Source organism: Microcaecilia unicolor, unplaced genomic scaffold (genome assembly GCF_901765095.1).
Source record: "Microcaecilia unicolor unplaced genomic scaffold, aMicUni1.1, whole genome shotgun sequence".
Taxonomy (NCBI): Eukaryota; Metazoa; Chordata; class Amphibia; order Gymnophiona; family Siphonopidae; genus Microcaecilia; species Microcaecilia unicolor.
The window spans coordinates 37,478-109,566 of record NW_021963258.1 but is presented as its reverse complement, the minus strand read 5'-3'; the positions used below and the strand labels follow the sequence as shown (position 1 = coordinate 109,566).

The 72,089-nt window shown below is 45.7% G+C and overlaps 1 protein-coding gene across 1 annotated transcript; it reads left to right on the top strand.

Moving 5' to 3' along the window:
- Positions 1-29,010: 29,010 nt before the first annotated feature.
- Positions 29,011-69,456, top strand: LOC115459120 (prolactin receptor-like). Its single transcript, XM_030188989.1, has 8 exons — positions 29,011-29,132; positions 35,081-35,213; positions 43,621-43,790; positions 50,175-50,329; positions 54,815-54,956; positions 64,897-64,996; positions 65,436-65,505; positions 68,087-69,456. Exons 1-8 carry the CDS (start codon positions 29,051-29,053, stop codon positions 69,008-69,010), a joined length of 1,776 nt encoding a protein of 591 aa, XP_030044849.1. The 5' UTR covers positions 29,011-29,050; the 3' UTR covers positions 69,011-69,456.
- Positions 69,457-72,089: the final 2,633 nt, after the last annotated feature.

Genomic DNA, 72,089 nt, shown 5'->3' with positions numbered 1-72,089 from the left:
TCCAGCTTTTGCCTATTTTCTCCATCCATGTGCAGTTTTTCTCCTCTCTTCCCTTTCCCTCATCTCCATCCACGTGCATCTTCTTCTTTTTTCTTTCCTCCCCTCCATCCATGTCCAGCATTTCTCCTCTCTCTTCCCTCCCCTGTATCCATATAAGCAATAATTCTCTTTCCCCTCTCCTCCATCCAAGTCCAGCATTTCTCCTCTCTCCCCACCAACTCCTCCATCCATCCATGTCCAGCAATTCTCTATCTCCTGCTCTCCTCTCCATCCATTTCCAGCATTTCTCCTCTCTCCCCTGCCCTCCCCTCCCATCCATGTGCATCTCCTTCCTCTCTTCCCTCCCCTCCATCCATGTCCAGCATGTCTTCTCTCTCCCCTGCCCTCCCCTCCCATGTCCAGCGATTCTCCTCTATCCCCGTCCTCCCCTGCCATCCATGTCTAGCGATTCTCCTCTCTCCCCTTCCCTCCCCTCTCATCCATGTCCAACGATTCTCCTCTCTCCCTTGCCCTTCCCTTCCATCCATGTCCAGCGAATTTCTCTTTGCTGACCTCCCCTCCCATCCATGTCTAGTATGTCTCCTCTCTCGCCTGCCCACCCCTCTCATCCATGTGCAGCGATTCTCCTCTTCCCCCTGTCCGTCCCTGCCATCCATGTCCAGCGATTCTCCTGTCTCCTCCCATCCATGTCCAGCAATTCTCTCTTCCCTCCCTTCCCCTCCCATTCCATCCATGTCCAGCATGTCTCCTCTCCTCTGCCCTCCCCTCCTATCCATGTCCAGCAATTCTCTCTCCCCTGCCCTCCCCTCCCATTTATGTCCAGCAATTCTCTCTTCCCTCCCCTCCCATCCATGTCCAGCATGTCTCCTCTCTCCTCTGCCCTCCCCTCCCATCCATGTCCAGTGATTCTTCTCTCTCCCCTGCCCTCCCCTCCCATCCATGTCCAGCGATTTTCCTCTCTCCCCTGCCCTCCCCTCCATGTCCAGCAATTCTCTCTTCCCTGCCTTCCCCTCAAATCCACGTCCAGCGATTCGTTCATACCGCAGCCCCCCAACTTTCCGTTCGTGCACCCGTGCTCCCTGCTTTGAAATTGTTTGTTTACCCGAAGTCGCGGCGAACCGGCAGTAAAAGCAGCAGGCAGGCAGGTACTGGCAGGCACGCTTGCCTCCTCGTTGCTTCCATTCCCTCTCAGCACATCCCACCCTCGCGGAAAATAAATTACATCAGAGGAAGGCAGGGTGCGCTGAGAGGGAAAGGAAGCAACGAGGAGGCAAGCCTGCCTGCCTGCTGCTTTTACTGCCGGTTTGCTGCGACTGGAATGGAAGGGAGCGGGCAGGTGATCTGGACCTCAAAAAAAGGTGCCGGTATGCTGTACCGGTGCGTACCAGCACAAAAAAAGCACTGTTGCTATCACTGATTTGACACTACAGTTTGTATGTTGAGTTGTAAACTGAAACATTCTATTTCTGCTCTGTTCCTCTTGGGAGAGTTTTATTAGTTGATCTGGGAATGATCCATGAATGAACAATTATACTCTGTATTCTCTGTGAGTACTTGTGTTCCTCACCCCAGACCTCAAAAGTGTGCAGCTAGGTCCTCAGGCAGCAGATTGCCTTGGGCCGCTCCTGTATGCTGTTGGCAAACAGTGATTGTCAAAATAGCTATCATTTCTTTAGAAAACATTTTGTTCTCTGCACTTTGCCACCAGGCGGCCAGCGTTAATGTTCTACGCTAGTTAAACTAGTTCTCTAAGTGGGAATGAACCAGTCAGCTGTGCAGCCCTTTCCTGGCAGCAGATCTCACAGGTCCTCTGTAATGAGTCCAGGCATCTGGTTCTACCTTTGTACTTGTGTGGCAGGAAAGCTGTTTCTCTTCTGCTTTGTCACGTCCTCCACTTGGAACAGGGTGTCAGTGGCATAACCCAAAATTCTGGCACCTGTGTTATGGCTGGTGGGGATCCCCAAGCCTTGCCAGCTGGAAGAGGTCCTTCGGGGGGGGGGGGGGGGCAGAACAGTTCAGTTCATTCTCCTACTTGCTGCAGCTGGGGTGGCACTATGCGCACATTGCCACCGTGCCACCTACCCCCCCTCCCCCCCGCAAATGGAGAGAATGAGCTGTTCTGGCCACTGGAGGACCTCTTCCATCTGGCGGGGCTTGGGGATCCCCATCATCTCAGGTATTTATTTGTTGGAGGTAGCTAGTGCAGGAGCAGGGGTGGGGACAGAAAGCACAGGGAGGGGGGGAATTTTGTGCCTACCCACTTCGGGCTCAGGCCCACCCAAAATATCAGAATGTTACTCAGAACGTTTGTAAGCAGTGGCCATCCCAATTGTTTCTGTCCTTCACTTCACAGCCAGAAAAGCATCTACATTCCTCTGTGCTGCTTCCTTTCTTACCATTGGGAATCCCTCTTCGCTGCCTTCAAATAATTAGTCATTCATTTTGGAATGTTTGGCCTTCCTTTAAACTAATGCTCAGACTGGTTTATAGCATTATTATTAATCAGCTGCAAGACGTCCCTGCTCACAAGAGCTTACAGGGTAAATATTCAGCTGGCTGCAGTCCACAATTTGTTTGGCCACCCAGGCTGGCTTTCTGCCCAGATATTCAATTCTGGGCCATGTCCAGGCCCCGGCATTGAATATCTGGGTATGTGTGTAGATGGATGGCACCTGTGTGATTAAGTGCCAATAATTAGCCCTTAACTGGATAAGTGAAACCAAAGATAAGACTGTGTTCTATGCAGTTTGATATGTCTGGTTAAGTGCTGAATATCGGCTATAACCACATGAGTGCCAACTGTGCCTCAACTCTGCCCCTGGACCACCCACAACATAACCTGTTTCAGCTTAGGTGGTTAGAGGGGATATTCAATGGCATTGTCAGATTAAGCCCTGCACAGGCGATTTAACAGGGCAGGAGCCGCTCCTGTCCAGTTAAACCGCTTTCAGTATCAACCCCTAGATTCCTAAGTGGATACCTGAAGTGGTGGGAGATCAACTGTCTTGCTGAAGATCAGAAGGACTGTAGGCAGGAAAAGTGGGAGCTGAACCTTGGTTTCTCTGCTTTTCAGCCCATTGCTTGAACCCCCGTTTAGGAAGAAACCATTCACGTCATGCAAGGAGTTTGCGACTGGTAACAATTTCTATAGTGGTTTCTGCAAGCAAGAAGGTAAAAATGAGGAATTTGTGGCTGAAAATAATTGTTATTTACAATACTTTTTATATTTAGGACCCTTTTACAAAGCGGCAGTAAGCCCAATGCGGGCTTACCGCTCGCTGAAAAGAAAGCATTGCCAGGCAACCGCAGTAGCCCTGCAGTACTTCCCACCCCCAGCGTGCCATCATATCTGGTGATACAACAAAAACATTTATTTTTGTAGTACCAGTTTGTACCTGGCGGTAATCGGGCAGTGACGAGCTGCAAGGTTACCGCTGAGTTAGCGCGATGGCCACTGTAGTTGCGCCTCCCTTTCATAAGGCGGCGAGCTGCCCTTCAGCTCTGGGTAAGCTTGAGTCACACTGCCCCTCCGTTTGCCCTTTTGAGTTTATTTATCAACTTGAAAATAAGTTCATTAATAAACTCAAATCGGTTATATCTATTCCTGGGTACAGTCGCTCAAAGTCCCGATTCTTCAGTTTTTTAATTCATCTAGGCCCCCGTCTAGGCAGTCTTTAACCCAGGAGCTTAACATATATATTCCTTGGTTCAGGTCCGCGCCCCTCCAAAGGCTAACACAGTCCCTGGAGGAAAATTGCTTCACACAAACAAAGCGAGTTCCTTAACTCCACAGTCACTAATATAGGGTTCCACATAAACAGAGCGGGTTCCTGTAGTTGTCCCCCACAGTCACTAGTACGTTGAAATAGGCCCCTACGGGCCCCCAAAGCTCATTCAATTCCTAGAATGCAGTTCATCGGGTGATAAGGCTCATTTATATATAAAATAGTCCTTCTGTCTTTAGCTTCAGCCCTTTATATCTTCACCCCTACTTAAATGTATTAGCAGAAGCTGAAGGAACCCCCTCCAATATCTTTACCAGCACTAACTCCCGGTATCCTCCCACAGGGGTCAGGACTGAGCCTTTTATTCGGTTCTTTCCTCCTTCCCCGGAAACCTTCTTCCCCCCTGCACCAAGCTTGAGAGCAAGGCTGCAATGAGCCCTTCCATATCATCAAGCTGATCAATCCATAGACTGGTGGGTTGTGTCCATCTACCAGCAGGTGGAGATAGAGAGCAAACTTTTGCCTCCCTATATGTGGTCATGTGCTGCCGGAAACTCCTCAGTATGTTCTCTATCTCAGCAGGTGGTGGTCACACACAGCAGCAGCAGCTCTGGCTAGGCCTCCAAGCCTAATTTTTAGGTTTTGTTGAGTGCCTGGGGTTGAGGGCTCTTTTGAGCAAGTGCAAACCTGGTGGTGCCAGGTCCCTCCTTTTCTCCCCCCTCCCGCTGGCTCCGTTAAAAAAAAAAAAAAAAAAAATTTTAAACGTCTTTAAAGGCGTTTATTTCGACGTTTATTTAAGCGTCTATTGCAGCTACTCACTGGGACACCAGGTCGTTACAACTCGGAGCGGACAGCAGGTAATTTTACCTTTTTATAGCGGGCGGGGGTTCCCCGATTCTTCTCCTCGTGGCACATGGCGTCGGAGGGCGAGGGCGCAAAGGGTCGCTCCCCGGGTCGCTTGAGCGCTTCTAGAGGGGATGCGGGGGTCTTAAAGCCTGATTCGCCCTTGTTGGGTGGCAGTTTCGTGACCGATGAATGTCCCGGTCCTTCCTCCGGCGTGGCGGTTTTTCCCGCCATAAACGCCCATCCCCCGCTCCTCGCCTCCGCCATTTTGGCCGGCCACGCGGCTCGGACGGCTTCTTCTTGGGCCGCCCTTGAGGTTGGAGACATTAATGCCATGAACGCCCTTAATTTGGGCGACGGCACAGAAGCGGCTAAAGTTAAGAGCCGTTCTTCCCGCGCGGCTCCTTCGCGGAGTTTCGCGCCGGACGCCATTTTGGATGCGCAGCAGGCCTCTCCCCCGCTGTTGCGAGCGCCGGTTGAGAGTGCGCCTAGGGCTGTTGCCCAGGCTGCGGAAGTGCACAGTCTGGGGGGTTTCTCCCCCGAGTTTGTCTTGCTGCTGCATCAGGCCTTCCTCATGCACAACGCTGCCCCCGCTCCCTCGTCTGGTAAAGAGGTTGAGGTTCCCAGAGGTAAACGCCCTCGGGTTGATTCCCAGGCCTTGGAGGAATTTGTCTCCTCCGATGTAGATGAGGGCAGCGTGTCTGAGGTCTCCCAACGGTCCTTTGCGGATTCCTTGGAGGAGACGGATCCCCGCTCGGATGGAGCGGATGACCCCTCTGCAGCGCGGCTTTTTCGCCCAGAGGATTTGCCCAACCTGTTGTTACAGGCCATGGACACTTTGAAGATTTCCTCTCCGGAGGACGTCTCTCCCTCAGCCCCTGTTGGCTCTGCCATTATGCTGGGGACGAAGCGCCCGCCTAGAACCTTCCACGTGCATGATGCCATGCACACCTTAATTTCGGCTCAATGGGATGTCCCAGAAGCGAGCCTTAAAGTGGCTAGGGCTATGTCCCGCCTCTATCCTTTGGCTGTGAGTGAACGTGAGGCCTATCTGTGGCCTACCGTGGATTCTTTAATCACTGCGGTGACTAAGAAAACGGCATTGCCGGTGGAAGGTGGCACGGCCCTAAAGGACGCCCAAGACAGGAGATTGGAGGCGGCCTTAAGGTCGTCCTTTGAGGCGGCTGCTTTAAGTTTGCAGGCCTCAGTTTGCGGATCCTATGTGGCCAGGGCGTGCCTGACTATGGTGCAGCGGGCTTCCCCCTCGGATCATTCCTTGAGGGATGATTGGCCAGCCCTGGAATCGGGCTTAGCCTATGTGGCAGACTTGCTGTATGATGTCTTGAGAGCCTCAGCTAAAGGCATGGCTCAGACAGTCTCTGCGCGGCGGTGGCTTTGGCTGAAACATTGGTCTGCTGACCACGCCTCTAAATCCCGCCTGGCTAGGTTGCCTTTTAAAGGCAAGCTGCTCTTTGGGGTCGAGCTGGACAAAATCGTGACCGATCTCGGCACATCTAAGGGCAAGAAGTTACCAGAGGTCAGGGCTCGGGCTAGTGCTCGTCCCGGTACCTCCAGAGGACGGTTTCAGGAAGCCCGTCGGTACCGCCCGGGCAGGTCGGGGTCTTCTGCCCCCTCTTCCTTTAAGAGGCATTTCTCCCCCAAGCAGCGTTCCTTTCGCAGAGACCGCCGTCCCGGAGGTGCTCCCTCCGGTCCTCCCCCAGGGTCTCGTACCCAATGACGGGGTCTTGGTCCACGCCCCAGTGCAGATTGGAGGACGGCTGTCCTCGTTTCTGGGCGAGTGGACCACAATAACTTCAGACGCTTGGGTGCTGGAAGTCATCAGAGACGGCTACAAGCTAGAGTTCTGCCGACCCTTAAGAGACGGGTTTGTACTCTCTCCCTGCAAGTCTCCGGTCAAAGCTGTGGCAGTGCAGCAGACTTTGGACAATCTGATCCGCCTGGGTGCGGTCGTTCCGGTGCCAGAAAGTCAGCTTGGCAAGGGGCGTTACTCCATTTACTTTGTGGTACCAAAGAAAGGAGGTTCTGTCCGGCCTATCCTCGACCTCAAAGGGGTCAATCGGGCCTTGAAAGTGCGGCACTTTCGCATGGAGACTCTCCGCTCTGTTATAGCGGCAGTGAAGGCAGGGGAGTACCTGGCTTCCTTGGACATCAAGGAAGCGTACCTGCATATTCCCATCTGGCCTCCTCATCAACGCTTTCTGCGTTTTGCAGTCCTGGGCCGACACTTCCAGTTCAGAGCCCTCCCGTTCGGGTTGGCTACTGCTCCGCGGACCTTTTCCAAAGTAATGGTGGTCATAGCGGCCTTCCTGCGAAAGGAAGGAGTACAAGTCCATCCTTATCTGGACGACTGGTTGATCCGAGCCCCCTCTTATGCAGAGTGCGGCAAAGCTGTGGACCGGGTAGTTGCTCTTTTGAGCTCCCTGGGATGGATCATCAACTGGGAGAAGAGCCAGCTGCGCCCGACTCAGTCCCTGGAGTATCTGGGAGTTCGATTCGACACCCAAGTGGGCAGAGTGTTCCTGCCAGACAATCGGATTGTCAAACTTCAGGCTCAGGTGGACCAGTTCCTGGTAGCCTCTCCTCTTCGGGCTTGGGACTATGTGCAGCTGTTGGGCTCTATGACGGCCACGATGGAAGTAGTGCCCTGGGCCAGGGCTCATATGAGACCACTACAACACTCTCTGCTGCAGCGCTGGACTCCGATGTCGGAGGATTATGCGGTGCGTCTTCCCTTGGATCCAGCAGTGCGCAAGGCGCTGAGCTGGTGGATGCAGGCAGACAAGTTGTCTGCAGGGATGCCTCTGGTGACCCCAGAGTGGATTGTCGTCACGACGGACGCCTCATTGTCGGGCTGGGGAGCCCACTGCTTGGGAAGGACAGCGCAGGGGCTCTGGTCTCCTGCAGAGGCGAAGTGGTCTATCAACCTCCTGGAACTCAGAGCCATTCGGTTGGCGCTTTTGGAGTTCATCCCGGTACTGGTGCTGAAGCCTGTACGGGTACTGTCGGACAATGCCACGGCTGTGGCCTATGTCAACCGCCAGGGAGGTACCAAGAGCGCCCCTCTAGCCAAGGAGGCTATGAGTCTATGCCGGTGGGCGGAAGCGAACCTGGAACAGCTGTCAGCGGCCCACATTGCCGGAGTCATGAATGTCAAGGCGGACTTTCTCAGTCGCCATACCTTGGAGCCCGGAGAGTGGCAGCTATCTGCTCAGGCGTTCTTGGACATCACGAAGCGCTGGGGCCAGCCGAGCCTAGATCTGATGGCGTCATCGGCCAATTGCCAAGTGCCGCGCTTCTTCAGCAGAGGACGGGACCCTCGATCCCTGGGAGTAGATGCTCTTCTCCAACAATGGCCGACACAAGAGCTTCTCTATGTGTTCCCACCCTGGCCCATGTTGGGCAGGGTCCTAGACCGGGTGGCAAGACATCCCGGCAGGATAATCCTGGTGGGTCCGGATTGGCCCAGACGTCCCTGGTATGCGGACTTGATCAGGCTCTCAATCGACGATCCTCTGCGGCTGCCAGTGGAGCAGGGCCTGTTACATCAGGGTCCCGTGGTGATGGAGGATCCCTCCCCCTTTGGTCTTACGGCCTGGCTATTGAGCGGCAGCGTCTGAGGAAGAAGGGCTTCTCAGACAAGGTCATCGCCACTATGCTGAGAGCGAGGAAACGCTCTACTTCTACTGCTTACGCCAGGGTTTGGCGTATCTTTGCAGCGTGGTGTGAAGCAGGCTCACTTTCTCCCTTCACTGCTCCAATTTCTTCAGTGTTGGCGTTCCTGCAAGAAGGTCTGGACAAAGGCCTGTCGCTCAGTTCCCTTAAGGTCCAGGTAGCGGCTCTGGCTTGCTTCAGGGGCCGCCTGAAGGGTGCTTCCCTGGCTTCCCAGCCAGATGTGGTGCGCTTTCTCAAGGGAGTTAATCACCTGCGCCCTCCTCTGCACTCAGTGGTGCCTGCGTGGAATCTCAACCTGGTGCTAAGAGCATTGCAGAAGCCGCCGTTTGAACCCTTGTCGAGGGCATCTCTGAAAGACCTGACGTTGAAAGCAGTCTTTTTGGTGGCTATCACTTCAGCCAGAAGAGTTTCCGAGCTCCAGGCGCTCTCATGTCGAGAGCCTTTTCTGCAGTTCACTGAGGCAGGAGTGACTATTCGCACAGTGCCTTCCTTTCTGCCCAAGATTGTTTCTCGCTTCCATGTGAATCAGCAGCTCTGTCTCCCTTCCTTTCGTAGGGAGGACTACCCAGAGGAGTACTCTGCTCTTAAATTTCTGGATGTGAGACGAGTCATCATCAGATACTTGGAAGTGACCAATGATTTCCGGAAATCGGATCATCTGTTTGTCCTGTTTGCAGGTCCTCGTAGGGGTCTGCAGGCTGCTAAGCCTACAGTGGCAAGATGGGTCAAGGAAGCCATTGCAGCGGCTTATGTGGCCGCAGGGAAGGTGCCGCCTATCCAGCTGAAGGCTCACTCCACAAGAGCTCAGGCGGCCTCGATGGCAGAGGCCGGTTCCGTCTCCTTGGAAGAGATATGCAAGGCGGCAACTTGGGCTTCGGCCCATACATTCTCCAAGCATTACCGCTTGACTGTGGCTGCTCGGGCGGAGGCCCGGTTTGGAGCTTCAGTGTTGCGGTCAGGGATTTCTATGTCCCGCCCTGGGTGAGTACTGCTTCGGTACATCCCACCAGTCTATGGATTGATCAGCTTGATGATATGGAAGGTAAAATTATGTATAATCATACCTGATAATTTTCTTTCCATTAATCATAGCTGATCAATCCATAGCCCCTCCCAGATATCTGTATTGTTTTATTCTGGTTGCATTTCAGGTTCAAGTTTACTCTTCAGTTACTTCAGAAAGACTTCGTGTTCAAGTTTTTTCACTTGGATTCTTCAAGAGTTAAGACGAGTTTGTGTTACAGTGAGCTGCTGCATTCCTCTCCCCTCCGTTTTACGGGGCTGGTTTGAGACTTATAATTCTGCCGGCACTCCCTCCCGCTTCGTGCGGCTGTAGGGCAGTTTTGTACCCCTCCCGCTTCGGCGGTGTTCGGGTCAGTCAGCTCCTCCCGCGGTTGCGGTTGCAGGATAAGCCAGATCCCCCCGCATCGGCGGGGTGGTGTCCCTCCCCCGCTCCGCGGGGATGAGCTGGACGGATTCCCCTCCCCCACTTGTGTGGGGATGAGCTGGGTTAATTCCCCTCCCCCGTTTCGGCGGTGGTGAGCTGGGCAGAGTGTCCCTTCGTGGGTGTAATTCTCTAAGTGCTGAGTCCTGCGGATGGAGCTTTGATATCGACATACTGAGGAGTTTCCGGCAGCACATGACCACATATAGGGAGGCAAAAGTTTGCTCTCTATCTCCACCTGCTGGTAGATGGACACAACCCACCAGTCTATGGATTGATCAGCTATGATTAATGGAAAGAAAATTATCAGGTATGATTATACATAATTTTACCTTTCAACTCTTCCCTTTTCACCTTGGCCAGAGCTGAGACATCCATAGGTTCCTCTTCCGTAGCTTCTTCCTGAGAAAGACCCTGTCTTCCATCTAAAGGTTGCCAGTACATGGGTTCCACCCTTTGCCTCTCCTCCAGCTGTCCCATATCTTCCTGATTAAACCTCCCCAACCAATCACCCTCCTCCCCCTTAGGAGCCTGGGAATTGCAGTGCTAGAGACTCTTCCTAGCTGGGGCAGGTGCCCTATCCTGGGGCTGCTGGTAATTGTAGTCTTCCTGCCTCTCAGGGGAAAGGGAAAATCTGCTCCTTCCAGGAGGAGAGAGCAATCTAGGCCAGGACCTGCGGGACCTATAGTCTCTGCTCTTTTTCCTACAGATCCTCCTACCTCTTTCCCTGGGCTCCTCGCACCACATGGCAAGCGCTTCACTTGCCACATGGCCATTTCTTTAAAAAAATTAAAGACCTACCTTTTACTCGCTGCACTAAAAGGGGGCCTCGGCACGTGTCAAAAACAAGAACCGATGCCAGCGCAGGCCCCCTTTTGCCGTAGCTTGGTAAAGGGGGCCTTCAGTGTATAGCATTGGGGCAGTGGTCAGCAGGAGCCTCGTTTCACTCTTCTGCATGGGGAGTCACATGAACATTACTGAGCAGACAGGAATGTTATACCAAAAGGCGAAAGCACAGAGGGAATAAGAAAAATCATATAAAGAGAATCCCACTGCAGAATGTACAAGCATGCTAAATATGAGACATCCCTCTGAAGGAATACAGTATTTTGAGCAGCCCCACTCATTCATGCAAATGTAAGCACCTAGTTTATGGAAGTGCCCTTTTTATGTGATAGCTACTTCTATGTGTAGATCGTGGTATTTCCATGTGTAAGAGCAGATAATTAAGAAGCAAACCTCCTAAGGAAATTGTACATTTTAAAGGTTGTTTGAAATACCAGAGGGCTAAGCATAATTGCCCTATCAATCACTTTTCTGAAGCCCTGGCCAAACAAGCAGTTTGCAGTCCTTAATGTGCGCTTTGGAGGAGGTGCATAAGCTAATGGGGATTTTTTAAATATACGTGGATGCACGTGCAAGATCAGCAACGCACGCATAATTGTTTTGGACCATACAGAGCATTCTACCTTTGAATCAATGCTTCCTGCAGCAATTCCATATGCAAATAGAGGCATTGTAAAATTGGAATTTTGGAGAAAGTTATAAAGGTGTGGTAAAAGTGATCTTTTAATGTACCTTGATATAGCACGAGATTCAGCATCCTGCAGTATCTCAGTCTCATAGGTTGCTGAATCCCATGGTAAAAGAATAACACTGCTTGCAAACCACTTCACAAGCAGCATTATTCCAGTGGCCCAGGAGCACAAAAACACAGCCCGATGCTCCCAAACCAGCAGAGGAAATGCTGTCCTCTGGCTCAACCCCTTGCCCAAAGATTTCAGACCCCCCCCCCCCAGAAAGCTCCAGACCCACTGAAAGGGCCATCATTGATGGTCTGGGGTCTTTGGACAGGAGCAGTGCCCAGTTGCTCCTGCCCTGAACCTGAACCCCCAGCAGTATTCACGCAAGATGGTGGTTAAGTGCGCCATTTTGATGATGGGGCTAGACTGGGCATCACTTTTGCCTAAAGACCCCCTGGACCACCAGTGTCTAAGTGGTAGGCTCTTTCAGGTAGTCTGGAGCTTTTTGGAGGATGGAGGGGCTTGAGCCAGGGAGGTTGCTCTACTGGCCCGTGACTTTGTGGCCCAGTTCTCCTGTGATTTATAATGTACACACAGTGCACACTGCAAGTTGCGTTAAGGTTTTTACATAGTAATGACCTGCGTTACATGCATTTGCAACTCATTTTACTATGAGCTGAGGGGAATGGGATTTGATATACCACCTGTCTGTGGTTACAATCAAAGCGGTTTACTTATTATATGTAGGTACTTATTTTGTACCAGGGGCAATGAAGGGTTAGTTGACATGCCCAGAGTCATAAGGAGCTGCAGTAGGAATTGAACCCACTTCCTTGGGTTCTCTGGCCACTGCACTAACCATTAGACTACTCCTCCACTCCAAGGAGCTGTGTTAGGGCTCTTTTGTCACGTGGAGGGGCATTTTCGATATGACGTTTTGTTTTTTGGTCCATTTAAAAAAAAATGTCCAAGTGCAAAATGTACAAAATCAAGCCATTATGATGTAGAAGGATCCAGCATTTTTACTGATCACCCCGGCATCCCAGGAAAGAAATAGGGCATCCTAGGGGGCACTGCAGTGGACTTCATAAAATGCTCCAAGGTACACATCTCACCATTGCTCCCTTACCTTGTCTGCTGAGCCCCACCAAACCCACCCAAAACCCACTACCCCCAACTATACACCACTACCAAAGCCCTTACAGGTGAAGGGGGCACCAATATGTGGGTACAATGGGTTTCTGGTGAGTTTTGGAGGGCTCACAGTTTCCTCCATAAGTGGGAGGTAGAAGCTAGGGTCCACCTGTCTGCAATGCATTGCACCACTACTAGACTACATCTGAGGCTTGCATAGAGGCTGTCAAGTAATGTTTGGGGATTAGCGACCACTGGGGGAATAAGGGGAGATCATCCCTGATTCCCTTCAGTGGTCATCTGGTTATTTAGTGCACCTTTTTGTGCCTTATTCGTTATAAACACAGGTCTAGCTCAAAACGTCTTAGTTTTAGTCCTGAGCGGTTTTGTTTTGTTCCATTATAGTTGAAAAATGTCTAAGTCTTAGGAACGCCCAAGTCCTGCCATCAACACGCCCCTGACATGCCCCCTTGAGATTTGGACGCACTTCTGACGGACTTCATAGAAAAATGTCTAAAAATAGGTTTCCACGTGCTTCTTTATGCCACTTTTTAGACGTTACTCTGTTTTGAAAATGAGTCTAATAATGGAGTAAATATCACGACTTAAAGCCCTAATGCAACTTGATAACGTTCCCCTTTATGCAAATGTGTCATCTCCAGGTGTAAATGCCCCTATTTGCACAATAGTTGACCTACAGGTTATCTCCTTAAAATAACAAGATGCAGGAAGGGCATGGAGCAAATCACAAATCATAGCAAATGATCACCAAGATGTACATCCAATATCAAGAGACCATTTTGGCAGGTAAGAGGAATTATTACACCAAGATGGTTAGGTAGGCCGAAAATCGCTTGGGGACACTTTCTAGCATGCTACTGTGTCTTTTCAGCTTCTCTGGCAGGTGGGTCAGTGATCATTCTGTTATATATTTTTAAGACAAAATATTGCAGATTTAGGAAGATTTGGAGGTGTGTGACGTGGATGAAGCTGATAAAGAATGGGGAGCCATATGCTTTTTCATTGGCATTTTCAATGGTGGGGGTGGAGAAGATGGATACGATTCATAAATTAATGTGTGCTAGCACATACACGCACACGGTGAAACTTGCCTCCTAGTAGTTATAAATGTGTTCATCTGTCTTCCCTGGGCTAATTTTATAAAGAAGAAAGGTACAAATGCTACATACATAAACTGGTGCATGTACTGTACAGCCTAGATACCCTGTGTTAAAATTACTCTCCACATGTTGACTACTGCAGAACATGTAATTTGGGGACTAAGGCAGTGCATGCTAATTCAGGTCTGTTTCTGTTAATGCAAACAGAACTTTCTAATCTTCCCTGACCGATCAGTATTCTCTTGAGAAGGGCACTTTTGTGCAAAGAAGAAACATAAGAAAATAACAGCTAACTATAGCTGCTAGACATGTGCTAATGACTTCAGCCTGAGTACATTTTGTTCTACAGAATCTAGAGCTGGCACTTACCACAGAAGAATCATACCTTCATATATGGTCACATCTTTCTCTGAATCTTAGTAATTTGTCCTAGAATGATTATGTGATTATGGCATCATTAAAAACATGTTATGCAAAATAATACTTTTTTGCTTGGTTTAAGCAAGGATTCAGTGTAGTCTATGGAACATAAGGATGCTCCTGGTAAATCCTGATAGTATATTAGAACATAAGTATGGCCATACTGAGACAGACCGAAGGTCCATCAAGCCCAGCATCCTGTTTCCAACAGTGGCCAATCCAGGTTACAAGTACCTGGCAAGATCCCAAAACAGTACGTTTTACACTGCTTATTCTGGAAATAAGTAATGGATTTTCCCCAAGTCCATTTTAATAATGGTCTATGGACTTTTCTTTTAGGAAGCTATCCATACCTTTTTTAAACCCCGCTAAACAAACTGCTTTTACTACATTCTCTGGCAACAAATTCCAGAGTTTAATTACACATTGAGTGAAGAAATATCTTCTCTAATTCGTTTTAAATGTACTATTTTGTAGCTTCATTGCATGCTCCCTAATCCTAGTAATTTTAGAAAGAGTAAACAAGCGATTCACATCTACCTATTCCACCCCACTCATTATTGTATAGACCTCTATCATATCTCCCCTTAGCCATCTTTTCTCCAAGCTGAAGAGCCCTAGCTGCTTTAGCCTCGTAGGGAAATCGTCCCATCCCCTTTATCATTTTTGTCGTCCTTCTCTCTACCTTTTCTAATGCCACTATCAGGCTTATTTCTGAAAGAGAAGGACGCCCGTCTTTCGACATAAATCGGAAGATGGGCGTCCTTCTCACAGGGTCGCCCAAATCGGCATAATCGAAAGCCAATTTTGGGCGTCCACAACTGCTTTCCGTTGTGGGGATGACCAAAGTTCACGGGGGCATGTTGGAGGCGTAGCAAAGGGGGGACTTGGGCGTACCTAACACATGGACGTCCTTGACCCATAATGGAAAAAAGGGTGTCCCTGATGAGCACTTGGACGACTTTACCTGGTCCTGTTTTTCTTATGACCAAGCCACAAAAAGGTGCCCGAACTGACCAGATGACCACCAGAGAGAAACGGGGATCACCTCCCCTTACTCCCCCAGTGGTCACTAGCCCCCTCCCACCCTCAAAAAAACATCTTTAAAAATCTTTTGTGCCAGCCTCTATGCCAGCCTCAAATGTCATACTCAGGTCCATCACAGCAGTATGCAGGTCCCTGGAGCAGTTTTAGTGGGTGCAGTGCACTTCAGGCAGGCGGACCCAGGTCCATCCCCCCCTACCTGTTACACTTGTGGTGGTAAATGTGAGCCCTCCAAAACCCACCAGAAACCCACTGTACCCACATCTAGATGACCCCCTTCACCCATAAGGGCTATGGTAATGGTGTACAGTGGTGGGTAGTGGGTTTTGGGGTCTCAGCACACAAGGTAAGGGAGCTATGTTCCTGGGAGCAATTTTATGAAGTCCACTGCAGTGCCCCCTAGGGTGCCCGGTTGATGCCCTGGCATGTAAGGGGGACCAGTGCACTACAAATGCTGGCTCTTCCCATGACCAAAGGGCTTGGATTTGGTCGTTTCTGAGATTGGCGTCCTTGGTTTCCATTATCGACGAAAATCAGAAACGACCAAATCTAGGAACGACCAACTCTATGGATGACCTAAATGTCAAGATTTGGGTGTCCCCGACCGTATTATCGAAACGAAAGATGGACATCCATCTTGTTTCGATAATACAGGTTTTCCGTCCCTCCACTGGGACGTTTAGCGAGGACATCCTCAGCAAAACTTGGGCGTCCCTTTCAATTATGCCCCTCCACATATTTTTTGAGATACGGTGACCAGAATTGCACAAAATATTTGAGGTCCATGGTTGTACCATGGAGCAATACAAAGACATTAAAATGTCCTCATCTTTGTTTTCCATTCATTTCCTAATAATACCTAACATTCTATTTGCTTTCTTAGCCACCGCCACACACTGAACAAAGGGTTTCAATGTATCATTAACGATGACACCTAGATCCCTCTCCTGGTCAGTGACTCCTAGTGTGGAACCTTGCATTATGTAGTTCGGGTTCCTCTTTCCCACATGCATCACTTTGCACTTGCTCAAATTAAATATCATCTGCCATTTGGATGCCCAGTCTCCCAGTTTCATAAGGTCCTCTTGCAATTTTTCACAATCTTCTTGCGATTTAAGAACTTTGAATAACTTTGTGTCATCAGCAAATTTAATTACCTCACTAGTTACTCCCATCTCTAGATTATTTATAAATATATTAAAAAGCAGCAGTCCCAGCACAGACCCCTGGGGAACCCCACTATCTACCTTTATCTATTGAGAATACTGACCATTGAACCCTACTTTCTGTTTTCTATCTTTTAACCAGTTTTTAATCCACAATAGGACACTACCTCCTATCCTATCACTCCCTAATTTCCTCTGGAGTTTTTCATGAGGTACTTTGTCAAATGCCTTTTGAAAATCCAGATACACAATATCGACTGGCTCCCCTTTATCCACATGTTTGTTCACCCCTTCAAAGAAATGTAATAGATTGGTGAGGCAAGATTTCCCTTCACTAAATCCATGTTGGCTTTGTCTCATTAATACATGTTTTTGAATATGCTCTGTAATTTTCTTCTTTATGATAGTCTCTACAATTTTGCCTGGCACAGACGTCAGGCTCACCGGTCTATAATTTCCCGGATCACCTCTAGAACCTTTTTTAAAAATTGGCATTACATTAGCCACCCTCCAATTTTCCAGTACCATGCTTGATTTTAAAGATAAGTTCATTTTTCAATCAGAACTCTGGGATGAATACCATCCGGTCCAGGTGATTTGCTACTCTTCAGTTTGTCAAATTGCACCATTACATCCTCCAGGTTTATGGAGATTTCATTCAGTTTCTCTTACTCTTCAGTTCTGAATACCGTTTCTGGCACTGGTATCTCTCCAAAATCTTCCTCGGTGAAGGCTGAAGCAAATACTTCATTTAAGTTCTCCACTATGGCTTAGTCTTCCCTGAGTGCCCCTTTTACCCCTCGGCCATCTAGCGGTCCAACTAATTCTTTTGCCAGCTTCCTGCTTTTAATATATCTAAAAAAAATATATATATGCTATGTGTTTTTGCCTCCAATGCAATCTTTTTTTTTTTTTTCAAAGTCCCTTTTTGCCTTCCTTACCAGCACTTTGCATTTGACTTGCCATTCCTTATGCTGTTTCTTATTATTTTCAGTCAGATCCTTCCATTTTCTGAAGGTTGTTCTTTTAGCTCTAATAGCTTCCTTCACCTCACTTTTTAACCATGCTAGCTGCCATTTTGTCTTCCTTCCTCCTTTTTTAATGCAAGGAATATATTTGGCCTGGGCTTACAGGATGGTATTCACACCTGATGTAAAATTTTGACCTTCACAGCTTCTCCTCTAAATTTTTTTTTCACCGTTCTTCTCATTTTATCCTAGTCTCCTTTTTGAAAGTTAAATGATAACATATTGGATTTCCTGTGTGTACTTACTGTTATCAAGCAACCCCAGCACCATTACCTCTTGCACCAGATCATGTGCTCCACTAAGTCTAGAATCTTTCCTCCTCTTGTTGGCTCTTGTACTAGCTGTTCTGTAAAGCAGTCCTTGATTTCGTATTGGAATTTTACCTCCCTAGCATGCCCTAATGTTACATTTACCCAGTCAATATCCAAGTAATTGAAATCACCCATTATTATTGTGTTCCCCAGTTTGTTAGCCTCCTTAATTTCTGATAACATTTCTACATCTGTCTGTTTATCCTAGCCAGGTGGATGGTAGTACACTCCTATCACAATCCTTTTCCCTCTTACACATGGAATTTCAATCCTTAGGGATTCCAAGATGTCCTTTGTTTCCTGCAGAATTTCCAATCTATTTGATTCAAGGCCCTCTTTAACATACAGTGCTACCCCTCCACTAATTTGATCTACCATATCACTACGATATAATTTGTACCCTGGTATGACAGTGTCCCACTGGTTATCATCTTTCCACCAGGTCTCAGAGATGCCTATAATATCTAATTTTTCATTTAATGCAGTATATTCTAACTCTCCCATCTTATTTCTTAGGCTTCTGGCATTCGTATATAGACATTTCAAATTATGTTTGTTGTTCCTATTTACATCTTGCTGAGCAGTTGACAGTGTTAATTTGCAATCTTTTGTCTGCTTTTTATTTAAAAACACCTGGTCTACTATGGTCTCTATTGCAACCTCACTATCGGGATTCTCTATCTTCCCTGTTTTGGTGATGTCTAAAAGATACCTTGTTCTGAACCATGCATTTTTGAACGACAGTTGGCCTTCCCCAGGTTCTAGTTTAAAAGCTTCTCTATCTCCTTTTTAAATGCCGATGCCAGCAGCCTGGTCTCACCCTGGTTAAGGGGGAGTCCATCATTCCGGAATAGGCTCCTCCTTTCTCAGAATGTTGCCCAGTTCCTTACAAATCTAAAACCCTCCTCCCTGTACCAGTGCCTCATCCACACGTTGAGATTCTGCAGCTCTGCCTGTCTCTTGGGCCCTGTGCGTGGAACAGGGAGCAGTTCAGAAAATGCTACCCTAGAGGTTCTGGATTTGAGCTTTCTACCTAAGAGCCTAAATTTGGCTTCCGTTACCTCTCTGCCACATTTTCCTATGTCATTGGTACCTACATATACCAGGACAGCCAGCTGCTCCCCAGCACTATCTAGAATCCTATCTAGGTGACACATGAGGTCCGTCACCTTCGCACCAGGCAGGCAAGTCACCAGGCGATTCTCACGTCCACCAGCCACCCAGCTCTATATGCCTAATAATTGAATCACCAACTACAGCAGCTGTCCTAACCCTTCCCTTCTGGGCAGAAACTCCTGGAAATACATCCTTGGTGTGAGAGGATATTGCATCCCCTAGTGAGCTGGTCCTGGCTACAGGATTACTTCCAGCTGCACCAGGGTGATGTTTTCCTTTTAGAAATCCTCCCTCCTCCAAGGCAACATAGGGGCTGCCAGATTGGAGGTGGAACTTCTGTGCAATGTCCCTGTAGGCCTCCTCTATGTACCTCTCTGTCTCTCTCAGCTCCTCCAAGTCTGCTACTCTATCCTCAAGAGAATGGACTTGTTCTCTGAGAGCTAGGAGCTCTTTGCATCGAGCACACACATATAACCTCTCACCAACTAGGAGACAATAATACATGTGACACTCAATGCAAAAGACTGGATAGCACCCCTCTCAGTGTTGCCTGCATCTTAGTATTATAGAGTTGTTTAATTAAAACTTCTTAAGGTCCTAGGGATATCAGATGAATATAAAGAACCTTAAGTTTATATGGTGTAATATGTAATTTATTTATGTTTGCTTCTCAGAAACTAATAAATGTAATTAAAATTCTAATGAAAACTCTCCTTCTAGATACGCTAACCTTTGTTACCACGTCCTCCGGCAGCGAGTTCCAGAGCTTAACTATTCTTTGAGTGAAAAAATATTTCCTCCTATGTATTATTTATTTATTTCATGATTGGAAAATTAGGAGCCAGTCAGTATGTGAAGGATATTGGGATAAATCCTTCACTGAGTAACTGAGTGTGAATGGATAACATGTGTGCTGAAAATACAAGTGGGGAAAGCATGCAGAGCATTGCTTGTGGAGTTCTTTCCCACCCCTCTGTGTGTAAGTGTGTGTATGTGCACACATACATGTGCATTTTTGCTTGTATCTGCATTGCCTGTCTATGCGTGGGGGTGGGGGGGTATCTGTATTGTCTGTGCATGTGGTTCTGACCTTGAAGGTGAGAGGGGAGGGTTTGTTAGCATGGAGCGACATCCAAACATTCAGTTCTTTTAGAACGAACAATAACATGAAACCAAGTGTGATAAGTAAAGCTCCATTTTGCATAGGATATCTAGGTTTGAATTGGGGTCTCCAGATTAGGGTGTTCACAATTCCCCAGTGGGCCAATATTTAGGTGCCACAGTTGGTGTTTTCTTTTAAACCTTAGCCACAGTGGCCAAAAAGAAATCAGGTAGTTAAATATCAGATGGAATTTACAGCATAACTAGTGTGAGCTTCTAACATGTGTTAGGGAAGATGAGGGTTGAAGTGCCGAGCAGAGGAGAGGCTTCAGTGAAGCTAATTAACCTCTCTTGTGCAGTTTTACCCAGTGGTTCTATAGGAGTGCATTCAATTCACAGCTGATTGTGGAAGAGGCTGCCTTAGCACAAGCCCCAGTTCAAGACTCTGGGCTGCAGATGCTATTATTGTGGTTAAACTTCTTAAGGTATTAGGAATGTTAGATTAATATAAAGAACCTTAAGATTATATGGTTCTTAATATGGTACACTTGTAATTCAAACTCTAATGAAAACTCCCCTTTTGTTATTCTAATTAGAATAATTGACTATTCTATTAGTTAAGACTATAAATGAAGAGAAGTGCTAGGGGTGGGCAAGCGTTGGGGAGGGTGGGTGAGAATAAAGACGGAACTAGGCCCTGCTGTGCCTTCTAGAGGCTATCTGTTAATGTTGTACGCTGTGGTTCAAGTTTTAGAAACTATGGGGAAAAGGGTAAGGAGACTAGTTAATAAAGTTTGCTTTTTTAAATTCTAACTGTCTTTATCAATAAACATACCTTACCTCTTTAAACCCCAACGTTTAAATCACCAAAGCACAGAGTACAAAAAATGTTCACTTACCCAGAGAAATGTTCTCTTCTCTCAAAGCTTCTCAGGTAGGTTCCTATTTAGTGGAGGAGGCACTGCATGCAAAGCTATCTCATGCATATTCATTGTAGACATCCTGAAAACCTATCTGAATAGATGTGTCCTGAGGGCTAGGTTGCAAATCATTTTTAAATACCTTTAATCCAATAGAAAAGGAAATTCTTGAGTTGTTTAATATACTACACACTGCACACAATAGAAGCTTTTCCTAATCATGCTCTACCTGTATTCACACACATTATGGATCGCCAATCCCATTTTATAAACATGTGCATTAATTGCATTAACACATGGTAACGTGGTAACTTATTTTAATAAAGCTAGCCCTAATTAGTTTACTGTGAGTAAGTAAATAGTGTTTTCTGGTATGAGGTTGAACCTTGGAAAGAACAATTTCTTAGTGCAGTGAAATGAAATCATATCTCAAAGCCACCTCCCTTTACAAACAAAGTCTATACCAAAGTTTCCTGAGCCTTCTCCAAATAATATCTGATGTCTCTCTCTGGGTGTGGCTGTCAGCACTGAAGTCTGGGATTTAGGCAGAATGCCTCGGGGGAAGAAGCAGAAAAATGTTGTCTCCTGAAATAAGTTATGAACACAAGGCAGCAGTGAACACTAGCGGAAAGGATATCTCCCTCCTGCAACTTGTGCAGATCTATAGAGGTGGGGGGGGGGGGGGGGGGGGGGTATGGAACAGAATGTGCCATTCAGCACAGAAGAAAGAGGATAACATGCTTGAATCTGGACTTAGGTGCCCTTTTACCCTCCTGTGCGCTAACACCATTTCCAGTGCTGCAGCCATATAAGAGCCGTTTTTCTATTTCTTGAGTTAGAATTAGCAAGCAGCCATTTAAGAAACTTAACACAAGAGCACTTACTGCCTTCTGTTTAGGAAGCACTAAGGGTTCCCATGTTATGGACGTGCTAACCTGTTAGCATGCCAGTGAAGTCAGCACACTAGCTGAATAGCAAAAATACTGATGGCAGAACTAACACAGAATGTTTTAGTGCATCCTGTGTTCGGGCATTTTTCCTGTATTAAGCGTGCATTAGTGCTTAAGGCAACTTAGAGGGGCATAATCGAACGGCGCCGCCCATCTTCGGGGCCGGCGCTGAAAGTGGGCGGAGCCAACCGTATTTTCAAAAAAAGATGGCCGGCCATCTTTTTTTCACTAATACGGTTGGGCCTGGCCAAATGTCAGAGTTCGCCGGGTTGGAGATGGCCGGCATCGGTTTTCGGCCATAATGGAAAATAATGCCGGCGATCTCAAACCCGGCCAAATCTAAGGCATTTGGTCATGGGAGGAGCCAGCATTTGTAGTGCACTGGTCCCCCTGACATGCCAGGACACCAACCGGGCACCCTAGGGGACACTTCTAAAAATTAAAAAATAAAATAAAAATAGCTCCCAAGTGCATAGCTCCCTTACCTTGTGTGCTGAGCCCCCCAAATCCCCCCAAATCCCCCCCAAAACCCACTCCCCACATGTGGGTACAGCGGGTTTTGGGGGGCTCCCATTTACCACCACAAGTGTAACAGGTAGGGGGGGATGGGCCTGGGTTCACCTGTCTGAAGTGCAGTGCACCCACTAAAAACTGCTTCAGGGACTTGCATACTGCTGCGATGGACCTGAGTATGACATTTGAGGTTGTCATAGGGAGCTGGGTATGACATTTGAGGCTGGCATAGAGGCTGGCAAAAAGGGTTTTTATTCTTTGGGTTTGTTTGGGTGGGAGGGGGTTGGTGACCACTGGGGGAGTAAGGGGAGGTCATCCCCAATTCCCTCCGGTGGTCATTTGGTGAGTTGGGGTTCCTTTTTGAAGCTTGGTCGTGAAAAAAAAGGGACCAAGTACAGCCGGCGAAATGCTCTACAAGCCTGGCTTTTTTTTTTCATTATTGGGTGAAGCCGGCCATTTCGTGAGCATGCCTCAGTCCCGCCTTCACTACCCTACCGACAAGCCCCCTTGATGTTTCGCCGGCTCCGCGACGGAAAGCAGTTGAACCCGGCCAAAATCGGCTTTCGATTATACCGATTTGGCTGGGTTTAGGAGATCGCCGGCCATCTCCCAATTTGTGTCAGAAGATGGCTGGTGATCACTTTCGAAATTGAGCTGAAAGTGAATCCGCGGGGCCTTCCATCTCACTTGTGCTGTTGCACATTTTGCTGTCCTAGTCCTGCCTTATGAAGTCATTTCCTGTTCTGAGGGGTGGGACAGGAACTGGCAGAGTGCGCAGCAGTGCACATGAGATAGAAGGCTCCACGGTGAAATGGATTGGGGAGGTGGGGATCAGAGGAGGAAAGTGAGATGCTGGATCAGGGAGGGAAGAGAGAAAGCAATTATGCTTGTTCATGGCGGGGGGGGGGGGGGGGGGGGGAGGATGCTGGAGAAAACCTTGGCAGTAGGGTGACAGAAAGGAGATGATGGGGAAGGAAGATGCTGGCTAAGGGAAACAGAAAGGAGATGTTGGATGGAAGAGGTGGGAAAAGGGACACAAAGGGGGTTGCTGGACCCTTTGGGGAGTAGAAGAGCTGATTGGGTGGGTGGTAGGGAGATAGCCAAGTTGCTGAACATAAGAAGGGGGGGGGATCTGAACAACTGGACAAAAGTTGGGAGGGGGAAAGAGAGAGGAGTTACTGGATCATAGAAGGATGGAAAAGAATATATTTGCTCAAGGGGATAAGGAGAGACGGTAGCCATAGGGAGAGTAGGGTGACAAAGGAGATGTTGGATTGGGATAGGGAAAGAGAGGGGGTATTGGAACAGCCTTGGAGAAGATGCTGGATTAGAGGAGGGAGAAGAAGGAGGAGATGCTGAATTGGGTAGGGAGGAAAAAGGGACATGGTTGTATAGGGAAATTGAAAGAGAATGCTGGACATGGAGATAGTAGGATGACAGGGGGCTGGGCCCGCACAGGTCCTTGCTTTGAATATCTGGGAATAACTCATTGGTGGTGAGCAAAGTGCTCACCGCTGCTGGCTGAATATCGGACCCTTAATTTTTTATTTTAGCAAATATAAACTGTCAGTTTTACAGTAGAAATTTACATCTACTTTCTTTATATTTCACAATTTAAATAATATTTTTGTACAGTGAATTGTATGAGGAAAGGTCCTAGTTCTATTATTGGGAACTGTGATGTGTGTTATAAAACTGGAGGTCCAGGGTTTATAATGAGATTCTCAGAGCTACCAAGTTACCCAGTTTCAACAGTGAGATTTTAGGCTATTTCTGGCTTTCTATCAACCCTATACTGATGCATTATGGGACCTGCAGCATGAATTTCAGTGAGTAGAATCAGGGACTATAACTCCCACACTACTTTGGGATATAAGTTCAAAACCAGGATTAGCTATGTCTGGAATCTGGTCTTTCTTGTATGGAATCCATATTTCACTCCCCTATAGAAGAATTTGTGCTATAATGCTATCGTTTACAATGGGTAGTTTTTTGGGTGGCAGAAGCTACCTTGGCACCAAGATTTCATTACAAAATATTAGCGTAAGCTGGCATTTATGTGCCTACAGTTAGGTGCCAATAGTTATGCCAAGTCAAGGGCAGTTGTAACTGTTGGCAACTTGATTGCATCCTGAAATGTGTGTAACTTATAGTATTCTGTAAGTCAGCGGCGTACCAAGGGCGGGGTGGTGGGGGCGGTCCGCCCCGGGTGCACGCCGCTGGAGGGGTGCAGAGAGCAGCCGTGTGCCTGTCGGCTCCGCTGGTTCCCTGTTCCCTCTGCTGTTCCGGGGCAGAGGGAGCAGGGAGCCAGCGGAGCCGAGAGCCGCGCAGCTGCTTCCAGCAGCCAAGAATGCACCTGGAGGGTGGGGGGGTTAATGCGCCGGGGGGGGGGGGGTGTCATTGCGCCAGGGGGGTGTGGTCGTGCTGCACCCGAGGGGGGGGTACGTATTGGTGATCCGCCCCGGGTGGCAGCCGACCTAGGATCGTCACTGCTTTAAGTTATGTGTGTATGTCAGAGACACACCCATGACCTGCCCATATTCCGCCCACTTACACAGTAAGCATTTTTGATGCATAGGTTATAAAATAGCACCTAGCACATGTGTGTAATTGCCAGTTAGGGGCACCAATGAAGTGCGTAAATACCTGAAAGGCTCTGCTTAACAAGACTATCTCTACTTCAGGAAGCAGGTGAAAGCTTGGCTCTGCAACCAGGCCTTTAATGGAAGAAGTAACTAACTTCTTTGTCTCTCTCTCTCTCTCTCTCTCTCTCTCTCTCTTACACACACACACAAGGAGTGACACGGACTGTACATACTGCAACAGGACATGTTTATTCATTCCTATCCTAGTTGATATGATATTTAATCATCTCTCTGACCTCATGTGCAACTTTCTTTAAATTAGTCGCCTTACTCTCTACTCTCTTAGCTATCTATATGTTCCACCTTTGCTTATACCCTACTCTGTCTATTAAAATGTTCTATTACGTATTGTGTTGACATTGTAAATATTATACTATGCATACTTTGTACTGTTATTTGAATATTTTTACTACTGTAATTGCCTATTGCTCATGTTTGATTTATTCTTACTGTACACCGCCTCGAGTGAATTCCTTCAAAAAGACAGTAAATAAATCCTAATAAATAAATATTATTCTATAACTTAAGCCAATGATTCCCCAATTTTTTACTATGGGAGAACCCCTAAAATATTTTTTTCATACACCGAAAACACTCAATTTATACAAACATATATATGCAAACAGATTCTACGATCTACATAAGTACACAGGTACATAAGTATTGCCATACTGGGAAAGACCAAAGGTCCATCAAGCCCAGCATCCTGTTTCCAACAGTGGCCAATCCAGGTCACAAATACCTAGCAAGATCCCAAAAAAGTACAAAACATTTTAAACTGCTTATCCCAGAAGTAGTGAACATCCTGCAATGCCTGCTAGATTCTATCTGTTAATGCTGTGGTACAAAGTTTTTAGAACTAAGTGGAAAGGACTATGGAGATTAGTTGATAAAATTTGCTTTTTATATTTTTATTTTGCATATCACTAACCTACAATTCCTTCTTTAAACCCCAAGCTTTAAGTTCCCAAAGCACAAAGCAAAATAGTGTTCACTTACCAGAGAAATGTCCTCTTCTCTCAGAACTTCTCAGAAATCTAATTTCTTGAGGAACCCCTGAAGAGAGTTCACGAACCCAGTTTGGGAATCACTGACTTAAGCACACAGTTGACCTCTGTCTTTAGGTCCCATTTTATAGAATTGCCCTTATTGTGTATTTTATGGCTTATTTAAAAGGTAGAGGATAATTATGATGTATGGAAAAGTCACTTTGGCTTGCCTGCATACCTGGCTTGCCTCCCTGATACCACCCCAAATAGTTCTATCTAGAGACATCACTTCTCCATAGCTTCATCTACAAAATTGTTGTAAGTCCTCCTGAAACAGGAAAATGCCTACTGTAGCTCAGCTTGAGCTACTGAAAAAGGTAGGAGCTAAATTCAAGAAAAAAAGGACTTAAATGTAATTACTTTCATAAGTTTCAGTTTGATACTTATAATTCTAGTGGTTGCATTCTGTAGAGAAAACATTTATCTAATTGTTTACTATAATGTCCCTTGACAGAAGCTGGAATGGTTATTCCTGTAAACAGAGATGGTAAAACCCCTTGCTTCCCAGGACAGTGTACACTCAGCATACAGCAATAGAGCAAAACTGGAAGGGCACCAACCTTGCAACTTTATCTATCGATTTTTTTGGAATGCAAGTCTTCTGCAGAGCCATTTATTGAGTAGGTGTATTACAGTCAACCATTTTAAATAAAACACTAGGGTTCCGATACTCAAAAGTCACCATTAAAAACAGCGTGCGTTTAGATCCACGGTTGAAGTTACCGATTTTGAAATAGTGAGCGATGCTCAAAGGAAATCGCATGCAAATGAGCTGCACGCAATTTCAACAGGCAGCTCAGTGGGGAAAGCATCTAGCACACAAGCATAGAACAGTCACTTAGCTAAGCGCTGATGATATGCGCATGGCCAAGAAACATAAGTTACAACTTCGTCCTAGGCATGTGTCCTAGGTGTAAATCACACACGTCCACCGCCTTTTTTTTAGTACTGACAATTTTTTTACAGTTTCTTTTTGTAGGGTTCCACGACAACTTTCATACCCCGTGGAGTTTATTGTTTATGAAAAGCTGTGTGTAGCTTTTTCCAGCTGCGAGTGCCCTGGATGTGCCTCCACAACAGGCTTCAGCCTTTTTATTGGTTCCATGACAATGTTTTTCACAGTGCTGTTATTTGAGGGACACATGCACATGGCATATTTAACATAAATATGCAAATACTATTAAAGTATAACTTCAGACTTCTCTGCCAAGAAATCGTCTGCATGCTACGACAGCTTCAGACTTCCCGTAAAATTGTGCATCATTCAGAATGCTCATTTTAATCAAGAACCATCCTTATTGGCAGGGGCGTAGCCAGACATCCAATCTTGGGTGGGCCTGGGCCCAAGATGGGTGGGCAGAAGAACTCCACCTTGTCCCACAAGTGATTTGGTCTCTCCCTCTCTCACCTGCATGCCATATGGTTCTCAAACATACCCCCTCCCCTGCATACTTTTTAAATAGCAGATTTTCACAAAACTCTGGCTGTGAATACACACTGCTCATGTTGGCCCCACAGCCTTCCGTATGATGTAACTTCCTGTTTCTGCATAGGAGGGAATATATCAGAGGAAAGGCTGTGGAGCTAGTGCGAGCACTATGTATCAGTTGCTACTCGCTGCAGGTGAAGATCTGCTATTTAAAAAGTATGCAGTCGGGATAGTTGTTGGGAGTTTTTGGCTGGTGGGGCTTGGAGATCCCTGCCAGCCACATCATAGATGTGCTGCTACTGGGTGGGCCTGAGCCCAAAGTGGGTGGGCTCGGGCCCACCTGGGCCCACCCTTGGCTACGCCACTGTTTATTGGTATATAACACGACAATGAAAAATTTGAATTAAAGCAAAAGATAGCATCAGTAACAACAATCCCTGAAAAACTCCCTCCCACCCCCCACCCCCTCCTTGTGCAACAGGGCCTCCCTCAATATATAAACCAGCAAGAACTGCTAACAAGGTACAGGATTAAGCCAAAGAGAAAGATAAGCTCTCAAATAGGCAGGGTATTTACGTAGATAAACCAATCACACACACATACTTATAGTGTTCAAATAAGAAAACTACATAAGCAAAAAGCGTTTCTTTGTCTTAGAACCCTGAAGATCAAGTGACTTATGTTCCATAGTGAGTGAGGTTTGCATCTGATTGCGCCACTGAGTAAGCGTGGGTGGGTCCGGGCAGATCCATTGAAGCAATATGCAACGTTTTGCTATCAAAGTTGCCTTGCAAAGAAAAAGACTGGAAACTTGTGTGCCCTCCACAATTGTAGAGGTATCGTCCAAAAGGCAAAGCTGGAGAGAGTAGGCACCCATGAGCGATGATAAATACCATTCAAATGTGTCCACAGATGTTGCCAAAAGAGCTGACTACCAGGGCAGTCCCAGATATAATGTTTATACGTTGCCTCAGCTGCACAACACTTGACAGTCCCATCCGCAGGGAGACTCATCTTCTTAGCTCTTGAGGGATGTATAAACATTCGACTCAAGAATTTATAATGAAGCTCCTGGAGCTGGATACTATGAGCCAAGCGAGGACCATCATTTCAGGCTATTGAGTCAAGCCCCCATTGTATAAGGACCAAAATCACGTGACCATTGATCTGCTATACGCTGAAAGAAACAACATAGTAAGGGATTTCTGGAGCCCATCATAATAGAGACCAATTAGGCCTTTTGAACAGCGGGTTGGAGCCACTTTTCATCAAACAACAATTCCGAGAATGGAATGCTAATTTTAATAACAATCACCTCATTATTATTATTATTATTAGCATTTGTATAGCGCTACCAGACGCACACAGCGCTGAACACCTGACACATAGGATTATCGTTGACTGTTACTGCGGATGGAAAGATTGACGCAGAACTCCTAGTGTATTACTCACTGAATAACATGAACGCTAAACTGGCTAGAACCAGTCTAAATTGGATCTTGCTAGCATGGTAAACTTTGTGCATTGGGCCCCAGGTCTGCCTGCTTGCAGAAGAAGGATAAAGGTGAGTATGTCAAGCAGATCAAAACATAAAAGGACAACAGCATTGGCAGAATCTCACAGAGACTATTCTATACTGTATTCTACTGACCTCTAGAGGTGAAATAGCTGTTGTTCCTGAATTGAAAACAACAAACCCTTGAAGCTTAAGGCTCGTGCTTTATTTTCTAATTCATAGTCATTTGGTCTAGCTCTGATCTGGCCTTTTATTTTTCTTAAGGGAAATATAAGCTGCTGAATTAATGCGTATCATGTGCTGTCTTCTTTTGCAGTGAACTTTGATCTTGCCTGTCCTATTGTAAAGAAACAGACAACATGCAAAGACAGCTGGAAGTGAAAGCCTGGCCTTCAATCATCTTTTTTGTATTGCTTCTACAAAACACAAAGTTTTTGGATGGTAAGTACTGAAGTGCAGTGCTCATAGCTTCAATAATTTTAAACATGCTGATAACTCTTAGCTCTCGCCTTCCCCCAAGTCCTGCATTTAAATAGAGCAAATACAACGCAAGGCCCATCTAATTTGCTGTTTTATTCTGGGTATAATTCCATAGACCCCAGCTTTTTGGGGGCTTTTCTCTCCTCTGTCTTATCTTATGCTTTGCTGAATTCTTTTGTCATTTTTTTGTCTGCACCTTCTCCACTGAGTATATTCCATGCATCTGTGAAAAAATCTTTTCTGATGTAGTTCCTGAGCAGATTTATTCATTTGAAGTATTTGAATGGCTGTACTTATATCTCCTCTATCTCTTCTCTCCTCTAGGATATGCAGTACACATCTCTATACTTAGGTTACATGGCTTTGTACATTAAATTACAGATTTTCTTTTTAAACCAGTAAAGTCAAATTAAGATGGATCCTAATGATTTATCCAGGTGACATGCAAGGAGGATGAGTCTTGAGCACATGCCACATCATTTTTCCAAATCACATTTCACTGCCCCACGCACTAATGGGCCGATGATCAGAAGCAAACGTAGGTGCTAGAGGCTATTAGCGCCATACTAGTGACTGCGTTTGCTATGTCCATGATCAGAGCCGCCGAGTGCATGAAACAATGCGCTCACGGGCTCTGAACACAACTAGCATGCAAATGCATTCAAAACAGGGCTCTTAGCGCAAGTAGCATGCAAATGCATGCTAAGCCTAGTCATCCCCAATGATCAGTGACCAGCGCGTCAAAGATTGGCTCACTGGCCACAGCAAACCCTACGCCAGTTCGGAGCTGGCATTAGGGTTTGCAGACCATTGAGGAGGAATGGTGAGCCCTGTCCAGCATGCATTTGCATTCTAGCAGGCCCCCATTCCCCCCAATGCAGCAGCCCCCCCCTGCAGGAACCCTGACCATCCCCTCCCAGCGACAGGGACTAGAGTTCCAGTGGACCTCCGGTCCCCCCGACCCCCCTGCAACACAGGTTCAGAGGGGGCTGGAGATCTGATGGGTCTCCAGCCCCCCCAACCCCTCCCCCCCAGCATCCCCTCAGATGTCCCTGGTGGCCCAGTGGGCCGCGGGTCAATCCCCCCCACCTGGTGGTCTAGCAGCCCTTCCCCACCCCCTACATTAAGTTGGACCTCCCTCCTCTTCCATCGGCACTGCCTCGAAAATGGCGGCACTCATCCCTGCCCAGTGCATCCTGGGATACACTGGGCAGGGCTTCACACCATATAAGAATGCACTGGGCAGGGCTAGACGCCGCCATTTTCGAGGCAGCACTGATGGAAGAGAAGGGAGGCCACCTCCCTCCTTCAACTGAAGGTAGGGGGTGTGTAAGGGCCGATAGACCACCAGGTGGGGGGCAATTGACCTGCGGCCCACTGGGCCACCAGGTACATCTGAGGGGATGCTGAGGGGGTTAGGGGGGCTGGAGAAACCCCCCAGATCTCGAGCCCCACGCACTTGTGTCGGGGGGGGGGGTCGAGGGGACCGGAGGTCTGCTGGACCTCGATTCCCCATTTCGCTTGGCTTGGGGCAGGGGTAGTTGGGGTCTGGTGATCCCATGGATCTCTAGCCCTTGTGTTTGACAGGTCTGGGCTTTTGACAGCCAGATCTGTCAAGTGTGCGCTCAGTCACAATCCTCCCGCACTTCTACCCTATGATCAGAGAGAATTGCGTGGTTAACTTTGCATGCAGTTATCTCTGATCATAGGGGCGCTATTTTTAGAGCGCTGTTTGGAACAGCGCGGGGCTTTTGATCATCTGCCCATGAAAGAATAGTTAAGCTATGGCACTCGTTGCCATAGGATGTGGTAACAGTGGTTAGTATATCTGTGTTTTAAAAAAGTTTGGACAAGTTCCTGGAGGAAAAGTCCACAGTCTGCTATTGAGGTAGACACTGCTTGCACTGGATTGGTAGCATGGAATGCTGCTACTAATTGGGTTTCTGTCAGGCACTTGTGACCTGGATTGGCCACTGTTGGAAGCAGCATATTGGGCTAAATGGACCGTTGGTCTGACCCAGTATGGCTGTTCTTATGTTCTTATGTTATGCTATTTCGGCGACCCAATTTTGCCAAACTTAGTTGGCAAAGTGCTGAATATTAGTGGAGAGACGGTTATCTACTATGCGCTGACCGCGAATATTCAGCAGGAGAGAACCGACTGTCTTCCGCTGAATATTCACATATAGCTGGTTAAGCGCTATTTAACTGGCCAGGGGTCATTAAATAGCGCTGAATATTGGGCGACAGGTTCATAGCCCACGTGAAGCGGACAGTTAAATTGTGGCACTCAGTTATATAATTGCCCCCTATCGGGGTAATTTTCTATAGATTGCGTAAAGTTAGGCACCGGAATGATTCACAGCAAGTGTGAATTCTGTATTGGCAATTGTGCACGCAATCGCCATTGTAGGATACTAACATAAGTCCACATTTACGCAGCTAACTTGAGGCTCAAGCTCGATGTCTGGTGTAACCGCTTATTCCTGTAAGCAGTTAGGTGCGTAAAAAATGCTAGTGTTCTAGAACATGTGCATAGAAGAACTGCTAGACCCGCCCCACCCAGCTCCACACCCCCTTGCAGTTGTGCACTATAGATTTTGTGTGTGCAGTTTATGGATTAGCGACTAAGGGCAGTTATGTGCATAACTGCTAATTAGAGCCAATTAGTGCCAGTTATAGCCAATAATTGATTTTAACACTGATTAGCAGCTATTAAATTAAGTTGTATTCTATAACCTGCATATGCAGTTGGGTTCTTTATATGGTGCCCAATTTTGGGCATCGATCTAAGATGTGTGCCCAAATAAATTGGCAAACCATGCAATTATTGCCAATTGGCACTAATTTGAACTTGCACGCACATCTTGCTATGCATTATTCTATAACAATGTGCAACCAAATCCCATAATGTGTAACCCAAAAGGGGGTGTGGCCATGGGAGGTGTACTGGTGGGTCTGCGATGTTCCTAGAATTTTTGCACAGTGTTATAGAATACCGGGGATCAGGGGCGTAGCCAGACTTCAGCGGGAGGGGGGGTCCAGAGCTCGAGGTGAGGGGGCACTTTTTAGCCCCCCCCCCGGCGCCGCAGACCTCCTCCGCAATTGCTGACCGCCACCGCCGCCACCACCAACAATAACTTTGACCCCCCCCTGCCGACGACCCTCTCGACCCCCCCTCCCGCCGCCAACCCTCCCCTGCTGCCTACCTTTGCTGGCGGGGGACCCCAACCCCCGCCAGCCGAGGTCCTCTTCTTCCGACACAAGGCTTCGTTCTGTTACTGAGTCTGACGTCCTGCAGATGAAGAGGACCTCGTCTGGCGGGGGTTGGGGTCCCCCGCCAGCAAAGGTAGGCGACGGCGGGTTGGCGGTGGGAGGGGGGTCGAGAGGGTCGTCGGCAGGGGGTCCAGGGCCAAATCTACGGGGGCCCAGGCCCACGTAGCTACACAACTGCCGGGGATGTGCACCCAGATTAGGCACCAGGAATAATTACATCTGGTTTCAGCAGGTGTCAGTCCTGGTGCCCCATTTGGGCATTGAAATTAGCCAATGCTGTTCTATAATGGGTGTTCATCTTTGAGTGCCCACTACAGAATAGCATTGAATGCCAGTTGTTTTTTCGGCACCAATTTTGGAGCACTATTTACTGAATCTAGTCCTAAGTGTAAAACTGTGGGGCCCTTTTACTAAGGTGCGCTGAAAAATGGCCTACACTGATGTTAGCATGTGTACTGGACGCATGCAGATCCATTTTTCAGTGCGCCTGTAAAAAAAGGCCTTTTTGAGGGGCCGAAAATGGATACGTAGCAAAGTAAAAATTGGTGCGCGTCCATTTTGGGCCTGAGACCTTACTGCCAGCCATTGACTTAGCGGTAAGGTCTCACATGTAATAATGAAAGCTGTTTGCAGAAGCAAAATGCCCTTCTACCCACAGAAATGAGCTGGTTGGATTAGTGCCCAGTCTCTCTATTGGTCAAAGTACCCACATAACCACATATGTCAACAATGTGCATCCTTATACTTGCCTATTTTGTAGGTATTCCAGGGGTGGGGTTACGCTGGAAAGTTGGGGCAACTACACGCATTATTTTGTGTATTCAAAAGGACACACAAGCAGGTTCAGATGTGTGTGGGTACTTTTGAAGAAGGCATCAGGTATTAAACAAAGCAAAGCTACCCAGAGAGCTTTGGTTATTTTGGCAAATTTCACATGTGAAACTTACCTGTGGTACTTGGTAGTCAGCGTGTACTTTATCTTTTTCATAATGTTCTGAGTAATTTATTATTTTTAGATTTGCTGTAGCAAGTTAAAATAATTTTTATAAACCAGGCTCCAATCGTCAGCTGGTGGCAATATCTCTGGAAATTCAATGCTGGGCTTCAGCCGGTTAAGTGCCATATTCAGCACTAAGGGGTCCTTTTACTAAGGCGTCCTTATCATTTTGGGCCTCTTTTACAAAGTGGCGGTAAGCCCAGTGCAGGCTTACTGCAAATTAAAAAGGAAGTACCGCCGGGCTACCGCAGCAGCCGGGCAGTAGTTCTCACCCCCAGTGCGCCGGTGTGTAGCCAGCGGTTACTGCCGGGTTAGCATGGGAGCCCTTAACGCCACCTCAGTTGGTGGCGGTAAGGGCTCCCTCCCCCAAAATGGCCACGCGGCAAGAGCTTCACTTGCCGCACAGCTGTTTCCTCAAAAAAAGAAAGACCTACCTGCGGTAAAAGGGGGCCTCGGCACGCGTCAAAAACACACGCCAACACCAGCGTAGGCCCCCTTTTGCAGCAGCTTGGTAATAGGGGCCGTTAGTTCCCGCTAATCATTAGCGTGTGCTAAATCCATTAACGCGCCTTAGTAAAAGGACCCCTTAACTGGCAATAAAGATGGGAGTAACTTTTATGTGGTCCTATTTATGCAGTTACCTTGGCCAGTAAGTGCTGAATATCGGCCCTTAACTGGCCAAGTGCTGACTCCACCCCTAGAATGCCCCCCAAAATCGCGTGCAGCACCGATGGAACATTTTCAGCAGCACTAACCTGTTAAGTGGCGCTGAATGTGACAGGTTAGCGCTAAACAAGCGATTTAACCAGCCAGGATCCCTTTCTGGCCGGTTAAATCACTTTGGGGGTCCTTTTACTATGCACGCTAATGATTAGCGCACGTTAAATGCTATTCAGCCCATTGTATACCTATGGGCGGAATGGCACTTAACACACACTAACAAGTTAGCACACACTAAATCCGTAAGCTTACTTTAATAAAAGGGTCTCTGTGAATATCAACCCCCCCTAATAAATAACTGAAGTGATTGCATACCTACTAGTATTTAAGGAGTCCTTTTACTAAGCTGCGCTAATAAATGGCCTTAGCGTATCCTAATGTGGCTCTTTCCTGCTAGTTAAGCCTATTTCTACAGCAGCCATAAAATAGGCATTTTTCAATTATACCTTTTTCTGGCTGTGCATTAATGTCAGCATTAACGCGCGGCCATTTAAAAAAATGTAGGAAGCACTAAGGGCTCCTGTGTTAATAGTGTCAGCATGCTAGGAGTGGCCTAGTGGTTAGAGTGGTGGCCTCTGGTCCTGAGGAACTGAGTTCGATTCCCACTTCAGGCACAGGCAGCTCCTTGTGACTCTGGGCAAGTCACTTAACCCTCCATTGCCCCAGGTACAAATAAGTACCTGTACATAATATGTAAGCCGCATTGAGCCTGCCATGAGAGGGAAAAGCACAGGGTACAAATGTAACAAAAAAAAATTAAAATTAGGGCCATTTTTCCTGCATTAAGCACACATTCAGTAACCTTGCAAAATTATCATTTCTATCAAACTGGGATTCTGGCTTGCTCTGAACTAATTTTATATTTAGAAAAGAACAGTTACAGTGGTAATCACTGCATAATGATGATTTTCCACAGGGCAAACAGCTCCTGATAAGCCAGAAATAATTAAGTGCCGCTCTCCGGAGAAGGAAACGTTCTCTTGTTGGTGGAAGCCTGGCTCTGATGGAGGACTGCCAACCAACTATACCCTCCTGTACAGCACAGAAAAGTAAGATGCAATGTTTTATTTATTTATTAGGATTTATTTACCGCCTTTTTGAAAGAAGTCACTCAAGGCAGTGTACAGTAAGAATAAATCAAACATAAGCAATAGACAATTACAGCAGCAAAAATATTCAAATAACAATACAAAGTATGGCGTGGAGGGGCATAATCGAACGGGGCACCCAAGTTTTCCTGGGGCCGTCCTCGCAGGATGGCTCCGTAAAGGGGTGGGGAAACCCGTATTATCGAAACAAGATGGGCATCCATCTTTCGTTTTGATAATACGGTCGGGGACGCCCAAATCTCAACATTTAGGTCGATCTTAGAGATGGTGGTCCCCGGTTTTCGGCGATAATGGAAACCGAGGACGCCCATCTCAAAAACGACCAACTCATTTGGTCGTGGAAGGAGCCAGCATTCGTAATGCACTGGTCCCCCTGACACCTGACATGCCAGGACACCAACCGGGCACCCTAGGGGGAACTGCAGTGGACTAACTTATGCACTAACTGAACGGAAAAAGCCCTTCCCTTACCGATCCCTTAGCGATTTGGAAAGGAACGGGCATGCATGAAGGAAATCGTATGCAAATGAGCTGCTTGTTGTGAGCTCATTTGCACACGATTTCCTTCCTATGGAGGGGAAGCCGGTGCAGAGCAGCCAAGCGTGTATAATAGCCGTCTACAACCTTGAAAAAACACAAGTCCAGGTGAAAATATCCAAGTGCTCGTCAGGGACGTCTTTTTTTGTTTTTTGAGTGTTAGGCACCTTCGCTATGCTTCCGTCCCTGTGACGGAGTTGAGGACGTCCAAAATGTGGATGTTTATTTGAGAAGGACATCCGTGCCTTTGCTATGCCTCTGACACCTCCTTTATTTATTTATTAACTAGCCGTTAAGCCCATAACAACTGGCTAGTTTTTTGTTTTCCTATGGCCTCCCCCCCCCCCCCCCCCCCCCGTCCACCAACCCTGCTCTCTCCCCTGCCCTCCCCCCATGTCCAGCAACCCTCCTCTCCCCCCTCCCATCCGCTCCATCCACCCGTGTCCATCAGCTGTTCTCTCCCCTACCCTCCATCCTCGGGCTCCCATCCACCGCGATTGTGACCTCCTGTGCCCTGCCATCCCCACCGCCGCCATTCCGCCGTCCCCCCCGGTGTCACCCCCTCTTTCCGCCGTCGTCATGTTGTCAGTTCTCCATCGCTGCGTCTGTTTCCCTCAGTTCCACCCCCTCCTTCCCTCCCTGCTCCCTCCTCCTCCGATTTCCACGCCCATGTCCAAGCCCTCCTCCCTATTGGGCTGTACTGCTGGTGGAGGCGGGGCTTGGACTTCTACACTCTCAGCGTTCCGAATCTACTGCGCATTTGCAGGTGAGTCGGTCACTTGCCGTTTATATGTTTGATTTGGATTTTGGATCACAAGTAGCAGCAGTGGGATTTGAACTGGCCACCTCTGGATTGCAAGACCAGTGCTCTAACCACTAGGCGACTCCTCCACTCCACTTCACTCCACTCCCTTGAAATTTGGCCATCCCTGCTGGGGGGGGGGGGGCAGTTCAGGACGTCCAAAATGTTTGAAAGAAGGACGTCCATGCCTTCACTATGCCTCTGCTGACACACACACACCTTCCCCCCCCCCCCCCCAGTATGATATTTGAGGCTGGCAAAAAAAAGTTTTTAAAGTTGTTTTTTTCAGGGTGGGAGGGGGTTAGTCACCACTGGGGGAGTCAGGGGAGGTCATCCCCGATTCCCTCCGGTGGTCATCTGGTTAGTTCGGGCACCTTTTGGAGGCTTGGTCATAACAAAAAAAGGACCAAGTAAAGTCGGCCAAGTGCTCATCAGGGACACCCTTCTTTTTTCCATTATCGCTCGAGGACGCCCATCTGTTAGGCATGCCCCAGTCCCGCGTTCGCTATGCCTTCGACACCCCCCCGGGAACTTTGGTCGTCCCTGTGACGGGAAGCAGTTGGGGACGCCCAAAATCGACTTTCAGTTATGCCGATTTGGGCGACCCTGAGAGAAGGACACCCATCTCCCGATTTGTGTCGAAAGATGGGCACCCTTCTCTTTCGAAAATAAGCCTGATAGTATACTACTTACAAGGTTAACACAATATGTAATAGAACATTTTAATAGACAGCATAGGGTATAAGCAGAGATGGAACATATAGGTAAGTGCAAGGGCGTAGCCAGACCTCAATGGGGAGGGGAACCAGAGCCCAAATTGAGGGGGGGCACATTTTGCTCCGCCCCCACCCTGCCAGCTGAAGTGTTTGTCCCGCGCTGGTCTCATATTGCCTGCCTTGCTCTGTTCTCAGTCGCGCCATGCATGCTCATTTTAATGAAACTGAGCATAAGCGATGTGTCGCACATGCTCAGTTTCAGTAAAACGAGCGTGCACAGCGTGACTGAGAAGAGCAGGGTAAGCAATGCGGTGAGACCAGCATGGGACAAATGCTTCAGCTGGCGGGGGTTGTGGAACCCCGCCAGCCAAATCAGGGACCCCAGAGCCAATTTTGGGGGCCCAGCCCCCATAGCCCAGAAGCCTTTCAGGGAGTGCATTCTAGAGTGTGGGGGCTACTCTGGAGAAGGCTCGCTTGTGGTATCACATTGTGTAATGTCTTTTGGATAGGGTGTGGTTAGGGATACCCCTTGGGAGGACCTTCGTGTCCTTGGAGGTGTACAGAGGGTCATCCTGTTCTTCATGTTCTCTGGGGGCCATTTCCTTTAAGAGCCTTGAAGAAGAGACAGTGTTTTAAATGTAGCCCTGTTATCAATGGAGTTTTTGCAAAAATGATGTGATGTGGTTTTGTGTGACTCCCGTTTCCACTCTGTGTTTCGTCGAATAGTAGCTGACTGGAGAATTGAGCATGTTTACTAAAATGCACTGAAACTCCCATGCTAACTGCTTAGCAAGGGATGGGGCGGAGACTGGATGGGTTATAGATGGAGACTGGGCATGGGCTGCACACTGCAGTTAATACACAGTAATTGTGAAGAGGAGGAGTTACAAAAATTCATTCTACTTGTGAATAACCTTAGGTGCTAATTTAAGAAATAGCACCAAAATTTAGGTGCTGGGATGATGCATGCTGACCACGAATTGTATATCGCCAGTTCTGCACAAGTGCATGGTTTGGCGCCTACTTGTAGGCATGAGCTTTTACCCCATGTCAAAGGCTGGTGTAAGTGTTTGTGCCTCCTAGTATTCTATAACATGCGCATTTATAGGCAAGCCCCTGGCCTGCCCATGCCCCTCACATAGGGTTACCATATTTTGTCCTCCAAAAAGGAGGACACATGCCCCGCCCCCTTTCACGCCCTGCCCCCTGTCACATTTTCCCCTCCCCCTGTCACATTTTCCCCTCCCCCATCACACACCCCATCACTCCCCCTCCCCGTCACCCCCCTCCCCTTACCTTACTACTGCCCTGGTGGTCTAGTGACCTCTTCGGGGCAGGAAAGAGCCCCCTCTTTCCTGTCCGGAGCGCTGCCCTGCATGCATCCTTCCTGTTCGTGATCTCGGTGCTGATTCAAAATGGCCGCCGAAGTTGAAGTCTCGCGAGGTCACTTCAACTCTCAGTGGCCATTTTGAATCGACGCCGAGATCACGAACAGGAAGGATGCATGCAGGGCAGCGCTCCGGGCAGGAAAGAGGGGGCTCTTTCCTGCCCCGAAGGCGGAAGAAGTCACTAGACCACCAGGGCAGTAGTATGTAAGGGGAGGGGAGGCTAGCAATCTGCCTGTTTGCCCGGATTTCTGAACAAACGGGCAGGCTGGCGGGCGAGCCATCATAGGACGCCCACCAGCCTGCCCGTTTGTCCAGAAAGCCGGGCAAACGGGCAGATTGGCAAAACCCGCCCGGTTGCCCGGACATGTCCTCAAAAGAGGACATGTCCGGGTAAATCTAGACATATGGTAACCCTACCCTCACACATTCATGCCCTGTTTAGCGCAGGAATGCCCCTGACATACCCCTCCTCCTCAAAAATATTTTTTAGCACCTGGATTAGTGCATGCTAATTTGGCAGTTACCACAGGATGCCAGAGCACGTCCCGCAGTGTGCCATGTTAAGCTGCTGTAGGCATGTGTTAGCACATAGCGCAGCTTAGTAAAAGAGCCCCTTGGAGAAATATGCCTCGAAGTGCAAATATATATATATTTGTCCCCATAGCTCCACGTGTTCTTCAAAACAAACTCCTTGTTTCTTAGGTAGTATCTGTCAGCAGGGGCTTCCTGTCCCTCATCTTAAACCTTTTGGGGTCCGTATTCCTTAAGCAGCATAAAATCAGAGAGCATCCAGGAATACAGCACCAGGGAGAGGCTTATGAATTTGAAGGCAAATAACACTTTTATCTGAAGAATTATTTTTGAAGAGCAGTCTAAAGCCTGAGGAATTTACAACCGACCCATCATTTTGCCGAGGGTAGCTGTACCTCTGTTGACTTCAACTGCATTAACCATTAACTGCCTCCACGCTTAGAGGTCTTCCAGTTCATTCTAAGTTAATAAATACAAATAAAACAAAACAAGAATGTATGGTGATAGCTTTTTATTGGACTAACAATACATTTTTTTTGATCAGCTTTCAGAGGTTAAAACTTCCTTCCTCCTATCCTGACCTGAGGAAGGAGGTTTTAACCTCTAAAAGCTAGTCTAAAAATTTAGAGGGTCTTTTACTAAAGATTAGCTCGCGTTATCTGCAGCAGGACCCATAGGAATAAAATGGAACCTGCTGCAGATAACTTGAGCTAACCTTTAGTAAAAGGCCCCCTTATTAAGTTAGTCCAATAAAAAGGTATCTCCTTATAGTCTGTTTTGTTTTTATTTATTATCTTTTAAAAATAGACTTACAAGGCATTCACAGTACTATCTCCAATTCGATTTGACCACTAAACATGAGGATTAAAGAACTCCAGAGTCTTTGACATACTGCTGCATTAAGGAGGTTTTTTTTATGCCAATGACGTGAACTTCAACTCAAGAATTCCCACCACTTTGAAAAAATTTTAAATGTGTAGATGGGAGGGGTTCTGAGGCTTTGTGCTCCTGCATAAATTGTCCTCCGTAGCTCTTCAAATTTGATTTGATCTGTTTGAAGTACTAATAGTCTTAATTGAGAAAGAGTATTGTTTAGAAGACGTCCAGCCTCTTTCATCCTCTATATTTTTGGAATATTATTGGCTGATATAAATTGGTGACAATTCTGCTGTGGATATGTGATAAATCACCAGTATTACTGAAGTAGATGGATTTAACACGTAGAACAGATCTTTAGAGAAGATAGTGAGGGTGGGTAAGAGGAACCCGAATTATAGCTACGTCTTGCAAGGTTCCGCGTTAGGAGTTACGGATCAAGAAAGGGATCTGGGTGTTGTCGTCGATGATACGCTGAAACCTTCTGCTCAGTGTGCTGCTGCGGCTAGGAAAGCGAATAGAATGTTGGGTGTTATTAGGAAGGGTATGGAGTCCAGGTGTGCGGATGTTATAATGCCGTTGTATCGCTCCATGGTGCGACCGCACCTGGAGTATTGTGTTCAGTACTGGTCTCCGTATCTCAAAAAAGATATAGTAGAATTGGAAAAGGTACAGCGAAGGGCGACGAAAATGATAGTGGGGATGGGACGACTTTCCTATGAAGAGAGGCTGAGAAGGCTAGGGCTTTTCAGCTTGGAGAAGAGACGGCTGAGGGGAGATATGATAGAAGTGTATAAAATAATGAGTGGAATGGATCGGGTGGATGTGAAGCGACTGTTCACGCTATCCAAAAATACTAGGACTAGAGGGCATGAGTTGAAGCTACAGTGTGGTAAATTTAAAACGAATCGGAGAAACTTTTTCTTCACCCAACGTGTAATTAGACTCTGGAATTCGTTGCTGGAGAACGTGGTACGGGCGGTTAGCTTGACGGAGTTTAAAAAGGGGTTAGATAGATTCCTAAAGGACAAGTCCATAGACCGCTATTAAATGGACTTGGAAAAATTCCGCATTTTTAGGTATAACTTGTCTGGAATGTTTTTACGTTTGGGGAGCGTGCCAGGTGCCCTTGACCTGGATTGGCCACTGTCGGTGACAGGATGCTGGGCTAGATGGACCTTTGGTCTTTCCCAGTATGGCACTACTTATGTACTTATGTACTTATGTTTTCTAAGAAAACTGAATTACAATAAGGGGGCAATTCTACACGCATCAAAGGTGCCATTTATTTATTTAGGGTCCCTTTTTTTCCAATGGCGTGCTAGCATTTGTAGCATGCGTATTAAATATGCGTGCGCTAAACACTAGAGACGCCCATGTATTCCTATGAGCGTCTCTAGCATTCAGCGTGCACTAAAAACGCTAGCACGCCTTTGTAAAAGACCCCCTTAGTTATTTATTTTGGGGGATTTATTAACCGCTTTTATGAAGAGATTCACCCAAGGTGGTGTACAGCAGGTACTGTTTAACATAAAACTTACAATTTTGTTAGCAGCATAACAATAGTAAAATGACCAAATATAATCAATGAGGAAAACTTGAAAATAGCAAATTGAGGGGCCCCTTTACTAAGTCGTGGTAGGCTGTACGCGCATGCAGCGCGCGCCAAAATGAGACTACCACCATGCCGGCACGCCCTCCTGAAGGTAATTTCAAATTTTGTTTGTGCGCTCATAACGCCTGGATGAATTATTTATTTATTTCCTCCTACGTGCGCCAGTTCTAGCGGTACTCGGCACTTGGCGCACATCAACTGGTCACAGCATGTATAGTGCATGAGCCTTTACCGCTAGATCAATGGGTGGCGTTAAGGGTTCAGGCCGGTTCTGGGCGCGCACTGGTTTCATTTTTACCACAGGCCCTTTTCCCGTCCCATTTTAAAAAAAAAACAGTTTTTGTAGATGCAGTAAAAACTGACCCGGTGTGTTTCCAATACACGCGCCTACACTACCGCAGTCCACTTTTTACTGCGGCTTAGTAAAAGGACCCCTGAAACCTAATAATAGGACTACAGGAGAACAGGATCAAAAATATGCACATTTAACAGCACTGAAATTCAAATAACAGAAATATAATAGGATGTCAGCGTAATACTAATGAAACACCTAATAAGCACGCATTATAACATTCAGATAACATAGATATGCTAATGCTTTGTACAGCTTACCATGTAGCTGAGGGGCCAAGTGCAGATATATAGATGGGTTCAAGATGGGTAGTTGATAGTTAGATGCCTATATTCACTAGGGGCTATTCTATAAAGTGACATCTAAGTGCCATAGCCTTTAACTGCAAGCAGGGCATACACATGGGCAGAGCATGGGCGGGCCATGGGCATGTCTCCCAGTTACATGCTTAGCGTATAGAATATTATAAACTATGCACGTCATTTGGCACACCCAGGTGGATCCACTTGCCATTGACATGGCATAAGCGGGTATGCCTATAGTTGAGCGAGCCAATGATGACCTTATGGTAGCATTCTACAGCAAAATCTTGGCACCACGATGTCATTATAGAATTGGCACTAACCCCCTAATTCTACAAAACTCGCTAAACATTATGCATGCAAATTTGGGTGTGTGCCCAGTTTGCACGCCCAATTTGGCTGAATATAGAGCTAATTAGCACCAATAATTGGCTTTTTAACAAGAAATTATTGGCACTAATTAAATTTAATTGAACTTTACATGTGATTTGAAAAAGGGGGTGTGGAAACGGGAGGATCATGGACGGAATGGGGGCGATCCTAAAATTAACATGCGTTGTTATAGAATAATGGGAATATGCGCTTAATGTAGGGGCATACATTTCAACCACGTTTCACCACGCCTGAATTTAGGTGTGATTCTCAGCCGTATGCGTCATTCTGTAAACCGTGCCTAAGTTCCCAGCAGTGGAGTGCCTAGACTGAGGCTCCAATGTATAGAATTGTGTCCTGAAGTGCTTTTGAGAAGTCAGTTGGAAACCGCATCCTAGAACAACGTTCACTGTTGTGCATTAAAAGGCACATTTATAGTAAGCGTTCTGTTATTTTCAAAAACGCCTCTCTTAGCTAGTGTCTAAGTCATACTTTAAACAGAATGATAGAATGTTGAATTTCTTTCCTAGCATCAGTCCCTGAAAAATGCTGTTTCACTGCCATTTATTTCCTCATACCAAGTGCTTCTTTTGCAAACAGTGAAAAAGACTGAGGCTTCAGACTCCCAGCACTGGTTCTAATTGAGCTGGGAAATAAAGCAGAAACCTCCAAGCCCCCTCTCCACCCCACTGCAGCCCACAAAAAAACCTTCCATGGTCAGAGCTAAATGCTGTACCATCCTTGGTATATACAATCTCACTGTTAATATACTGAGGAAGAAGCAATGTAGACCTTTGTATATATCAGTTACTTTCGTTCCTACTGTAATTCATTTTCTTTCCTTATTTTATTTCAGGCACCCAGAAATTATGGAATGCCCAGACTACAAAACATCTGGTCCAAACTCATGTTATTTTGATAAAAAGCACACATCCTTATGGACAATTTATACCATTGTGGTGAATGCAACTAATGAAAAGGGGAGTAATGCCTCCAACCCCAAATTCGTGGATGTGACTTACATAAGTAAGTAAAAGATGCAGCACTTAAACCTCCAGATTCTATGTATGGCACCCAAAACTGGGCACCAAGCCAAGATGCGTGCCCAACAAAATTGGCTAATGAGAAAATTAATGCCAATAATTAGGAGCTAATTGGCACCAATTTGAATTTGCGCACACATCTTGATATGCACTATTCTATAACAATGTGCGCCAAATCCCATAGTGGGAGAAGAACAGTCTGATTCCTACACAAAGGCAATCGTTTATTGAAATATATAATTGACTCGACGCAGTCCTGCATTTTGGAGCAAGAGGCGCCTGCTTCAGGAGTCAAAATAATTCTGCAAACAATCATTTTTTAAATAATTTTAATAAATTATTACATAAAAATGCAACCATACAGATGAAACTCACATAATCAGTATATCTAGACATCAGAAATAACACTAAACATCTATTTAAAAATTAACATTTAAAAGAATGGACAATGTAAAGAAAGAGTATTAACAATGTAAAAAGGTAACATAATAAATAATGTAAATATATCCCACACCTTAAAATCGTATACATAAAAGACGTACAATATGAATAATAAACAATTAGAGATAAAAACAATCATACATTATGGTTACACTCAACATTGATTCATTATACACCAAAATCCCATAGTTAGAGGCTCCACTTATAAACGAGAAGACCTTGAGGGGTGGAATTACTTATTCCAGGGTTCCTAACTATTTGATACTCACTTTTGCCACAATAGCCCTTACAAAGAATTACTTTAGCTTCCAAGGGAATTTTTTATCAGCAAGTCAAAGGCACCACCTTGGGCGCATTGATAGTGCCCAATTTAGAAAATCTCTATGTTGCCTCTTTCAAGACCACCTTTTTGGAGAACTATCCATTTAAGCAAGAAATGTTTTTTTGTATTATAGAACGGGCCCTTAGAATGCCTCCAACTCTTTTTTTTTCATGGATTAATACTAGGGATACCAATCTCAGATTCAAGATGTCCTACTATCAAGAAGAAATTAATTTTTTGACATATTAATTAAAAAGGTAGACAACACTTTTGAGACATCCATTTCAAAGTGTAATACCCAATGGAAATGGGTATTACTAAAGTGGTAGATTTTTCTAGAGCCCTGGGGGAAGGGAGGTCCTTGCTTGAAGGCTAGAGTGGTAAGATGTCCCGAGGAAGGAGGCCCAGCCCATAAGGAGTGGTTTTGAAACAGAATACAGGAGAAAAGAGTAGCCCTTGTAGAGAATGACAAGGGGGGAGGAGTTACAAAGGGGATAAGGGTTGGAATTATGACCATAAGGTGGTCTTTGGTTGCCTGAGGGTCCCCTGCCAAGAGACCAGGAGGAGAAAAGGGGAATCCTAAGTGAGGAGTGTGACCACTGGCTGTAAAGGAAAGTTGCAGCTTCTTAAAGTGGCAGCCAGGAGATTGTTGTGTGTGCTACAGGTGTGCAGAGGAGAGACCCAGCCCAAGAGCAGGGGATTAGAGCCAGGGAGAGCTTGGTCCAGAGACCAGGGGGATCTAGAGAGGTGTCACCGTTGTCAGAAGGTCAGACCAGAGGAGGGTCTGAACCCACAGAGTTAGGAGTCTGTACAGAAAAGAGAGGAGAAGCAGGGGGAAGAACACTGTCCAAGGGATAGGAACAGGAGAACTGTATATATTTACATATTTCCTGTTGGGAACTTGCCCTTGTAAATAACCCGAGGAGAGAAGTAACAAAAGAGTTCCCCTAAGGAACAACAAGAGAATTGGAACAGAGTTTGTGTTTACCTGGAGTTGAATCACAAAAGACTGTTTGATGTTGCTGCCGTTGCAAAGTTGGAAAATAAAAGTTTGAGTTCTTGCATAGACTGTGGATTACAGTGTGTCTTTGGGGACCGAGAGGAGAGTGAACTGATCCCCGAGAACATGAGTGTCTCCCAGACTCCCGGATCTCTATTCCAGACCATTGACCTATTCCCAAGCTCGACTGCATGCATGCTGGAACTGATGAGTGAGAGGAGAGTGTTTGCAGAATTGTTTTGACTTCTGAAGCAGGCACCTCTTGCAGTAAAACGCAGAACTGCGTCGAGTCAATTATATATTTCAGTAAACAATTGCCCATGTGTTGGAATCAGATTGGTCTTCCCCCATTCTTTTGTGGTTTTTTTTTGTTTGGTTTGCGCATTGGGGGTGTTCTTCTTCTTTTTTCCTCTATTGTGTTCCTAAAATTTGCGCGCAGTGTTATAGTATACCGGGGATGTGTGTCCAATTTGGGCACTGGGAATTAAACCTGGTTTCAGCAGGCATAAGTCCTGCCACTCAAATTTGGATGCTGAAATCAGCACTCAATGCTATTTTTGTAGAATGGTATTGAGTGCCAATTTTGTGTTGCATCGGGGGTTACTAGGTAGAGAGGGTGAAAATAAGTGCTAACATTCCTTAATCTTGAAGAATTTTCTGAAGAGAAAAGCTTTAAGGTGCTTACAAAATCCTACGTAATGACTCCTGCATCTTAGGTCTTTACAAAGAGAGTTCCACTATTTGGTACTGATGTATGAGAACCCTGTTGAGTAAACTGACTTGTATACAAGTTTCTGACCATTTGGATAGAGTACGGTCAGATAATATTTTGCTCTTATGTTCGCATTTTTTAATGGTAACTTGATGAGGTCCCTCATATAGTGTGGGGCTGTGCCAAAGAGGATTCGATAGACCATAGTGCACGGCTTGAATGTTATCTGTGCCCTAATGGGGAGCCAGTGCAATGCTTGCATCAGCTAAGTTAGTTACCACAACTTCCATCAAAAGATTCCATTGTATGAAACAATGCTCTCTTAAGATTTGTTTTAGGGGTCCTTTTACCAAGCTGTGGGAAAAGTTGGCCTTAGCGCGCTCTTGCGTAAGTTTTTCCCATGCACTAAGGCCATTTTTCCTGCAGCCAGAAAAAGGCCTATTTTCTGTATTAATGGCCGTGCACTAATGTTAGATACAGACTACAAAAATAATGAGGCAAAGAATCAAAAAAATGCTTAACCATAAAAATACTAAAAAGATTCTTCATATTCTTATCTGTAAGTAATGAAAGTAATAGTAATGGACAGGGAGGAAGAAGCCTCAAGGAGCTCCCAGCTAAGAGCAGGCTTTCGTCATCATTGGCAAAAAAACCTCTCTGATAGCTTTACTTGCAAATAATGAAGTTTAAACGGACAAAAATCTTGTCAAAAATGTCAGCTATATACTTTACATTTATCAGCAATACTAGAGACATCTGAAACAGAACAAGCTAAACCTTCAACTTTAATAGCCAATTTGGCTTTAACACCTACATAAGTACATAAGTAATGCCACACTAGGAAAAGACCAAGGGTCCATTGAGCCCAGCATCCTGTCCACGACAGCGGCCAATCCAGGCCAAGGGCACCTGGCAAGCTTCTCAAAGCATGGCTTTTTAGATTGTTCTTCAGAAATAAGGACAAATTATTTCTCGGACTAAAAATCAATATGTTTCCTGATGTCTCGAAAGAGACACAAAAAAGGAGAAAGCAATTTTTACTTTTGAAACCAGCAGTTCCAATTGGGAGGAATATTCCATTTATGATTCCCTTGTAAATGTATAGTGCGGTATATAATATGATAAAATATGTGTTTACGGACCCCTCGCATTTGACAACCTTCATAGCCTCCAAAAGTCCAACTGGAGTCTAATATTAAAATGTCTGTCTTGTACTAGGTAATAATTGCCTAAATGAGCTTTGTTGCTAATTTTCCTTTTGAATGCCTCTATATTGCTTCTTGGATCCAATTATTGTGGATTTGAGCGCCAAACCTTCATAGCTTTATAATGTATATGTATTATCTTTAGTGATATTATTTCTTGTAACCAATTTGGAAGTCTATAACGCTTTTCTGTTTCACGTGTTTAACCTTGAAAGAATAATCTTGACTGTAAAATGAAAAACTTAGAAATAAAAAAATAAAAAATGTCAGCTATAAATACTTGAGAAGAAATCTGCCAAAAGACGGAGAACTGAAGACGCCCCACGGTTAAAGAAACAATACAACAAAAAAAGTGGGAGAGCGACCAAGGATACCAAAGACTGGAAGATGTATGTTGGCAAAGAAGTTTATTGAAGTATGAAGACTTCATACTTCAATAAACTTCTTTACCAACATACATCTTCCAGTCTTTGGTATCCTTGGTCGCTCTCCCACTTTTGTTGTTGTATAGCTATAAATACTTAACTGTATAGTCTTAGTTTTGTAGTCTGTTTCCTCCAGTTGTACCAAAAATCAGACTGTGACCTGATTTTGGTACAACTGGAGGAAAGAGACTATATAGCTAAGTATATATAGCTGACATTTTTGACAAGTTTGTGTCTGTTTACATTATTTGCAAGTAAAGTTATCAGGGAGGTTTTTTGCCAATGATGATGAAGCCCTGCTCTTTTTTTTATTATTATTTATAATTATTTTATAATACTTTTTACAAGCCATACACTTGTTAAACAGAAACACAGCAGAAGCTAACATATAAATGAAGAAAACATCATATCACAAAATTAAAGTCACACATTAACTGGGAAGCGTGGCCAAATGATAGGAGATTTATCATAGGTAACTTCAAATATATTAAAGGCCACGTGTGAAACCTCACCTATATTACAATTTCCAACATTATTTTAACTTTTTTAAATCAAGAAAAGCTTTTAGTTGCTCAGGTGAATAAAATATATACTTCGTCTCTCCAAATCGAATCAAACATTTACATGGGTAGGCAATGAAAAAGTTCCCCCGACTTTCAATATTTTCTGTTTCATAACCAAAAAATTGTTTTTCCGTTCTTGCGTCGGTTTGGTAACATCCAGATAAATCCAAATTTTTCCTCTTCCAAAAAATTCTTTTGAATGTTTAAAGTAAAGTCTTAAAATAGCATTAAGATCTTGTTCAAACACAAAAGACACTAAGAGCGTGGCTCTCTCTGTAGCGTTTTCTATAGATTACTCCAAAATGGCAGATATATTATTCACATCAATGTTTATTTCTTCCCCACCTCTAGCTTCTCCTTCATTCTTTCCTGGACTTTTGGGCAAATAAAAAATCTTGTTGATAGGAGGAATAGCGTCCTGTGAAATTTTCAAATTTTCAAGCAGATATCTTCTGAATAAATCCATAGGCCAAGTCCCAGGAACTTTAGGGAAGTTCAAGAGGTGGAGACGCCTATTAAAATTCTCTATCTGCTCAATCTCTTTATGTAGAGCCAATTTATCTTTAACCGTAGTAAAGTTAAAGTCTTGAAGCTGTTTCACTTCATTTTGAATTTGTTTAAACCGGGTGGAAAGATCTTCCTTCACTGATTCCACTGTCTTAACCAAATCCTCAAATTTAAGATGCAAAGCAGATACCTCACCTGAGGATTTCTGAAGAGCAGAGTCCATCTTGTTGAGCATTAACCAGATCTTTCCGAGATTTACCTCCGTTGATGTATCTGAGACTCCGGTTATCCCTCGGGCCTCACTTTCCAGGCTCCTTTGCTGCGACACTGGAGCCTCGCCAGAGAGCTCACACGCTACACTTCCGGAAACGTGTAGGCTGTCTTCCAGCGAAGCAGCTAATGCCGGACACGGGGGAATGTTGGAAGCTGAGGGGGGAGATAAAGATGTTTCTTGTCCCAGCAGAGGTTCCACTCCTCCGATTTCCTCCGCATGAAGCCCTGCTCTTTCAGCCGTTAGCTGGGAGCTTCTTGAGGCTTTTTTCTCCCTGTCCATTATTATTACTTCCATTGCTTACAGATAAGAATATAAACAACCTTTTCAGTATTTTTTATGGTCATGCAGTAATGTTGCCAGTAGCACGCGGCCATTAACAAAAATTAGCATGTGAGCTCTTACTGCCAATCATTTTTCGACGGTAAGGGCTCAAGCGCTAATCCTGCGCTAATCAGAGTGTGGTAATATAGATGAGCTGACTGATTAGTGTTGAAACGTTCACTCTGCATCCCTGACAAGCCCCCTCCACAGAAAAATCTAAAAATTATTTTGCTCGCGGTTTGTTCACACCAATTCCAAAACTACCACAGGATGCTAGACATGTCCTGCAGTAAACTCTTTTAAGCTGCGTTAGGCAATGTTAGTGCCTACCACCTTAGTAAAAGGGCCCCTTAGTCTGCTGGTTGTTAGTTTTGTGGAGTATCTTCTTGTTTTATTGTTGTTTGAAAGGTCAACCAACCATCCACGCCACCCATGATTTCATAAGCTTATCATATCCCCTCTCAGCTGTCTCTTCTAAGCTGACCCAGTGCTACTGGAAACACTAACAGTATACTGCAGTTCTGTATGCCTTATGCATGTGAAAAACAAAATTCATAAATAAAAAGTAATAAAGAAATGCTCTTTTTATTTTGGCAGTTGAACCTTACCCTCCAACAAATGTATCACTAACAGTAGAGAAAACCCATCTATTGGTGAAATGGCTTCCACCTTCAATGGCTGATATCAAATATGGCTGGTTAACGCTTGTGTATGAGTTGCGGCTGAAAGCTGAGAAAGCCCAGGAATGGGTGGTAAGCACTAAAAACTGTTGTTTGTGTCACTTTTTTCTTTTTCTATCGTCAAGTTGGGTGCCTGATTCTAAAGCAGAACTCCATATTTCATTAGACTGATTTTCAAAGCTATGTGTCACTGGGCAGCCAACACATAACTCCTCTATTCATAGAATTTCAAAAATTATTTGGAGACTGTCAAGCCATTTAAATCGCATGGAGGTCGCAAAGCAGTTCTGGTGGCAAAAAGATGTACAGTGGATTCGATCAGATCCGCTCACCTTGATGCTATGGTGGAACCATATTCATATGAATTGCTGAATATGGAACATTTATCTGTGGACACTAGATCGAGACAAGTGTGTAAGAAGTTCCTGTGTACCTGGTTGGCCTATTTAGCTACCTTGTCCACAAGGGTGCGTTCAGCACTCCTTAATACCTTAGAGGTTTAATAGTGCTTGTTTATTCTGCATAGAGTGTCCACCATTTTTGCATATGATGGAGCTTGTTTCTGTTTCTGATGGCTGTGTGTGTGAGGGGGGGGGGGACTTTGGGGGGAAGAGTTTAGAGGTTAGGCTGGGGGGGGTTGGATGGGTATTTTGATGTTTGCTATATCTTGTGTTTTTTCTTTTTATGTTTTCTTCTGTATCTTGAAATTAATAAAGACGGGGGCAGACCACTCGGGCAAATGGGCAATGCTCAAGGGCCCAGAGGCTGTAGGGGACCCAGAGAATCTGCCCGGTTGCCTGCCACTGCTGCAGCACATTGGAGCCCTCCCTGGTCCTACCTTGAAGGGCTTGGTGATCTAGTGGCCTCTGCTTTAGAATCCCACTCTTTCCTGACTGCTGCCGCTCTGCCGTGTTTTAAAAATGGCTGCCAAGACTGCCGAGAACCGCAAGACTACCACGGTAAGTCTCTGCAGCCATTTTGAAAAACATGGCAGCGGCGCCACTGCCATGCAGAGTAGTGGCAACAGGCAGGAAAGAATAGGATTCTTTCTTGCCCCCAAAGAAGCTGCTAGACCACCAGGCCCTTCAAGGTAGGATCGGAGAGGGCGGTGGTGGTGCATGAGGGGGGCAGCGGCAGCGCAGCAGTGGAGCGTGGGCAGTGGAACTTTACTGCCCAGGGGCCCCAACCACTGTCAGTTCGCCCCTGAATAAAGATATTTACCTTTAAATCACATGGAGGGCAGTTCTATAACAAGGTGCCTAAAACGAGGTGCTGGATTGTACCTGGTAGGAGCCTGTTCTATAAAGGAACATAGGCACCAGCTTTCCTCTATAAAGTAAAGCTGTAAGCACTTACACCAGCCACAGAGCTGCAGATATGTGCATAACTTAGTTTTCTATAAGTTACATTCATGAGTTTGAGCCCCACCCATGTGTATATCCCTTGTGCAAATACATACTATGTTAGTTAAACTGGTGCTACAAAACAGCAGCTAGGCAGAATTTGACAGTTACTTGTGTATGTACACACATACATTTATTTATTTAGATTTTGCTCACACCTTTTTCAGTAGTAGCTCAACATGAGTTACAGTCAGGTACACTGGCTATTTCTCTGTTGCAGGAGGGCTCACAATCTAAGTTTGTACCTGAGGCAAAGAAGGGTTAAGTGACTTGGCCAAGATCACAAGGAGCAGCAGTGGGATTTGAACCAGCCACCTCTGGATTGTAAGACTGGTGCTCTAACCACTAGGCCACTCCTCCACTCCACTCCACATGTACAAATTCCATGATTTTAAACATTTGTGCATGTAATTGGTGCATAAATGTTAGTACCCTCTTAATACTATCCATATAAGAGTGGGCTGGTTAGGAGAGGAGCAAAGATGGCTGTAAAAATTATCCAGATACTGACGATATTCAGCCTATTCGGACAAGTGATCTGTTTGTTTAGGCCTAAGCTAAATGGACAGTGCCTGCATGGTCACTGTTTAATAGGTATATTCAAGTCCACTACCTTTATGGACAGTCACACTAAAAAAGCAGATTGAATTAAGCACAGTGCTTAGCTTTGTCCGATGACCCTGCTGGCTTAAAATTTACCCCATTAGGAATACATTAAAGATTTCCACACTGATATTCAGGGCTGTTTAACTGGCCAGGAACGGCTTCTGGCTGGTTAAATAGTGTTTTGCAGGCTGATAATATTCATTGGGAGATAGCCGGTTATCTCCATTAAATATTCACAGTCAGCGCCGAAAAGTTAACCGCTATGTTGCGCGATAACCGGCAATATTCAGCACTGACTGTCTAAGTTTAGCAGGCAAATCAGACAGCATAAATAGCAGTCCTATCTTTGCCCACTATTAACTTAACCGGCCAGCACAGAATATTGGCTTAGCGCCAGACAAAAAAAAAAGGGATATTCAGTGCTGGTCACCAGAAACAGCCCGGCATTGAATATCCGGGGTCGGTGCTGCTGACCGCGACATTTATGCGGGCTGCCTCCTGTCGGCTGAATATCGGGCCCTTTCTTTTTAGGAGTGGAACCCTCCAGTAAGTTCTAGTCAAGTTAGTCATTTTAGTCTGTAACAGTAAAAATGGTAAAAGAGGCTAATGGGGCTTGTAGACTACGCAATGTCTGAAGGCATGAACTTTCAAGGACATGAGTCTACTTGTATCTGAGAAAATTAAGTCTTGTCTTCAAAAGTCCATGCCTCAATAGATTGGTCAGTTTATAAGGTGGCACCAGCCAGTTTCCATCTTTGGGACTGGCTATACTAGGATGGACATTAAAAATGATCGAGATCTGAAAACATGAGAGAAACAAAATGGAAAGCTGAGCACAAAAAGAACTGGTGAAACATAGCTGCTAATTTCCATATCAAAGGATGCACTGAATAATACTGATGATCATGCAGGGGATAATGATGATGATGAAAGTAGAAAGGGAGGGACAGGCAGTCGTCACCAAGACAGAAACATAGTGCTAAGTGTAGACAGAGAAGGTAATTAAGGATTAATAGGGGGAAGGACAAGGAGTGTACGGTAGTGGATGTATGGAGGTCCTGGAACATCAGAGGCCCAAAGTTTAGGGGTTGTATTCCAGTGGCATAGCCAAGGATGGGCCACTCACCCACTTTGGGCTCAGGCCCACCCAGTAGCAGCACACCTATGATGTGGCTGGCAGGGATTCCCAAGCCCCACCAACTGAAAACTCCCCAAAACGGTCCCTCCTGCATACCTTGTAAATAGCAGATCTTTGCCTGCAGCAAGCAGCGACTAATACATACTACTCGCACCGGCCCCACAGCCTTCCCTCTGACGTATTCCCACTTATGTGGAAACAGGAAGTTGCCTCAGTGGGAAGGCTGTGGGCAAATGTGAGCAGTGTGTATTAGTTGCTGCTTGCTCCTGGTGAAAATCTACTATTTAAAAGGTATGCAGGAGAGGGGGAATGTTTGAGAGACCATATGACATTCAGGTGAGAGGAGAGACCAATTCACCTGTGGGACAGAGCAGGGCAGGGCCACCGAGAGGGGGGACGGGGGGACTTAATTCCCCGGGCCCGGGCCTTCAAGGGGGGCCCGGCGCCGGGGTCAGGCCGCAGGCTCTGCAGTTCCCGGTCTCACCTGCCTGCCTCCTCGGCTCCAGGCCCCCTGCATTCGAAGCGGCAGTCACAGATTGCCTCCCTTCGGGCCTTCCCTCCCTGTGTCCCGCCCTTGCGAAAACCGAAATTTACATCAGACGAGGGTGGGACACAAGGAGGGAAGGCCAGAAGAGAGGCGATCTGGGACTGCTGCCTTGAATGCAGGGGGCCCGGAGCCGTGGAGGTAGGCAGATGAGACCGCAGACTGCAGCGGCAGAGGGAGCGGCGGGGGGGGGGGGGGGGCGGCAGCGGCGGGGTAGCAGAGGCGGGGCAGCCTTGCCCCGGGCCTGGCCTAGTCTCTCGGCGGCCCTGGAGCAGGGTTCTTCTGCCCACCCATCTTGGGCCCAAACCCACCCAAAATTGGGTGTCTGGCTACGCCCATGATGCCTTCCCTGCCTGATGTGGACCACTAACTCTAGAAAAGCCACAACCTGATGAGAAAATGGTAAATGTGGGGCAAAGATGCCTTTTGAAATGCCTGGGCCCTCATACCACAGACATTTATTGAGCTAATCTTCCTCATCTTTTTTTCTCTCCCTCTCTTGTAGATATTAGCATAGGGAGAAAGAGCAAGTGAACACTACTGTCTTCTCGCAGGGCATACTTTCATTCTAAACAAGAAGAATGTTTACTTAGTCAGTCTTGACTGCTACCACTAGGTCTCGTCCTTCTCCTACTCACTTTTGTCACCAAGCTGAACCAGATTTGAACCTGTGACTTAGAGGTGAAAAACATTTTTTACCCAAGTGCCATTTTTTACCCAAGTGCCAGACTGAGTTATCAAGAACACGTAACCGTTTTTTGTGGCTCTATACTGTGGGAAAAGTGAGGAAATACTAATGCAGGGTTTCTTCTTGTTCAATCAAATATAAGTGTTTTCAGTTTTCTATTTTATTCCTCCTCTTCTAGACCCATTCTGCCGGACAGCAAACACAGTTCAATGTCTTAAGTTTACATCCAGGTGAAACCTATGTGGTTCAGGTTCGCTGCAAACCAGACCATGGATTTTGGAGTCAGTGGAGCCCAGAGACCTATATCCAGATTCCGAACAGTAAGTAAACAATCAAGCTTATCTGATTTTGAAGTCAATGGCTCCATAAAGTTCAAATGTGAAATATTATTGATATTTTTGTAAATAGAGATTTTTGATACCTCAGATACCCCTAATTTCTATAAATGGCAACTAATGTTGCGCATGCAAATCAGCACACATAGCCAATTTGTGTGCACAAATTAATTGTTTAACAAGCTAATCAGTGCCGATAATGGGCTTCTATCAAGCAATTATCGGCATTAATTAGCACTAATTTCAATTTATGCACGCAACTTTCTAAGCATATTCCTTAAAGTGAGGCGCGTAAATTCAAAAGCGGGTGTGGCCATGGGAGGGGCATGGGTGGGTTATAGGCATTCCTGAAAATTATAGTCACTGTTACAGAATATGCCCGATCTGCATCTAAATAAGACATGAGCATTTACAGCAGGTTTTAGTTGGTATAATTGGCTGTGCTTAAATTTTAGTCACGGGGTGGCCGCTACACAAATTCTATAAACCGTGCCTAACTTTTTCGGCACCAATTTATTTTGTGCCATATATAGAATATGGCCCGTAACCTGTATACTTTCCATAGATTTTTCATGACAGACATTTTGACTAGAAATTTCAAATATAACTTACAAATCCTATTCTTTTCGTAAACTCATTTATGTCTGTCCTGATCTGAGCTTAAGTCTGTAGGTTTCACAAAACATCCCTCAAACACTTTAAAATAAGTGTTCCAAGATTTTCATTCTGGTCTCTGGAACAGAACAGAAACAGAGAAGGTGATAGGAAAAAAATCATCTAGTCCAAGTTGTTCTGAATGCTAACTGTTATATAAAAAAAAATATTCAGCACAAAATGATACTTCTCACAGCTTGTGAAAGGACAGTGTGTGAGTCTGGACTGCTATTTTATTTTATTGGAATTAACTCATGTCCTTTCAGTTGCAGTTCAGGATAAATGATAGATATTTCCACTGTTCCATCGACTGCCTTGAGTGGGTCAGACCAAAGGTCAATCTAGCCATATCCTGTTTCCAGCAGTGGTCAATTCAGGTCAGAAGCTGCTGGCAGGATCCCAAAAAGCAGATACGTTCCACGCTACCTACCCTCTGATCTACCTTGTTAATAACTGTTTATTAACAAGAGGGCATTTCCTCCTTTTTTAAACTCATCTACAAGAGCTGTTTTTACAGCATCCTGCAGCAGTGGATTCCAGAGCATAATAAGGCTTTGAATGAAAAATATATTTTTTATGATTTTCGCAAGATGCTAATTGGTGTGTACCCGAGGACCAGCATGTTAAGTGATTTCCTGAAGGACACAGGGAACATCAGTGGGATTTGGATCTTGTGTCCTGTAGGTAAACCCTGCTTTACTCATAGAAAAGGGCTTTTCTAGAATCGCCCCACGGTATGCACATGTAAAAGTACTTGTGGAGGGGCATTTTCAAAAGATCATCCAAGTCAGAAATGGGACATCCTGCTCATACTGTCCAAAAAAAAAATGTCCATTTCACAGCCATTTTTGAACATGAAAAAGGTCGGAATTTCCTGTTCAAAAATATGTGAGAAGGACGTTCTTGCACTGAAAACATCTAACATGAACAGCCATTTTGCAAAATGAAATGCCCAAAATATGAATGCCAAAAAAGCAGGCACAAAAACCTCTGTCTGGTATCATTTGTACAAAAATGGCCACACAGACATCCCTACAGAGTAGAGGGGCAGCCTAGTAGTCAGTGCAGTGAACTTAGGACCCAGGTACAAATCCCAACTTAATTCCTTTATATGTTCTTGTGAGCCATCCAGGAACAGATAAAAACCTACTACACCTGAAGCTACACCACTACAATACCTATCACACTTGCAGGTGTCTTATAAATTCAGATACAGTAAACATTTCTATGTTCCAAGAGGGCTCACATATTTGTACAGAAATAAAAGAGTTAAAGTGGGATTTACACCTTCGTTCTGTTGTTCAAAGTCCACTGCACTGACCATTAGGCTACTCCTTATACTTGCTTGCTGCTGTGTTAGGAATGGCCATAATACCTGAAGCTGTCATAGAGCTTGATATCCACTGTCACTTTCACTTCGTAGGGGGATGGGAGGGGGTCAGTAACCACTGGGAAATGAAGGAGGGGTCATGCCTTCATCCTACCAGTGGTCAGCTGCTCAATCAGGGCACCTTTTTGTATCCTGGATGTGATTGAAATAGGTCTAGATAAAAACTTACTTCTTTGTTGCTTTGGACATTTCTTCTTGTTCCATTATCGCTGAAAGACGTCCTGATTTTGGGCCCGCCGTAGTTCCACCCAAAACATGCCTCCAACATGCCCCCTTTCTATTTGAACAAACTGCAGTGTAAAATATCTAAATTCTGCCTTTCAAAAACCGTGATTGGGATATTTTTGGCCATTTTGAGATATCCATCTGCTACTCCTGAAGGAATTCCGCACTACTGTGCAATGTAGAATTTGCGCAGAATACCCCCCCCCCCTATAAAACCACCCACCCACACATATACACACACACAGACTGTGCAGAATTCTGCCTTTCCCGTGTAGAATTCTGTGCAGTCTGCCTTTGCAGGCACAGTAGCACAGATACATACAGAAGGAAAGTGACTCCCTGACTCCCTCCCTCCACACTCACCAGTCCAGAGGAGGAGCTGCACACAGTCAAAGGTCGGGCTGCTTCCTCCTCTGCTGCTGCATTTCCTTTAAGCCCTGTGGCTGTATGAGGCCTGCATGGCTCAAAGGAACAGTCAGGTCTGGGGTGGCAAAGAGGGGGGCTGGAGTGTGAATCAGGGGCGTATCTGCGTGGGGCCACAGGGGCCTGGGCCCCCGCAGATTTCGCCCTGGACCCCCCTACTGCTGCCGTGGGTATCTTTGCTGGCGGGGGACCCCAACCCCCACCAGCCGAGGTCCGCTTCCTCCTGCCGCTGCGAGGTTTTTTAAGTTCATCGGGATTCGTCCTCCGTCACTCTGTGCTGCTGTTCAAAGAAGCTGCTAGCTGAATGCAGTTTTGGACTGAGTCTGACGTCACTGCTGCACGTTGTACATGAGTCTGACGTCCTGCACGTACAACGTGCAGCAGCGACGTCAGACTCAGTCCGAAACTGCATTCTGCTAGCAGCTTCTTTGAACAGCAGCACAGAGTGACGGAGGACGAATCCCGATGAAGAACTTAAAAAACCTCGCAGCGGCAGGAGGAAGCGGACCTCGGCTGGTGGGGGTTGGGGTCCCCCACCAGCAAAGGTACCCACGGCGGCAGGGGGGGGTCGGAAATGGCGGGAGGGGGGCTATAATGTGCCCCCTCACTCTGACTTCGGCCCCCGCTACCGCCGACTTTCAGATATGCCCCTGGTGTGAATGCAGGGAGGGGGCTGGAAAAAAGGTGCATGCAGGGAGAGGAGCTGAAAAAAAGGTGGATGCAATGTGGGGGCTGGAAAAAATGTGGATGGAGTGTGTGTTCTGGGGAGGCCTGGAAAAAATGTGAATGGGGTGTCTGTGTTGAGGGGGCCTGAAAAAAGCGTGGATGGAGTGTGGGTGTGGGGGCCTGAAAAAAGCGTGGATGGAGTGTGGGTGTGGGGGCCTGAAAAAAGCGTGGATGGAGTGTGGGTGTGGGAGGGGGGTGGATAAATGGTGGATGGAGTGTGGGTGTGGGGGGGCTGGAAAAAACGTGGATGGAGTGTGTGTGCAGGGGGGAAGATGGAAAAAATATGGATGGAGTGTGGGGGCTGGAAAAGGTAGGTGGAGTGTGGATGCAAGGAGGGGGCTGGAAAAAAGGTGGATGAGGTGTGTGCACATCATGGGAATGGGATGGAAGTTTGCATGAAAGTACATGGAAAACTGTGGTGTGGGGGGTATTTCATGCCTGGGGGGGATGCCAGCCCTTATAATAGGGGAATTCTGTACAAAACAATTATAAATAAAAGGGTCCTTTTACAAAGGCGCGCTAGCGTTTTTAGTGCACACTAAAAATAAGCTTTTGCTAAATACTATAGATGCCTATATATTCCTATGGGCGTCTTTAGCATTTAGCATGCGCTAATCATTAGCACATGCTAAAAACGCTACTGCGCCTTTGTAAAAGACCCCCGAAGTGTGCAAAATGTTGCAGAATTTTCTAATTTTTTGCACATAATTTTTTTGGGGGGCAGCATTCCCCCTGGAGTAATTTGCTTCAAAAATGAGCACAATTTGCATATAAGTGTTCCTGGATGCAGAATCACATATACCCCCTCATTCTATAACATGGCTGCTAAATTTAAGCATCATTTGTGCACTTATAGAATACTAGCACATACATGGGTAAGTGCACACTCTCCCCCGTCAGTTGCTAGGGACACAATACTGTTCTAGAAATGATGCACAGATGTTGCTTAGCACATAAATGCAAGGGTAGTGTTCACGGAGGAGGAGCATGGGCGAGACCAACATTTCTATGCATTCTGTAGTATCCAGTAAGTTTCACGCTGAGGTGTTGCATGTAGGTGCGTGTATGTATGCCTGTTATTGATGTAACGTAAGTGGGCATACCTAAAATTAGGCACATAGGTGCTGACTTATGCTAGTATTCTATAATAGAATCCTGGTGCCCAGATACCATTCTAGAATTACCACTTAGCACACTGCATCTAGGTGCCTGACTTGTGGTGCCCAGTTATAGAATTGCCCCCTGAAGTTTATAAAATACACACATATGTGTGTGATTCATACAGGTACATTTATATGGAGTGGAGGAGTGGCCTAGTGGTTAGGGTGGTGGACTTTGGTCCTGAGGAACTGAGTTCAATTCCCACTTCAGGCACAGGCAGCTCCTTGTGACTCTGGGCAAGTCACTTACCCTCCATTGCCCCATGTAAGCCACATTGAGCCTGCCATGAGTGGGAAAGCACGGGGTACAAATGTAACAAAACAAAACAAAAAAAAAAAACCTACTCCTGATATGGGCTATTTGGACATTTCCTTCCTATACTGCAGATAAACGTATGTATTGATGGTTCTTTGAGTCTATGTGGCTGTCAGGCTCTGTTGTTTTGCTTTGGCTGCAACTGCTGTGTGCTGCTCTCAGAAGCTGCTTCCTTAGGCAACTACCTAGTCGTGCCTAGTGGTTGAGCTGACCCTGCTGGTAGCTCATGGCTAGTTATATTCAAACACAGTAAGTATTACCCTATCCCTTTCCTTCCTTTCCATTGCCCACCTCTATCTCTGATGTCTAGTAGGGGATGGAGTGATCCCCCAGAGACTCTTTGTCCATAAATGGCATCACCTAAGCCCCTAGAGGTAGTCTACTGCTAGGTTTAACCCCATAATGGTAGTAGCACAGGACTGCTTCTTGGGGCTCAGGTGGTGCTGTTAAGGAGTCTGAATTGTGAGTATGATCAGGAGTAAGGTCAGGTCAGAGGAAAGAAATTAGGCATCTAGCACTGATTACCAATAGCAGGTCTAGATTTAGCTGACCAATGCACAAAAAACCTGCCCAATAATAAAATGCAGTCACTAGGGCTGACAGCAGTGACGATCCTCGGTCGGCTAACACCCGGGGCGGATCGCTGATGTGCACCCCCCCCCCCCCCCCTCCGATGCATCAACCCCTTCCCCCCCCCCCCCCCCCCCCCCCCGGTGCATTTTTAGCTGCTGGGAGCAGCTGCACAGCTCTCGGTTCCGCTGGCTCCCTGCTCCCTCTGCCCTGGAACAGGAAGTAACCTGTTCCAGGGCAGAGGGAGCAGGGAACCAGCGGAACTGACAGGCGCGCGGCTGCTCTCTGCACCCCTCCAGCAGCGTGCACCAGGGGCGGACTGCCCCCACCGCCCCACCCTTGGTACGCCTCTGGCTGACAGACCCCTCCCCCCTCACATAACAGACCCTCATGCTTTCCTCCTCCTCTTTGTTTCAATTAAAATGATTTTGCTAGGGCCAACAGCCTTTCCCAACCTTAACCACTTGAAATGCCCCCACCCACCCCAAACAGAGCCAGGAGTAGAACTGAGGATTATCTGTTCCTAAGTACACACCCAATCTTCTGCAAATACACTATCATGTTGGGAGAACAATGAACCCCTAATAATGAAAATCACCCAGAAGCAATTGCTCAGCTCTAAATGCTCCCCTACAGAGCAAATACAGCTCAACCGAGGAGCTACAGCAATATTAATCACTGGTTTAAAACACTTTAAGCAATGGATAAGAAATCCACAGTTCAAAGTGAAGAAAAAGTGTGTTCAGTTGGATAGGCTTCAACTCCACTTTGTGGCTCAAAATTATTATTTTTTTTTTTTTGGACACAGAACTGAGATAAGTGCTTCATATTTGAATTGAACAATTGGAGTTGATTAAAGCTGAGTAATGCTTTCATTTAAGGGAACTGTATAAGTATTTGCATGAACTTTTTTTCCATTGTTTCAGTTGGGAGCCTTTGCATTCTTATAATTCATAAGTGGAGTTTTTTTCAGCCTTCGGCTTTTTTCTCTACTTTGGACTATGGATTTATTATCCGTTGTTTGAAGCGTTTTAAACAGATGATTAATATTGCTGTAGCCCCCGAGGTTGAGCTATGTTTGCTCTGTAGGGGAGCATTTAGCGCTGAGGTTTTGCTTCAAGTTGATATTAATTGTTAGGGATTCATTGTCCTCTCAATGTGACAGAGTATTAGGAGTTTTTAGGCATATTTGGAATATTGATTCCTGCTACCTCAAAAGAAAATGTATTATAATTATCTATTCCTCCCAGTTTCAGCAGGTATTTCCATTGCTGCCAGTACTTGCTAGAGCCTGCCAATGCTTAATATTAGTTTGTTCACTGTGTAGCCAAGAAGGGACCAATCCCTGTTCATAAGGAGGGGGCCAATCCCTATTTGGCATCTGAGAGAAAAGACTTTGCCAACTATAGTTTATGTTCACAGCTACCTTGCTAACCTTAGATACCCAAAGAATGAGATTTCCAATTCGAGGCAGCTAACTTTTAGCCATTTAGATTTGGGAAGATTCTGAGCTGAAAATCTAGACAGCTAGATTCAGTTGAAACTTTGGCTGTGTTAGGCGCTTAACCCTTTTTTTTAATTGACCTTTATCTAAATAATATGAAAATTGACCTTTATCTAAATAATATGATATTAAACAAACGTTTATTCCTGGACTACTTTCTTAAGTAGAACACTAAGGTACTGAAACAATACAAAGTTGAGTCAAACTATTTGAACAGTCAATATGTAACAAGCCATGCCTTATTTTTTTTGGGGGGGGGGGGGGGGAGCCTAACAAGTCTTTGGTGAACTCATTCTTTGAGATTGGTCAACTCATTCAATAAAGTGAACTGCCATACTGGATGAATCAGGGGCGTAGCCAGACTTCGGCGGGAGGGGGGTCCAGAGCCCGAGGTGAGGGGGCACATTTTAGCCCCCCCCCCCATTGCCGACCTCGCCACCGCTGCCACCACCAACTTTGCCCCCCCCCCTGCCAACGACCCTCTCAACCCCCCTCCCGCCGCCAACCCGCCGTCGCCTACCTTTGCTGGTGGGGGACCCCAACCCCTGCTACCGAGGTCCTCTTCTTCTCGCAAAAGGCTTCCTTCTGTTTCTGACGGACGTCAGACTCACAGAACGAAGCCTTGCAGATCAGCTGATCTGCAAGGCTTTGTTCTGTGAGTCTGATGTCCTGCACGTTGTACGTGCAAGACGTCAGAAACAGAAGGAAGCCTTTTGTGAGAAGAAGAGGACCTCGGCTAGCAGGGGTTGGGGTCCCCCGCCAGCAAAGGCAAGCGACAGCGGATTGGCAGCGGGAGGGGGGGTCGAGAGGGTCGTCGGAAGGGGGGTCCAGGGCCAAATCTACGGGGCCCAGGCCCCCCTGGCCCCACGTAGCTACGCCACTGGGATGAATGTTACTACTAATCATTTCTATAGCGCTACTAGATGTATGCAGCGCTATACACATTACATGCAGGTACTTTTTCTGTCCCTAGAGGGCTCACAATCTAAGTTGTACAAAGAACTTGCCTTTAGTTTAGTCACCTGTTTATTTATCCCAACTATCCTTTACCACGCATCTCTCCCCAACTATATATCTGCATTTTGCTCCTTAGCTATATGGTAAGCAGTATTGTAGGAAAGCATTTGTATCATAGCAATGTTAATTGAATGTTCTAATTGTGTGCTTATTAAATATTTCATTAGTATTATGCTTACATCATATTATATCTCTGTTATTTGATTTCGGTACTGTTAAATGTGTATATTTTTGATCCTGTTTCATGGTAGCCCTACTATTAGGTTTCAGTTTGCTGTCTATAATGTATTTATGTTTATACTTGTACATTTTACTATTGTTATGCAGTTAACAAAATTGTAGGTTTGATGTTAAAATGTATCTACTGTACACTGCCTTGGGTGAATCTCTTCATAAAGGCAGTTAATAAATCCAAATCCGAATAAATAAAATAAAATACTTAAAATTAATTTCTAAGGGGCCCTTTTACTAAGCTGTGCTAAAAGGTGGCCTGCACTATTACCAGCTTGTGGGTTTCCCACAGGTAAGGCCACCTTTTAACATGGGGATAAAATGGCCGATTTTTGTATATCAGCAATAATGATCAAGTGCTAATTTTTCCATAGGTGGTAAGGGCTCATGCACTAAACACATGCTAAATGGGTTAGCATGCGGCAATGCCCACATGCTAACCCATTAGCACTGAACACACCTACTCTCTGCCCCCAAAAATGCTCTCGGTGCTAAAAAAATAGTAAGCATGCATGCCAAAACAACCACAGGACACCTGAGCGTGCCCTGTGATAGGCATTTTTAACCTTCGGTAAGCACAGATTAGTTCCTATCACAGCTTAGTAAAAGGGCCCCTATCAGGCTTATTTTCGAAAGAGAAGGACGCCCATCTTTCGACACAAATTGGGAGACAGGCGTCCTTATCCCAGGGTCACCCAAATCTGCATAATTGAAAGCCGATTTTGGGCGTCCCCAACTGCTTTCCGTCGCGGGGATGACCAAAGTTCCTGGGGGTGTGTCGGAGGCGTAGCGAAGGAGGGACTTGGGCGTGCCTAACACATGGGCGTCCTCGACCCATAACCGAAAAAAAGAGCATCCCTGACGAGCACTTGGACGACTTTACTTGGTCCTTTTTTTGTTACGACCAAGCCACAAAAAGGTGCCCAAACTGACCAGATGACCACCGGAGGGAATCGGGGATGACCTCCCCTTACTCCCCCAGTGGTCACTAACCCCCTCCCACCCTCAAAAACATAGTTTAAAAATCTTTTGTGTCAGCCTCTATGACAACCTCAAATGTCATACTCAGGTCCATCGCAGCAGTATGCAGGTCCCTGGAGCCGTTTTAGTGGGTGCAGTACACTTCAGGCAAGCGGACCCAGGCCCATCCCCCTCCACATGTTACACTTGTGGTGGTAAATATGAGCCCTCCAAAACCCACTGTACCCACATGTAGGTGCCCCTCGTCACCTGTAAGGGCTATGGTAGTGGTGTACAGTTGTGAGGAATGGGTTTTGGGAGGCTCAGCACACAAGGTAAGGGAGCTATGTACCTGGGAGCTTTTTCTGAAGTCCACTGCAGTGCCCCCTAGGGTGCCTAGTTGGTGTCATGGCATGTCAGGGGGACCAGTGCACTACAAATGCTGGCTCCTCCCATGACCAAAGGGCTTGCATTTGGTTATTTCTGAGATGGGCGTCCTTTTCATTATCGCAGAAAATCATAAACAACCAAGTCTAAGGGCGACCATCTCTAGGGATGACCTGTCAAGATTTGGGCGTCCCCGACCGTATTACCGAAACGAAAGATGAATGTCCATCTTATTTCGATAATATAGGTTTCCCTGCCCCTTTCGCCGGGACGTCCTGCGAGGACGTCCTCAGGAAACCTTGGGCGCCCCTTTCGATTATGCCCCTCCACGTGACTTAAGAATTTCTTCTTTTCTCTTTCAGCCTTCCAGGAGAGAGATTTGACACTGTGGATTTCAATAGCTGTCTTAGCATTTGTCATTGGTTTGATCATGATCTGGACAATGGTTTCAAAAGGCTACAAGTAGGTTATTATATTTCACTTTGCAATAAGACTGGCTTCTGCTTCAATCTGATGTGTTAAAATGTTAGAGTAGGATTAGACTGAAGATGTTCAGTGTTTTTGTATCAGTGTCTTGGATTCTGCACATCTAGAAATAATTTCTTGAACCAGTTGCTAGTTAAAGGGATTGATTTATGGAGAAATAATTGGCTCAATAATCAGCTGGCACAATCATTGTGATAATTTAAGCATACACAACTAAAAAACCTAACAACAAGATATTGATCAAGGTTTTTTCACCTGCCCCTATGTATAAGCAGTGCATGTAAATATTCGTGTTTGTATCCAACAGTATAATATTAAGAAAATATATATCATATACTATAGAAATGACTTTTGTTGTTGATTCCTTTTGTTTTCTTTTTGTTTTGTGTGTTTGTATGTGTGTCTTTCAATTAAGAAAAATGACCTGCATCTTTCCACCAGTCCCTGGGCCTAAGATTATAGGCTTTGATACACAGTTACTTAAGGTAAGCAAGAACTACCATTTCTAAAAGTCAATCAACCACATCAATAAATAAATAAATAAACAAACAAACAAATCCATACAAGATCAACCACATAAATAAATAAACAAACATATACAAGAGTACCATAAAAAAATAAATAACTTATAATAATACAGACATCACAGGAATACTGACAAATTTGTTTTCAGATTGAGTCCATGTGGTGTCAAGGTTCTGTCTTTAGCAGCAAGCTATCAGTGTCACCTTCCCTCCATGATGGTCTTGGCATACTTAGCACGAAAAAACGATAGTCCTCAAAGTTATGTTCTTGGGCCATACTGTGTTCCACTAAAGGTTTTTCCTTGACTTGTCTCTTGATTGCACATTTGTGTTCGATGTTCCTTTTGTTGAATGCTCTCTTCAATTGTCCACGCATTGACTTAGCTAAGAATGGACAGTTCTTAACACAGAACGAGCTTGATTTCCTAAATGTCCCCCATCCTATATTTGTTACCAGAAATACACAAATCATTACAGTCATGCCCAGGGAGACGCATCATATCAGTGATAGGATCCATTTTAGAACGTCTACCCACTTTTACTGATCAGTTTTTGAGACTGTTTTTAAGGAAATCCTGTCCTATACTAGAGACTCCACAGATATGATAAACATTCTTGATAAGATCAGATGCACGTGAGATATCTATTTAACAACATTCAATGTGGAGTCTCTGTATATGAATAATCCACAGCAGGAGGCAATACAGGCCATTAGAGAGACAATTGGAAGGAGAAATTTTTACTCAAGAGTTCCAGTGGAAGTTATAGTTGAGCTGGCTTCATTAGCACTTACTAAGAATTTCTTTTCTTTTGATGGCACATTCTACCAGGTAGCAAATTTCTACATTGCAAATTTTGAGTGCCAGTTTTTATATGAAAGCCAAACATGCAGGCACAAAACGCCTGTTTGGCATCATTTGTACAAAAATGGCCACATTGACGTCCCTGCAGAGCAGAGGAGCAGCCTAGTGCTCAGTGCAGTGGAATAATGAGAATATGTTATTCAGGGGGCGTAGCTAGGTGGGGAAATGGCCCCCACAGATTTAGTCCTGGCCCCCTCTACTTTTGACCCCCCCCCCCCCCCCCCCCGCCACTTTCGACCCTGCCGCCTCAAGGTACCTTTGCTGGGGGTCCCCAACTCCCGCCAGCCTTAGTCTTCTTCAGCGCCGGTCTCCGGCGCCTTCGCTGATCCATGCTGTGAGTCCCGACATCCTGCACGTTCCTTACGTGCTGGACGTCAGGACTCACAGCACAGATTAGTGAACACGCCAGAGACCGGTGTTGAAGAAGACTTTGGCTGGTGGGGGTTGGGGACCCCCACCAGCAAAGGTTTCTTGCGGCGGGGGGGGGGGGGGGTCGAAAGTGACGGGGGAGGGTCGGTGGCTGGGGGAGGCGGGCTAAAATGTGCCCCCCCACCTTGGGCTCTGGACCCCCCCTTCCGCCAAGGTCTGGCTACGCCCCTGATGTTATTGTGAACCCTCCAGGAACAGATAAAAACCTACTGTACCTAAAGTTACACCACTATAATAGCCACACACTTGCAGGTGTCTTATAAATTCAGGTACACAGTAGGTATTTCTGTTTCAGGAGGGCTCACATATTTGTACAGAAATAAAAGTTAAAGTGGGAGTTACATCTGGGTCCCATTGTTCAAAGTCCACTGCACTGAACACTAGGCTACTCCTAACATATGCTTGCTGCTCTACTAGGAATGGTCATAATACCCGAAGCTGTCATAGAGCCTGATATCCACTGTCACTTTCACTTCTTAGGGGGTTAGGAGGGGGGTCAGTAACCACTGGGAGATGAAGGAGGTGTCATGCCTTCATCCCTCCAGTGGTCAGCTGCCCAATCAGGGCACCTTTTTGTATCCTGGATATGATTGAAACAGGCCTATTAAAAAACCTTCTTCTTTGTTGCCGTGGACGTTTCTTTCCCATTCCATTATCGTTGAAAGATGTCCTAATTTTGGGCCCGCCCTAGGCCCACCCAAAACACGCTTCCAACATGCCCCCTTGCTATTTGGACAAACTGCCTTTTGAAAATCACGATTTGGACATTTTTGGCAGATGAACTTTTTTTTACCTTTTTGAGACGTCCATCTGCTTTGAAAATGAGTGCCATAGCAATTTTAGCATTTTTAAGCGATTTTTATGCTTTGAAAGTATAAAAATGATGTGATTCAGATAATCACAGGGTCCTTTATCAATTTAGCACCGTTTTGTTGAATTTTGAGACTATCAGCAATTTTTAGTGTTTCTAACTGCCACAGGTAATTTTTAAAGTGTTTTTCATCTTCTAAAGAGTAAAACAGGCTTTTTTTGTCTTTTTTGAGGTTTTCTTCATTGATTTGCCCATGGAGTTTTTCAAGGCACATAGGACATTGAAGAAATTACCTGTTTGCTCTTAAAGTGCATATACAATAACATCTTTGGATAGTCCTTTTATTTTCCTTATTGATATAGGGTGTGTTTAAAATAATGTACATTCAGATCATGCTATATCAAGTAAATCCATTCTAATATTTTCTTTTCTCAACTAGACAGGGAAATCTGAAGAGCTACTGAGTGCATTGGGATGCCAAGGGTTCCCCCCAACATCAGACTATGAGGAACTGCTGGTAGACTATTTGGAAGTAGACGATAGTCGGGACCAACTGATATCGAACCAAGATAAGGTCCATTCAAATCAAAATGTGAAGTCACCTCACATTGAACCAGACAATGACTCAGGAAGGGGGAGCTGTGACAGCCCCTCTGCTTTTTCTGAAAGGCATAAGGGAACCAGAGTCACTCCATCAACCTTTGAATCAGTTGGTGTTGATAGTAGACTTGAAAATACTGCTGGACAGAGCAGTAGTGACTGGGCTGCTCAGTGCATAGATCCAGAGGAGAAATCATATGCTTGGCCTGAAGAAGCGATGCCCAATAGTCATACTTCCAAATTCTCCTACCACAACATTACAGAAGTATGTAAATTGGCCCTTGGTGCCTTGAATGCTAATGTGCCATCGGTTGTAATGGCAAATGAAGAGGACTATCAGCCAAAGTATTTCAAAACCATTGAAAGCGTCGTTGAAGAAGACCGAAGTCGGCAGAAGGAGCTGGAGATACAGTCCAAACCTGGTAACCATAACACAGTCTGGTTACTTCCCCAGGAGAAAGCCCCTTTCCTGTCTGCTAAAACAATGGATTATGTGGAAGTTCACAAAATCAGCCAAAACAATGCATTAGCACTGGTACCAAAACACAACGAAACCACTGACAGTAGCAAACAGTGTTCTGTGTCAGGACCCAACAAGGAATACACAAAAGTGGCAAGGGTTGACGAAAACAATGTTCTAGTGCTGGTGCAGGATTCCGGAATGCAGAACCTGCCCGTGTTCCAAGACTCGCACAAGGAATACTGTCAGATCTTCCCACAGCAACAAGCTGAAAACCATATGGACAACTTCCCTGCAGTCTGAGGAAAGAACAGTGGTCAGAGTAGTGGACTGGGCTACACCTCCCTTCAGTTCAATGAAAGTTTGATTGTTAAACAGTACCTGCTTCTTCAGGTAATGCTACAGAGCAGATTAAATGCAATCACTAGGAGATTCTTAAAAATGGGATTTAGAAAAATAATACAACTAGAGGCTTACTTGCTGCTCTCTTTTTATGCTTTGTATTCAGTCGGCTACACACTTTGTAAGAGCTGATGGCAGAACAAATTATTTTGTTTTATAATTGTGATTTTTATTGTAGGTGTCCTTTTTAGTTAATGAGGACAAATCATGTGTAAACTGAAACAAAAGCACATGGCTTAGATTCGGTGGAAAAAGACCGACAAGTGTGTTATAGAAAAGGTCTGTTAGTTTGGCTGTAAAGTTTTTACAGTATTCAAAGCTGGGAGAGATCAGGAATCCTATATCATGTGCCATAAAAATCCATGTTGTAATCAAGCAATTCAATGTCATATTTCTGTTATTTATAGATATAGAAACAGCAAAATTCATGTGTCACAATGTTCAAAAAGAGGCGACCAGCTTCTTTTTTTTTACAGAAAAATGTGCTATGATATCTTTTATGAATGGTATGCTAGCAATTTTTTCTTGCATATTACCAGGACTTCATCACTAGGTTTTATAGTTGTAAGCTCTGTTTATGAATGTTTTATTTGTGGGGTTATATTTTCTCACTTGGACAGGACTGGTACATTTTTTTTTCAACTATGATGGTTCAACAACCTTCTAACCGTTTGTAATGTTGGAATATCTTGGTAACATGCAGTTCTTAAAGACAACTTGAGAGGTCAACAAAATATTTTGCATCAACTTTTAATGATTTTTCATCATCTTCGAGTGAAACCATTTGAAAAGTGACAAGATCATCATGCACTCCCACTATTCCTGTTATATGATCACTTTATTTTGAATTCCCATGTTACCTTATGGGAATTATTATGAATTCACAGGATTGAGGAGGCTTTCCAGTGAATTATAGAGTGATTAATGAATGAAATCTCTTTTCCAGCAAAGCCACCAGGGCTCTTACGGAATCCATAAAACCATTAACTAAAATTCAGTCATGTGATAAAATCCAAAAATTAGTAAACGGCATTAACATTCCTCCAATGGCACCCCCCAAAAATGGTGATAAATCATTGAAAATAGAGACGGGGTGGGTTGTAAGGTTCTGTTGTTGCTGTATAGGCAATTGTTACAGTCCCATACCAAAGAAAATTGTAGGCTTAATTCGCTTCATCATTGTTGTTAGCCTCCATTTGAAGGTTAGTGATTGAATATTATGTTTTGCCAAATATGTTTTAAAAGGGGTTACTTGGGATAGAGGATATATTGGGTTATTAAGAGAAAGCAAATAAGTATTCAAATAAGTATATACAGAAAAAAGAAAGTTGAGATGTGTTTCTCACCAGGCATTAATAAACCAACCACATGTGGAGGGTAATTTTACTAAAAGCACTATTTAAGGTACCTGTTTTGTGCCTATTTTATAAAGAAAAATAAGTGGCTAAAAATGTTCTTTGAGGTGCAATCAATCAGTCCTAGAGCTGATATACATGCCTGCGCCTACATGTTAGCAACAGTGTGTGTAAAGTCTAGTATATTATTATTTACAAGCATGCTTGCACGCTCCGTGGACTAGATTCATTAAATGGCCCTCAAAATTTGGTGCCAAAAATCGGCACGTGTCCTTTATAGAATTGTGCTTAAGGCCAACTCTCACACCAGACTTACACCAGCTGAAACCTACTGTAAATACTGGCACCCTAGACTGAGGCCGTACGCAACTTTTTCAGAATGCCCCTGACGTGCCAGTGGCGTAGCTATGTGGGGCCCCAGGGGCCTGGGCCCCTGTAGATTTGGCCCTGTACCCCCTGCCGACGACCTTCTCGACCCTCCTCCCGCCGCCAACCCTCCCCCACCGCCACCTACCTTTGCTGGCAGGGGACCCCAACCCCCGCCAGCCGAGGTCCTCTTCTTCCAGCGCAAGGCTTCATTCTGTTTCTGTGAATCTGCAGAACATCAGATTCACAGAAACAGAATGAAGCCTTGCGCCGGAAGAAGAGGACCTCGGCTGGCGGGGGTTGGGGTCCCCCGCCAGCAAAGGTAGGCAGCGGCGGGGGAGGGTTGGCGGCGGGAGGGGGGGTCGTGAGGGTCGTCAGCAGGGGGTCAAAGTTGGTGGTGGTGCCGGGGGGTGTCGGCACCGGGGGGGGGGGGGGTAAAATGTGCCCCCTCACCTCGGGCTCTGAACCCCCCTCCCACCGAAGTCTGGCTATGCCCCTGTGATGTGCCCCTTTGAATTACATCTAGTAGAGGTAGGCACCAAGCCATGTAGAATAGCGCGCAGCCAAGTGCATGCACTAATTTTTATGAGTGCCAATTAACATTGATAAGTGGTTAGCACCCAATTATTAATGTTACTTGGTTCGTTACTCAATTTGCTTGTGCATCTTGGGCACACACACAGATTTGGGCTCGTTTGCCCATGTGCATGCCCACTATCAAAATACATGCCATTGAGCATCACACACACTTTTACATTGGCTGTGATTTTATAAGACATCATTTACATGGTTATGTTACCACATATGCGCATTAATGACTAAAATAACCCCAGGTTAGGTATGTACTTGGCACCTAAATATACACCTCAGCTTACAAAATGACCTTCTTAATGTGGCCTTTATACACCTCCCAGAGACCTCTAATCCTGAGTATATTTACTGCAGCTTAGAGCAGGAGTATCTTTCCCTTAAAGTTCCTATTGTGGGCCAGAGATGGGTGCCCTGTATAGAATAGCGTGAGGCACCAGAATCCATGCCCAATTTTGGGCGAGAGCATTTGCACCAGCTGTAAACTCAGGCACTTAAGTTGGGCACATATCCCCCAAATTCTTTAACACCGTGCAAATTTTAAGGGAACACCTGTGACTCTCTCATGTCCCTCCCCTCGTTAAGCCCCCTTTCGAAATCTGCACAGAAACAGTTAGGCGCTGTTCTATAACAGGGCGTGTGAGTGTAGTTCCGTGCTGATCTGCCATTGT

Coding starts and splice junctions, on each gene's coding strand:
- LOC115459120 (XM_030188989.1), top strand. CDS start 29,051: ATGCAAAGACAGCTGGAAGTGAAAGCCTGGCCTTCAATCATCTTTTTT. Junction 64,997..65,435: donor ATGGTTTCAAAAGGCTACAA/GTAGGTTATTAT, acceptor CTTTCAATTAAG/AAAAATGACCTGCATCTTTC. Junction 65,506..68,086: donor TTGATACACAGTTACTTAAG/GTAAGCAAGAAC, acceptor TTTCTCAACTAG/ACAGGGAAATCTGAAGAGCT.